Source organism: Castanea sativa, chromosome 12 (genome assembly GCF_040712315.1).
Source record: "Castanea sativa cultivar Marrone di Chiusa Pesio chromosome 12, ASM4071231v1".
In the NCBI taxonomy this organism is placed as follows: Eukaryota; Viridiplantae; Streptophyta; class Magnoliopsida; order Fagales; family Fagaceae; genus Castanea; species Castanea sativa.
In genome coordinates, this window is record NC_134024.1 from 13,324,196 (window position 1) to 13,396,284 (window position 72,089).

The window sequence follows — 72,089 nt, forward strand, 5'->3', positions numbered from 1 at the left end:
CCTGGCCTTGGTAAGTTTTTCAATACGCCTTACTAACTTCATGATAGGGCATATTTTTCTTATCTAATAAGGTATTCCTTTGTCGTTCTTGTGCAAGCAATCCAGGAGGTTTTCATGGCCAAAGAGTGGGTGAAATATGCTCGATCTAAGGCTAGACTCGCAGATAACCTCTGCGCAGAGACTAGCAAGTCCTTGGCCATCGCTAAGAGTAAGAATAAGGAGTTGGCTCTGAAGCTGGCTACAGCGGACAAGGATAGGAAAAGCGTTGAGGCTGGCCTTATGACCGCTGAGGCACAAGCGGAGGAGCAACATCAAAAGCTCTACTACACGGAGATAGAGCTAGCCACGGCCAAACAATAGGTGGTGGACTTGAAGGTGGAGCTGGAAAAGGCTAAGGAGGCTACCCAGGTGGCTTAGGTGGCCGCAGATGCTGTAGGGCAGAAGTTCTACGACCTTGAAGTGTTGGAGACCGAGGCCCGGCTGACTGATGAGTTGGCTGGGGTCTGCAGGGATTACTATCTCGAGGTATGGACTAAGGCCCTGAATGTGGCTGGAGCTCTTGCTAACTTAGAGTGGAGGAAGGTTGAGAATGTTTATTATCCAAAAGACCTCCGAGAAGCTCTTAAGGCAGCTCTGGGCCTTGGGACAGATGTCGCCCCTACTACAACTGCACCTGAGTAGCTTCCAACCACCCAAGACCCTTTTCCTCCTCTCGAGGCCACTAAAGGGCCTGGCAAGGCTGGTGACCCAGGTCACGGTGTGGAAGTGGCCAAGGGCAAGGAGGCTAGCCAAGGTAGAGCTCGGCCAAAGGATAAGGGCAAAGGCAAAGAAGCTGCTTCTAAGACAAAGGAGTTTGAGCCAGTCAAGCCTCAAGCTGTGGCCTAGGAGAAGAAGGCCTCCTCGGGCAAGGCTACTAATCCTCTCGTCTCCTAGCCAATCAGCAAAGAAGATCCTCTTCCAGCCAAGGCTTAGCTTAGGATATTTCTCTCTTTCTTTGTACTTTTCTTTTTGTTGTGGCATTTTTCCATGGTTTGTGATGTATCTTTCTTTTTTATCATTGAAAAGGCATCAACTTTTGCTTTATAACAAGTGAATTTTCATTTTCCTTGCAATGTTTATCACTGATTAGATGTAGTAACTATTCTATCCATTGCTGAGAGGTTAGATTGATGATGCTTCTAAGGGTGGAAACCCACACTTTAACGAAAAGCCAACAACGATGAATTGTTGTTAATTCAAGTAAATCAAGCCCATGTAAATAGTGAGAAAAATAACCTTCAGACTCCTTTAATCAAAACCCAGGGTGAGTCCTTGTTTTCTCATGATGGTGCATATGCTGAGGACTCATCCTTGGTAAAATTTTGAGGAGTTATTTTACTTAAGGAATGCAGTCAGAAGGACAAGGCTTAGACGAGGTTCTGCTTAGCCCTTTGAGAATTTATTGAAGCGTTAACCAGGCATGACCAAGGTGCTATTTAACCCTTAGATAATTCACTAAGGTGTTAATTTACCCAAGGTATGTGGTCCGAGGAACTACGCATGATCAAGGTTCTGTTTAACCTTTAGAGAATTTATTGAGACATTAATTTACCCAAGGTATGTGGTCCGAGGAGCCAAACATGGCCAAGGTTCTGTTTAACCCTTAATGAATTTATTGAGGCGCTAATTTACCCAAGATATGTGGTTCGAGGAACCAAGCATGACCAAGGTTCTGTTTAACCCTTAGAGAATTTGTTGAGGCGTTAATTTACCCAAGGTATGTGGTCTAAGGAATCAGGCATGACCAAGGTTCTATTTAACCCTTAGAGAATTTGTTGAGATGTTAATTTATCCAAGGTATATGGTCCAAGGAGCCAAGCATGACCAATGTTCTGTTTAACCCTCAAACAAGTAATCAAGAATGACAAATAACGTCACAAATAAAAGCATGGCAGAACTGCCTTTCATTAATAATAATAAATTCGCAGGTTATTTACATTTCAGGGGCGTGGCACAACATTCTCATCTAGATCTTCCAGGAAGTATGCACCTATACCAGCTATCCGAGTGATATGGTATAGCCCTTCCCAATTGGGTCCTAACTTTCCCCATGCTAGGTTTTTTTGTAGTTCCCACCACCTTCCTTAACACCAAGTCTCTAGGAGCTAACGGTCTTAACTTCACACTTGAGTCATACTCCTTGTTTGAGTTTCTGTTGATAATATGCTAATTGAACCTTGACATTTTCTCTCCGCTCTTCAACTAAATCCAGACTCTTTTCTAGTAGGTTGTAATTGCTGCCTGGAGTGAATAAGCTTGTCCTTAGCGTTGGGAATCCAGTCTCAAGAGGAATCAAAGCCTCGGCCCTATAAGTCATTGAAAAGGGTGTTTCTCCTATGGACCTACAAGGGGTAATCCGATATGTCCAAAGAACATGTGGCATCTTTTCCACCCATTTACCCTTTGCATCATCCAACCTCTTCTTAAGTCTATTCACTATGACTTTATTGGCAGCCTTGGCCTGTCTATTCCCTTGTGGATAAGCTGGAGTTGAGTACCTATTCTTGATCCCCAATTCGCAACAGTACCTTCTGAAAGCTTTGCTATCAAATTGAAGTCCATTGTTTCAGATGAGGGTGTAAGGAATCCCAAATTGAGTAACAATATTCTTCCACACAAACCTCTTGGCACCCACGTTCCTAATATTTGCTAGGAGCTCCACCTCAACCCACTTGGTAAAGTAGTCGGTGCCGGCCAAAAGTCATCTCCTGTTTCCTACTGCTTTAGGGAAGTGCCCTACAATATCCAAGCCCCATTGAGCAAAAGGCCAGGGACTAGATAGAGGGTTACGCACACCCCCTGACTGATGAATGTTTAAGGAAAATCTCTGGCATTAGTCACATTTCTTCACGTATTCTTGTGCTCCCTTTCGCATATTTGACCACCAATATCCCTAAGTGAGGGCCTTGTGAGAAAATGATCTACCTCCCGTATGACTTCCATAAATCCCCTCATGTAACTCTTCTAGGAGTGGTTCTATTGCTTTAGGATAGACACATAGCAAATATGGTCCAGAGAAAGAGCACTTGTACAGCTTCTGATCCTCGAACAACCAAAACCGAGGAACTTTTCTTCGCACCTTATCGGCCTCCACCTTCTCCTCTGGCAAGACATCGTCCTTAAGGAACAGCACAATTAGATCCATCCAATTGGGCCTTACCTTAACGTGATGAATCTGAGCCTTCTCCCTCTTCATCTCAGTGGGTTTACATAAATTCTCGACCAGGATAACCCGAGGTATGGTTTGCACCGAGGAGGTTGCGAGAGTGGCAAGGGAATCTGCATGCGTGTTTTTGCTTCTTGGGATTTGTTGTAAGGTGAAAGACTTGAACTCCGACTGTAGGTGCCTAACTTGACTCAAATATCCTTACATCCTCAAATCCCTGGCTTCCAATTTTCCATATACCTATCCAACAACCAACCTTGAATCTGAAAATACCTCTAGTGTTCTTCCTCCCATTTTTTGAATCATATCCATCCTAACCAGCAAAGCCTCATACTCGACCTCATTGTTTGTTATCGAGAAGCCCAACCTCAAGGATTTCTCAATAGTGATTTTCTCAGGAGATACCACAACTAGCCCCACTACAGATCCCCTTTGATTAGTTGCACTATCAACATAGACCCTCTAGGTTATAGGTTCTTGGAAGGACATCATCCCTACTGATTTTTCATCCATGTTCTGCTTTTCTCCCTCCTTTTCCAGGGGAAATTCAGCAAACTCAGCTATCAAATCTGCTAGGACCTGACCCTTAAAAGAGGTACGAGACATATATTTAATATCAAAAGCCCTTAGGATTGTACCCCATTTGTCAATCCTTCCCGTGTAATCAGCTTTCCGAAGCAGAGATTAAAGGGGAAGTTGAGTTAAAACCACAATTGTGTGAGCTTGGAAGTGATGAGGAAGCTTACGCGTAGCATGCACCACTGCCAAAATGGCCTTCTCCAGTGGTAGGTAACGAACCTCTGCTTCATGCAATGACTTGCTCACATAATAAATTGGTCTCTGCAGTCCATTGTCAACTCGTATCAGTACTAAGCTCACTGCATGGGAGGCTATAGTAATGTAAGCAAATAGAACCTCCTCCTCATCGAGCCTGGACATAATAGGTGGCCGAGAAAGGTATTCCTTCAGCTCTTGGAAGGCTAGGGCACACTCCTCAATCCATTCAAATCCCTTACACTTATGCAACAATTGGAAGAATGGCCTACACTTGTCTGCCGATCGAGAGATGAATCGGTTTAGAGCAGCAGTCATCATTGTCAACTTCTGGATCTATTTGGGATTTCGAGGAGGTTGCAAATTGTTAATTACCTTAATTTGATCAGGGTTGACTTCAATTCCACAATGAGTGACCATATAGGCTAGAAATTTACCCAAGCCAATGCCAAAAGAACATTTGGTAGCATTGAGGCGCAGTTTGTGCCTCCTTAGTATTTCAAAAATGCTCCTGAGGTCACCCACGTGCTCGGATATTGCCTAAATTTTCACCACCATATCATCTATATAAACCTCAATATTTTTGCTTAATTGTGGCTCGAACATCCTGCTCATTATCCTCTAGTAAGTAGACCCTGCATTCTTTAATCCAAAGAGCATCACCTTGTAGTGGTAGTTTCCAGTAGGTGTAACAAAAGCCATTTTCTCCTGATCATCTAAAGATAATGGTATTTGGTGGTACCCTTGAAAGGCATCTAAAAAGCTCATTCGAGGATGGCCCACAATTGCATCCACTAACTGGTCTATCTGAGGCATGGGGAATAAGTCTTTTGGGTAGGCCTTATTCAAATCTGTGAAGTCCATATGATCCACTTCCCGCTTTTCTTCTTCACCACCACTGTATTGGCCAACCACTCAAGGTAAAACACCTCTTTAGCTTTAGCTTGGTCACTTCCTCTTTGACGAAATCAGAATGCTCCTTAAATGAGCGCCGAGGTGGTTGCGTTTTGGGAATGGCAGATGGATTGACGTTTAAGTGATGGAAAATGAAGTTTGGGTCCACCCCAAGAGCTTCATAAGCACTCCACACAAACACATCGATGTTTTTCCTAAGAAATACTACCAGCTCCTCCTTCTCCTAAGGGGGCAATTGAACTCCAACCTGGAAGAACTTACCCTCATCATCACCAATAACAACTTTTTCTAGCTCCTCACATCTTGCCTCTCCTACCACCACGTCCGCGGTCCACACTGGCACCTTTGATTGCTATAAATCCTGATCAACAGCAGCCGAGGACTCACCTCTAGCCTGATGCCTGATTGCAGCCACTAAGCATTGTCTGGCCATAGACTAGCTTCCAACCAGCTGCTCGACCCGGTCCTCTAACAGGTACTTCAATTTCAAATGCAAGGTGGAAGGCACAATCCCAATGGCGTGAGCCAAGGTCTTTCCATAATAGCAGTATAGGGGGAGTATGCGTCTACCACAATGAAGTTCACTTCCACGACCTCTGACCCTGTCTGAACAAGTAGCGTGATTTGGCCCTTCGGAAAGACAATCTTCCCATTAAACCCTATCAGGGGAGAGTTATAACAGGCCAGGTCCTCAGGCCTCAGCTTTAGCCCCTTATATAGGTCGCGGTACATGATCTCCGCATCGCTACCCTGATCTACTAGCACCCTCTTCACGTCATACCCTCCAATCCTAAGAGTAACTACCAGGGCATCATCATGTGGCTGCAAGGTTCCAAATTTATCCTCATCGGAAAACCTCAAAGCTGGTCAAGCCTCCAATCTACCCCTCTTCGAATCAAGGGGCGAGTCCTCTGTAGATGACCGAGCTATAGACATCACCCTGGATGGCTGAGAGTCAGTCCTTCCTGGAGCAGTAAGAATGACACTGATTGTACCTAGAGGTGGTCTTGCAGAAGCATCTTTTTGAGCTCCTGACCTTGCCTGACTACCCTATCCGTTGGGTTGGTACAAGAATTTCTTTAACTTTCCACTTCAGACCAGCTGCACTAGGTGACTCCACAAAATCCCGCAATCTTCTGTGGTGTGTCCTCGCCCTTGGTGGTATTGGCAATGAAGGCTTTGGTTGCGCTTCGTGGGGTCTCCTCCCATCTCATTTGGTTATTTAAAGTATGGCTCATCCTTAATTTTTTTGGAGATTTGATGTACTAGCTCTCGGAACACTGTGTTAACCACTTAAGCAGCAGTAAATCCAAATTGCCTGAAAAATTATCTCCGAGGATGGTTATTATTGTACCGGTCCGACCCAAAATATCTTCTATCTTGAGGGACCACTTTAGACTTCCCTTTCCCTTGCTATTGATCCTCCTCAACTTGCTTTTACTCATCAATACGGTCCATATGCTAACACACACTCCTAACAGGCTTCCTAGTCAACAACTTTCTTAAATCATGCTCGGCAGGTAAGCTAACCTTGAAAGTCCTTACAGCCACATCATCGAAGTTCCCATCTATTTCATTAAACATATCATAGTATCTATCATAATACATCTTTAGGGTTTCTCCTTCCCGCATAATCATAGACAACAAGGAGTCTAAAGGCCGAGGAACTCAACTACAAGTTACAAAACGAGAACCAAAGGCCCTTGTAAGCTCCTTAAAGGAGTTAATAGAGCCTTCCTTCAGACCATCGAACCATCTTATCGCCACAGGCCCCAAACTGAATGGGAATACCTTGCACATCAAGGTCTCATTCTTCGAATGGACAGCCATTCTCTGGTTGAAGTGGCTAACATACTCCACTGGGTCCATTATGCCATTATACATGGTAAATGTTGGCTGAGTAAACCGCCGAGGAAGTCTCCCTCCCTCAATTCTACTGATAAAAGGTAACTTAGAAATCTGATTTAGAGCCCTACTCATAGCATTGTTGCCCTGGTTTTTGTGAGACGGACTCTTCTCTCTCCGCCTATCATGGCGTTCCTCATCACACAAAAAAGACTCACTGGGAGGAGTTCTTGACCTACGCCGGTAGCTATTATCGCTATCATCACCAGAATAGTAGTCAAAACTCAAATGGGTTCCTCTACGTCGCTCGCGGCGCAACCTCCTTCGCATGCGGTCTATCTCTAGTTGCAAGCTTCTAGTATTTTCCTCATGAGAAATATGACTCCCACCATGAGATTGGCTCCTGCTAGTGCATGTGGTATGCACACTAACCTCCTGGTCCCTTTTTTCGTTCCAGATTGAGAAAACGATCTTGACGTTGGGAACCAACGAACTCTCCCCGGTTGGGACCTGAACCTACCATAGCTGAACGTTGATCTCACTAAAACTCAAGTAATTTCCGACAGATGGCGCCAATTGTAAGGGCACGGGTTGGATCCTAAGCCCAAAAAGGTAATGAGATTGTGGCCCAACACAATAAATTTGTAGAGAGTGGGTTAGAAACTAGGCTTTAACAAGTTGGGTAACAATTATAGTGGATCTAAATGACAAGAAAAACCTAGGCAAACAGGTTTTATGCAAAATAACTCTTCCTCGGCAAGGTCCGAGGAGAATAGCTGGGTAATTTTCCATCCTAAAATGTTATCGTTACATTACTGTCTTGTGTATCGGTCATTTAGTCACGACCAACTAGAGACATATTCATGCATATAACTGGGTGATTTTGCTTTCGTTTATGCTTTCTAACCAGGGAAGAAAAAAAAAAAAAAAAAAGAGGAGAGAGAGAGAGAGAGAGCATCTAATACGATATCATTAGCCAATATTTCTGGTAAAGAATACCTTCTATGTCATTGTCATATTAAGCAAACTGATGGTCTAATTCAACATGGGTTGCTGGACTTACCAAGCATGTTACTCACATTGGCATCATATTCTGTCATTTCCTGTTTATTATCAACCAAAAATAAAACTACTCTTACCTTGATTGGTAGGATATATTTGTTGTCGTCATTCAGAGTTTGAAATATGTATACTGCCTTAGGGTCTATTCAACATAGGTTTGCTGGCCTTACCCAACATGTTACTCATGTTGGCATCATATTGTCTTTTACTGTTTATTATCAACAACAAAAAATCTGCTCTTATTATGATTGCTAGGATTTATTTATTGCCACCATTCAGATTTTAAAATATGTATTCTTCCTTAGGGTCTGTTAATCTTTGTTATGGATCTAAGCTATAAGGTAAATTTTGTTCCTCGCATCGCTGTTTCTCAAATGGACGTGCAAAATTCACCATTACAACGATTGTAATGACCACCATTTTGCAGCTATAACATATACACCTGTTGAATTCAGGTTTTTGGCTTCTTGCAAACATATTCCTATTTTCGGTTTCTTCTTGCATACATCAGTTTTGCCACTGCTCAGTATCTTTTTTTTTTTTTTTGGCTTAATAATTTATGTTGCATTAAAGGTTAGGACCATACTAATGTATATGATATAAATGTCCCTATGTTTCGTCAAAAATGACCTTTTAAAATTTTGTACATGAATATCTGCATTCATGTTCCCTATTAATTTATGTTTTTATATTTCGCTATTAAACTATGTAGAAAGTGGACACCAATGTGGTTCTCGAGGTACGCCCAATTTTCTTTCAACTTCCTTATCTATCTCAGTTGAGAACTGATCATTGATTTAAATAACTTGATGTCATATATTTAAATTTCCATATGAGGATCCTAAAGCACTCAACATGGATGGTTTTTTTTTACTTTAAATATATCATTTTTTTAGAAGCTTATATGTATTTGAAGTTTTTGTTGTTTGAAGCTATTTATAGTGATAATATCTTTTGAAATCATTTAGGCTTTCCTATTAAAATGCTGTGCCTTCTCTAGAAAAGATGTTTATGTCAGTGTTTTTATTTAATGGGACATCACCACTATTGTAAAAACTATTACATAAATGTATTTATGTGACTTATGAGATTCATGGTCATAATATACTGCAGATGCTCTTTTAAAAATGTGCTTCTTCAGTCTCTGTACTTAAGTAATGATCATTGCACAACATGTTTTCTTCTAACTGGATTTCAATGTACTCTAAGTAAGAGCCGCACTCTTTGTGGCTTAGTGATTAGAAGGTTATTACTGTTTGATGAGTCATACTGATGCTTACATGATGATCCTGATGAAGCTGCTGCTTATCAGCTTTTTGTCACTAACATACTTTTGCACTTTCAAGTCTCAGATGTGCATTAGCATTTGTGTGGACATGTGTAAGGCAGGAATGTAATGACATAATGGTATCATTTGTGAAGCTCAATGCTTGGGAAGTGTATATGATGCTCTTTTGTATCAGAATCAGTTTTTACAAGTTTAGGACCTAATTAGCATGCTTGTCACTTTTGACGGGGTGCTTGAATTTCAAAATTCTACTCCATTAGACTTTAGTATATGAGTGACGCTGACAATCTTTGGACCAATTGCTATCCCTCTCCCTGCAAATGAAGGGTGAATGGTGAGGTCATGGTTTCAATCTTTGTCAGATTTTTTTTTTTTTCGAGGTGAAAATACTTTAATTCTTATCAAGTTACACAATGTCACAATGTATTATTATTTGCTCAATTTGATGCTTCTTTTGAAGGCCCCTTGGCATTATAGTAACTTGAATTCATCTCTATGAGGCGAATTTTGGTGATTTACTGTAGGGGAGATTACTTGGTTTAAAAAATTGGGGGTTGGGGGGGGGGGGGTGTTGGGGTATGATGATGTGGTTCTGAGGTACTTACATCACAGGTGCTTGCTATAGGCTTCTGCAGCCTGTAAACCTTCTTGTAAAACGATTAGCTGCCAAACACAGTTCTATGGTATGGTATTCTTATGTTTTGGAATTTGGATTGAACTCTTTGCCAGATTTGTTTTGATGATATTGTGTGGATGTTGAGCATTGCTCGTTTAAACCTTTTACATATAGTTACTTTCTGTTTCCCTAGGCTTTAAGATGTTTCTTTTTTTGAGGTGGGGTTGGGGGGGATAATTTCCTCTCCCATTCTTACTTGAAATAAAGGTTTTAAGCAAAAAACTGGTTATTTTCTAATTAATGTCTTTTGTGATTAGTTGAAATCCTCTGGACATAATTCTAGTAGGTGGATGTGTGATCAGAAACAATGGAAGACTGAACACAAATCATTATCATCTGGTTGTCAAGTGCTTATGAGAAAACTCTATTAGAAGCTACTTTGCCCGTAAGGATAATGTTCAATGGAAGATTAGCAACATTGTAAAAGACATTGAAAAGCTCCTTGATTCTTTTATGGTTTGGTATGTTAAGCATGTAATCATGTTGATAACTTTATAGCTCATAATCTTTAGTCTTGCTGCCTCTTACAGGCTGATATTTTGTTCAGGTGTTACTCACAAAAAAGACTATCAGAGAAATATGCTGCGCCATTTGCAGGTTCCTCCGTTGAGTTAAACTTAAATACTCGTAACTATAACCCAACCATCATCAGCTAATGTTGTTGACTAATCCTACATTTAATCAAACAAAAACATAAAAATGTATTAGCGAATTGAATATTATGTGTGTGTTTTCATTTACAGTATTATAAGAAAATAAGTGAGGAAATTAGGTGTGTTTGGCACCCACTTAAAAAGCCAGATTAATTTACTATTTAGCTTATTTTTGCTATTATTCATAGGCCTCATTACACTTTTTGGTACTATTTATATTTCAACTAACTTTTACTTTTATCTATAATATTTTCAGCAAAAAGTTTTCAGCAAGAATAAAGTAGAACAGATAGTTCGCAGAGAAGAGTGGTTGAGTGCTAGAGAGAAGAATTGAAGAATTTCTGTGTGTATTGAATCAATCAATGAATCTGTAAAAGATTGAGGCTTTATACAAAAACAGAATAAAACTAACTTACCAACTTATACAGAATATTTTATAGCGCATGTTTACAAGCTCCCTAAACCACTTATAGTTCAGCTAACAGAGTATAACCTTCTGTCGTTTAGCTTGCATTTTGTCGTTGAGCTGGATGATATTTTAGTTTCTTTGTCCTTTTTCAAGAAAATACGCAACAAATAACAAAGTAGTCATTTTCCATTGCTGGATACACTTTTTATTTTTCCTTTTCCTGATAATATTTGCAATATACAATTTTTTTTTATTTAAGAAACACACACCAATATATAGGGGAAAGAGATGAAATAAAGGAATACACTCACACGTCAATACCAAAACTGTATGCGGCAGTTAGTGTCACGGAGCAAATGGTAAACAACATTACAACTTACAAATGTGAAATGACTCGACAACATTGAATTCTTTTTTTATTTGAAGTCCTCGTGTTGCAATGTACCATTGGTAATGGTATGTACCCCAAACAAATACGTGGTTGTAAAATCCTACTAATGGACTAAATTTGTTCCTATTATGGGGGACTGATTGGGAATGTTTTTGTTTGGATAAGAAAAAAAATAGCCAAGTTATGGTTCCGGAAAGATGTTACGATTTTTGGCCCGATCGTGACCATGAAAGAACATAGATCCGGACAAACCTATATTCAAGGCTCTAAGGCCGAAGCCTTGGTTTTTTTTTTTTTTTTTTTTGTGTTTTCAACTCTCTCTCTCTCTCTCTCTCTCTCTCTCTCAAGTTTTCGAAAATGGGAAATATATTAAAAATCAAACAAATACATTACAAACTTCAAAAATCAAACAAATCCCAAGTATCAGCCAAAAGGTGTAATAAAATATAGGAAGGAGGATTACAATACAAAACAAGAGTCACTAATAAAATCTCTTTCCTTAACCAAAAGATCTACACAATGATTCCCTTCGTGGTAAGTGTGATTAATATAAACATTGTATGAATGAGAAGGTTTAGAAAATTGAGATAAAATAACAACAGCTTTTAACATCAATCTCTACAATGAGCTTTTTGTATGTTTTAGGTTGCTTGCAAAGAGTGAGGCCATCATGAAAAGGGCCTAAAGCTCGGCTGCCATGGAGTGTGTGGTTCCAATCTTTCTATATAGAAACCTATCCATGCTTGATTGGGTTTTCTTCGATGTTACCTTTTGCAAAGTGAGTTTAGATATTAAATTAACGAAAGCAGCCCTTACTTTCTTTGCCCAACAAAACCAAAATGGGTTGGAATTTTTCTTTTTCAGCTCACGTCACTGCCATTTATATTATATATTTTCATATCTCTTTCCTCTTTATTCAGTGTGAATCTGGATATTATTAGTAGAGTTCTGATTAAAAATGTTAGCAAGTCAATTTGATTAAAATAGTATCCATTGTTCCAACCAATAAAAACAAAGACTAATAATTTAAGCAACCAGGAAGGGATTTTAACATTCTTCATATAAAATAAAACAAACACTTTGAAAAATCCAATTGAATAACTAGTACACCCAAGACATTCAAGTTTAATTTTCAATGTTCCTAAATTCCTTCAGCTTCCTTCTCTTCTCGACACAGAAATTATATCAAGTTGGAAAAATACTAAAATAGTATAAATTATTACTTGGAGTAACTCTTTTCTCCCTCATATTTAATAATAATAAAGTGAATAAACTAACTATAGGCTCTTATGAGTAATTCTTAGGTACTCCCGGAATATAGAGAATGGTGCTCTCTCCTTTCACATTCATGATAGGGTCCGCTCATTAAATTCATGATTGGGTCCACCATGAATGTGAGAGGAATGAGCATCATTTTTCCGTGCTCCGGGAGTACCTAAGAATTTTCCCATATGTAAGACCAATTTTTACGAGATAAGAAAACTTATTATATTACCTTAATTCAAGTTCATAAAGTTTACGGGTAGTTATAAATTATAATGGGTAATTTTAAAAAATAAAATAAAATCTTTCAACAAACAAACAAACAAAAAAAAGGGGGAAGGAGAAGGAGAAGTATACACGACTCTTATTGACCTAAACGTGACTCAAATTAAGGATTTTCATCATGGTTGAAGGAGGAACCTTCGGATAGAGAATAGACTTAATGGCTGATATTATTCAATTTCTGCAACAAAGTAGGTATCCATCAATGAACTAATTGACTATAATTGTACCCGTAACTTTTATAATATTGGCAAGTCATTTAGGAAACTGACTAAGATCAATCCTAGTGAGAGAGAAATTTTCCTACATATGGAACCCACTCTTATGTAAAATGAAAGGGATCTAAGAGAAATGTGTAATACACCAAATGCATTGAACTCACCACAATCTTTATACATTCATAATGAACACTTTTCCAAGACAATTTTGAAGGCGATGATACTTTCAAACTTTTTCTCTTTTTGCTTTTTGTCCATTTTTTAATGTCCACTTTCATGCTTTAAATGTAAAACTTTTTTTTTTTTTTTTTAAATATGAATATTTGTATAAAATAGTAAATGTAAACGAGTGTAAGGAGGATATTTTGCCTAACTTTGATTAATTATGAGTTATGCAAACTTTTTTTTTTCATGATAACAAAATCTATTTAATCACACAAACTAGGTCAACAATATATAAATGCGTCGCTAAGGAAAAAATGGGTTATAGTAGTAATTTTAATTTTAATCGTAAAAAATGATAATCACATAAAAAATCTTTTAGGTCAAATGACACTTGTCGCACTTTTATCTATGTTATATATGCGAGTAAGCATAAGAGCTCCAATCCCTAAGTTGATTGAATATCTAGTTAAATAGTAAAATACCTTTTTTTTAAAAATAATCATTACATAAAAAGGATAATATAGATTTTGAAGTTTTAAATTAAAAATCAACTTGATAACTTATGAAAAAATAGTGAGAAGTAACTATTATAAATAATGGATGTAGCAAGAAGTTTGTTTTTGTTTTTCCTAAAGTAAGAAGATTACCTATTACAGTAAAATACCTCACCATATTTGGGTTGACTCTAACGAATATATATGCCGCCGGATTAATTTCTTATTAGCAAGAGAAAGATTGCCGCTAGTTTTGTTTAAGGGGATACTTAAAAGAGAAACTATTTCTTTGGGAAAGAAACCTATGAAAATGGCCTTCCTTCTTCTGCATCTTCTTTTTTTGAGGAACTCCTTCCTATTTTCTGGGGCCGAGAAGGAGATAAGATACTGAGAATAACTTTAGCTAAAGAATTTCGAGGATGCTTCAATATATTATATGATATTTATGAAGTTGCAAATCACATTGTAATTTGTTCAAGAAAATAATAAAATTAAAGTACCAGTAATTATTTATTATTGGCGGCAGGCTTGGAATTGGAATTGAAGGATGAAGAAAATGACAAACCCTAACACGTCCTTTGTTTTCCCACTCATTCTTTAACAAAAAACCAAAAGAGCCACCAACGATAAGTCAGCCAACCTTATATTATACGTAAAGGTTAAGGCCAAGTCCTTTTTTTTTCCATTTGGGTAAAGTCAAGATATTATTACATCCTTTGTATATTGCTAGCAAGAATACATCTGCAGCACACATCAAATTAACACTAATCTTCTCAAAAAAAGAAGGAAAAAAATTCTAGGACTAAACTTTTTTAAGTTACAACTTTGATGTGATAGGAGGTAAGTGATTAAAAAAAAGTGAAAAATCCACACGAAAATATCGAACAATAAATTATTGTCTGTGATATAAGATGATTGTAAAAAATGATATGACAAAAATGTATAATCCTAAAATTACTATAAAAAAAAAAAGGCAAATTACAACTTACTCATCTATGATTTGTCTAAAATTTAAGTTGCCTATTTGTGGTTTGAAATTTAACATTTTACCTACTTGAATTTGGCTAAGTTAGAATTCAAAAACCCTCTTTTGTTAAAAATATGGCTAAATATGTAATTTTTGCTCTACTTTTATGTGTTTAACATAAAAATACAAGATCAAAAAGAATCTAGCAGAATACTTACATCATAGGATTTCAAACCACGGGTAGGCAATTTAAATTCAATCAAATCTCAAGTGGGCAAAATATCAAATTTCACACGTAAACAACTTAAATTTTGGTCAAACTACAGGTAGGTAATTAGTAATTTACCACAAAAAAAGAAAAGTTGAAAAAAAGTTTTTATCAAACAAAGAAATTGGATTTAAATATGTTTAACTCTCATTGAAATATGGATGGTAGGATCCTTGGATTAAACTTGAAAGTCACAACTCTCAAATTCAATCCACCACAATCTCATGGGCGAGTTTTGTAATGTTAATGCGAAGAGAGTCAAGTAGTCTATCAAAAGTTATAAAAACTAGAAAAGTCTAAAAATTATAGGTACAAATTCAGATATTTCATTATCATTATAAAAAAATCGAATTATAAAAAAATAATAAATAAAACCCCCCACTTTCTTCTATGTATATATTATTTTTCACTAATTTACACAACAAAAAAATATAAGCATACAAAGAATCTAAACACAAAAAAGGTTAGACTGACAACAAGCCCCGGCCACTGTTGCCACATTCGCACACGCACGCATACATACAAAAAGGCAAAAAACCCTTACACGGAAGTTTCCCTAGATAAGACGTAACGTAGGTTAGTAGCTTCTCGTTCTTTCCTCTCTCTCTCTCTCCTTCATCTTCCTTCGTTTTCCTCGCTCTCTCTCTCTCTCTCTTCTATTCCCTTCTCTTTTATTTAATTCCCTCATACGAACCTTCTAGAACTACCAAACAAACACACACACACACACACACGCCTTTCTCTCTCTCTCTCTAATGGCTCCGGCTATGGAGCAAAACGGTGAGTCAGCAACGAGCGAGTCACAGCGATCTATTCCGACGCCGTTTTTGACGAAGACGTTTCAACTAGTCGAGGACCGCACAATCAACGACGTTATCTCGTGGAACGACGACGGATCAACCTTCATCGTTTGGAACCCTACCGTTTTCGCCAAAGATTTGCTCCCTAAGTTTTTCAAACACAACAATTTCTCTAGCTTCGTTCGCCAACTCAACACCTATGTATGTCAATATTCACTCTTTCTCTCTAATGGAGCTTTTTGTATGTTTAGGTTTTTGATTTTTGTTTTATTTTTTGGTGTTTTTTTTAGGGATTTAGAAAAGTAGTACCTGATCGGTGGGAATTCTCGAACGACTACTTTCGCCGAGGGGAGAAGAAGCTGCTGTGTGAAATTCAGCGCCGGAAGATTTCTACTCCGGTGGTGTCTCCGGTGACGGTGGCTTCATCGGCGGTTCCGATTGTGAAGCAGATGATTTCGCCGTCGAATTCCGGTGATGAGCAAGTTGTGTCGGCGAACTCGTCTCCGACGAGGCCAACTGCGCCGGCGGATCTGATAGACGAGAACGAGAGGCTGAGGAAGGAGAACGTTCAGCTTAGCAAAGAGTTGGCGGAGATTAGATCTCTCTGCAACAATATCTACGCCTTGATGTCGAACTTCGCGAACAACAACAACAACAACAAGAAGTCGGAGCTCGCCGGAAAACCGCCGCTCGACTTGTTGCCGGCGAAGCGGTACGCCGACGACGAAGAAACGGAAACGGAGACAGAATCGAGCGCGAAACTGTTCGGCGTTCCGATCGGCGGCGGCGGCGGTGCGATTGCGAAGAGAGCAAGAGAAAGCGACGACGACGACGTCACGGAGTTGCGGTTACAGCAACCCGATCCTGCGAAACCAGAGCCGTTGGATTGCGAGAGTAACGGTGATGATCATCACCACGATGGCGGTGATCGAAAAGCCACGTGGCTCGTCAAGCACTGCCACTGGGATAGTAATCGTAATCAGAGGGTGTACAATGGGTTGATCTAGTGTTAGTTTTTAGAATAGCGGTTGCACGTGAAAATGAAAGCACTGGATCCGAAGTCCCTTAAGGACTCACACGTGACAAAAGGGAGTCACGTGTGTAATCAACCTGATGGGACAGATTCAGGAAGTTTCTTTTTCTTAGAACTTCTTTTCATATTAATATTAATATATTTAGTATTTTTTTTTCTTCTTCTTTTACGCTTTTATTGTCTTTATTTTGTGCTTTTTGCCTTGCTTATCCAAAAAAAAAAAAGTTGAATCTAGATGATTTTAAAGAATAATTAAGGCTTAGTAGAAACTACAATTTTATTAACAATAATTTACAGGAGGATAATATAACTGAAATACTTACTGCTTTTAGTAATTGACGTTTATATTGTTAATTAATTAATGTGTAATGTAAATGGGTTTATTAGTTTATATGTGTGAGCAACTACTGCACACTTTCACTTTATAAATACAAGTACATGTGGAGTGTAGGGTAAGGGTCGGGTTCAAGTTTTCAGGATAGAATTTTATTCACATATACACTTAAATTAGGTTAGAGTAAAATTTTATTTTGTATAAAATAAAAGTAAAAAATTTATATGTGTGAGCAAAGTTGTTGGGAAAACATTAGGCAAAGAAATTTTATAAAGTTGTTGGGACAATATTATATTAGGCAAAGAAATTATAAAGTTAGTTGGGAAGAGGGGTGTGAGTGTGACTATGGGAGAGGGAAAACAACAGTTGTGGTGAGATTTATGAATCTAATAAATTATCAATTATGGTGCCTCTCAAACATGATCCAATAAAATAAAATAAATCCTACGGCCGTTGTTTGCGGTGGGTCTCTCACAATATATAGGCCCCACAAGTGCGTGGGGCTTATGTTGTGTATACAGTAAATATATGGTATTCTATTATCACCTCTGATGGGTTAGGTTGGAATTTCACTTTTTTGTTTTTTATTTTATTTTTTAATAAGTATGGAATTTTCATTTGAAAAGAATTGAATAGAAAAACAAGAATCACAATTTAAGCATGTATAATAAGATAACCATTTAACCAGAAAATATTAGAATCCGCTCCATTTGATATAGATCAATATCTTATTTTAAAAAATAAATAAATAATATTCTAGTTAAATATTACACATTTAAGAGTATTAAATGCCAACATTCTGTAATATGCATACAATTATATTCATAAGTAAAAATTAAGATTATGTTTGGTAAAAATTTTTGTTTTCTATTTTCAAAAAACTTGTTCTGGGAAATATAAAGAAAAAAAAAAATCTTATATTTTTGAAATCAAAAACATGTTTGGTTAGTTGAAATTAAAATAATAAAAAAAGCTTTTGAAGAAAAAAATAGAAAATACTAAAATATATTAATAGGATTTGAATTCTAATACTAACTCATTAAATGAGACAAATTCATTAAACTAAATGCGTGTTTTCATTAACTTTTGAAAATTAAAAACGAAAAATAGCCTTGTGCTTTTCAGTTTCCTTCACAAATTGAGTTTTTAGAATAGTTTTTATTCTATCCATTTTGAGTTGCAAAACAAGTTTTTTAGTCTCCAAAATAGAAAATTATTTTTGAGAACAGAAAATAGTAAGAAAAAACAATTACCAAACTTACTCCAAAATTTTAGACTTACACCGTTGAAGGAGTTGATTTATGCCTCAAGCAAAGAGTAAGAAATATCCCATAAATAACATATTGCCCTGTTCAAGATATAATTACAAAATTTTTGATTACTGTATTCCATTCTTAAGTTCCCATTTTATTGCTCTCATGATCACAATGCTATTCTTTTGAGCTGTGATCCTACCACGATGAAGAATCACATTCCTCTGCAGCTGGATATTATAGATAACTGAGCAGTGACCACCAATGCAATAACACGCATTTGACTTGTTGATTCTTATGTAGTTCAGAAAATTTTAATATTTGATTGCAATTCCAGTCAAAATGAGTGCATTTGATATGGCAAATTGACAATCTTACTCAACAATCAACATTAGCCTATGAATTCATTACAAGAAACCGCGTTGATAAACTTATGGTCCTTGGCCTACCCAAAACACTACTAAAAGTCTATGGCTAATGCTATCAATTAATGGAGATCCAATGCTTGTCTTTACCTTCTGTTCTAAATTGGGAACTATCTCTTCTTCTTTTCTTTTTTCTTTTTTTCTTTCCGAGATATATTCAAATATTTTAAATATATGGTTCTCTTTTCTTGCATAAGACTTAGAATAGTTTGAAAGAATTGAATATTGAACAATTTTTCTTATCTTATACATGACCTTAGTTTCAGTGTCTAAATCAGCTGACTCATCTTTTTTTAGCTCGACTTGAATTAAAATATTGTATTTTTGCCTTTCACATTAAGATAAGGTATTAGAGCATTTACAATGAAAAATGTCATCATATCCTATTTTACCATCCAAAAAACTATTTTATTAATTATACCATACCATTTTACAATACACCCAATATCTCAATTTTTATTTTTCTATTCTATTCATTAAAATAATATATATTACTCACTAAAATAATATAATATATTTCAATACAACTCTTTCTTTCTTTCTTCTCCTCCATCTCTCTTCAACTTTATCAATTAAATATATTATAATTTGTACTAAAGTGTTACAATGTCATCTTAAATATAAGATGACACTATAGTGCAATTGTAAAATTTTACAAATTTGACTGTTGGACTCTTTTTGTACTTTTATGCTAAATTTTTCCAACATGTGCATTTACAATTGCTGATGGAAATACTAGGCGGGCTTATAAGCCCATTGTCTCACTACCCTTCTTAGAATATATAGTACCAATGTGGTAAATTTGTCTCATCACTTATGTCTTTGTGTTGTTGTTTGATGGATGCAACATTTCAACCTTCCTCGGTACCTCTGGTCCTATCCTGTTGTGTTTAAGACTTTAGACCTGTACATGTCCCACTGCTTTTCCAACACAAATACTGTATAAAATCATTGAATTTATTATTAAGCAATTGCAAGACTAGTGACCACGCGAGGGTATGGTTTGATGATAATAGCCCTTATCTTAGTACCTAAAGATAAGCGATTTGAATGATAACCTCAACAAAACTCGTGTGATACATCTTATATTATTTATTGCTATCATGTAGCGTGCGTTTGATGGACCCACACCGGAGAACTCAAAGCAATTGCAAGACTAGTGAACTGGTGGATTCAATTTCTACTTTGATTGTTGTGTTAATGCTTTGCTTACGTTCTATAATGTGAAAAGTGCTTTTAAATTTACTAACTGGAAAGTTCCAGTGGCTCAAAATTTGGGAATATATGCATATTATAGCAACGTCAAGATCAAGCTGAAAGAAGATATTACGGGTATCTCAATGTCTGTGGAGAAAGGAGCCAAAGGACAAAGGTAATGATGTCTGCCACAGTACAATCTATAAATAAAGGAGTGGACGGGTGGAGCTTTCCGCCTTAGGAATTTCTAGAGCCTACTATTTCTTTGCTTCACATGCAAAAGTACTACGTAGTCCTCATAGTACTACTATTTTTTTTTCTTATTCTTTTTTTTTCCCATAACTTTTTAACATTATAAGTTAAAAATGAAAAAAAGGGCCCAAGTCTTGTTAGTCTAGGGAAAGCATTAAACCTATATGTTAGTTCCTAGCAAACCGAGGTGGGACTCAAGGTCACTTTTCTTTTGAGAGATTAGTTAGTTAAGTTAGAACATGAAAAATCTGTATCAAAAAAAAAAAAAAACATGAAAAATCTGATGTACTAACAGGTCTAATATCACAAACAGTATACTAACAAAACGGCCTAAATCTTGTTAGTCTAGCGAAAGCTTTAAACCTATATGTTAGTATACCGTTTTGTTAGTATACCGTTTGTGATATTAGACCTGTTAGTACACTAAATTTTTCATGTTCTAACTTAATTAACTAATCTCTCAAAGGAAAAGTGACCTTGAGTCCCCATCGGTTTGCTAGGAACTAATACATAGGTTTAAAGCTTTCGCTAGACTAACAAGACTTAGGCCATTTTGTTAGTATACCGCTTGTGATATTAGACCTATTAGTACACTAGATTTTTCATGTTCTAACTTAATTAACTAATCTCTCAAAAAACAAAAAGTTAAAAAAAAAAAAAAAAAAAAAGATACAAACTCTTCGGTACATACTTTGCCATATTTATTATACATGTTAAGTAGTGATAAGATTAATATTCACTATTATCAATATAGTGCTCCACATCCACATGTGTAAGTGATATAGTTTAACATTTTTTGGTAATAATGAATTTTTATTAAGAACTAAATAGCAGAAACAGAGGAAGAAACAAAGCGATCAAACTGAACCCCGGTACTATCCAAGCCTAACAGAAGAGCTATGTCTGCCGGAGGTTCCAGAAAAACTACAAAATCCTATCCTAACAATGCTTCTCTTCTAGCCAATGCATCGACACATTTATTGGCTTCTCTATAGCAGTGTTGTACTAGAACCATAGGAATATCCCTTAGGTTGTTTTGACCGTCTTCGACAATGGCAGAGATACCATTTGGATGTCCTGCATCCTTGTTCATGAGGTCGACCACCAATTGTGCATCTAATTCGATGATTACAGCTTGCAGCTTAGGGGATACACATAGATATAGTCTAATCATGCATGGACTAATATGCAAGTTGTGTTAGCGTGTGTGTTCATAGAAGATCTTGATATGTTATCATTAGAGCAAAATCACTTTAATATAGGTCCATCAATGACTTATTAAATAGAAAATTTTTGAAGTAGTTATCAATTTTACTAAAAAAGAATAAGAAGAAGAAGAAACTAACTAACTAACTAACTAAGAGCATTCACTTCAAATATGTTAATAAATTAGCTAAAATACTATTTTAGCACCCAAACCACTAAAAAGCCACTACTTCAAGGGTGTCAAATCTATAATTTTTTTAACACTTAATTGCAGTAAGCTATCATTTCTAATTATAGCTAGAAGGTAAACACAAAAAAGTTATTTAAATGAGAGAGAGAGAAATGAGTGGTAAAAAAAATTAAAAAAATATTTAAAAGAAGTGGTAAAAGAATAGAGTATTTGGGGTCCGTTTGGATACCACTTATTTTGCTGAAAACTGAAAACAATAAAAAAATTATTGTTCACCAAAAAAAAAAACCAAACGTGGGCCATAGACGCACTACCCAAACAAACACTCAATGTTTAATGTATTGTAAAGTGAAATTTTTAAAACCTTAAAGGATTTTATTAATGTGTGCCCTAAGGGCACACAATAATATACCATTTTTAGAAAAAAAAATTATCGAAAATTAAAAAAAATTTTACAGCAAATATAATTAGTAGTTATATTTAAATAAATAAAGTAGCTTTTAAAATTACTAAAAGTTATATTTTTTTAGCTCACTTGACAATGAATATAATTAGTACAACCTTATCAATAAATAAATAGATTAATTTCTTTTATGTGTGTGTGTGTTTTGTACTTTTGGATAATTGATATTTGATGAAGGACATTATTTTCTTTCCTTGGCGTCTATAAAGCTTATCTTGAGAAGAAAAGGAAGGTACTCATTTTCCAACTTTGTCGGCAATATACCTCTTTTATAAGGCGAGCGCGAAAAGAGCTGCCTTTATTGACTCCTCACTCTTTATTTAGAACATGATATTTTTCACTTTTCTTCTTTTTAAGGCCAGAAACTAGAAGAAACTAAGAACCTGTTCCCTACTTCTCTATACCAAAATTTCAGGATTCTGCATTGTGAGCTGAAGACTGAAGTTGGTGGAAATGTGGAATAGAGCTTGTCTTTTACAGTGTCCAAGTCTAATTTGCTTAGGCTTGTTGTTTGGGCTGACCATTTCAATGGACTAAGAACTTGATCTGAAAGGTATTTCCCATTTTGGGCAGAAATTGGCCTGTGTATTGGGATGTGACTAAAACCCAAATTGCATGTGGAGGGGACTATCTGCTAGAGAAAAAGGTGGAGGAAAAGGAAAAAGGTATTTTACTTGGATTAAAACTTTGAACAATTCAATCATTTATTGAATGTGTTAAGGCTTAAGAATTCCTTTTTCCCTGGATCCTTTACATGAGTCTAAATCTTCTATCCCACCTTTCCTGCTCCATTCTATACTTCACTAATAAAAATTTGTCACGTGTTCACCTAATTAATTAAATACTACTATTAATTAATAACAGTAGCATTAATAAGTCAATAATGATAGTATTTAATTAATTAGGTAAACACGTGACAAGTTTTTATTGGTGAAGTATAGAGTGGAACAGGAAAAGTGGGACAGAAGATTTGGACTCCCTTTACATTCTCGTGCATTGTGAAACATTCGAAAGGAAAATGTTTTTCTTATGAAGTGTGGCTCCATCAATTTAGCGGTCGATTATTATCAGGGTTCATTGAATACTTGAAATGCTTGGTTCCTTGTCAAACGAAATGTCCAGATTGAGATGCTTCAATTTGGGAGTGGCAAAATTGAACACGACTCGCGAACCCGACACGAAATTAACAAGTTATGGGTTGAGACTTAACGGGTTTGTTTCATATTCAGGTTAATACTGCTGACCCGTTTAATAAACGGGTCAGGTTAGTATTGAGCACATAGAACCCATTTGACCCATTTAATTAAAAAACATTTTACCGATATACCCTTCAAATTCTAGGTATATAAACTTATTAGTTGTTGTGGTTTATTTTCTTTGACATATTGTGATTGATTATTTGTGATATTAGTATATGTTTTAGTTTTTAATGATTATTTTTGATACAGTTATTCATTAGTTCTGAATTTTATATTACAAATATTTATTTGTTTTTTTTTTTAATTTTTTTTCTTTTCATTTTGATAAAATCTAATAAATAGATCAATACGATTGACCTGTTTAATAAATGAGCCGTGTTAGGATTGAGAAATCTTGACTCGTTTAATAAACATGTTGGGTTAGTGTTGACTTATAAAATCGAATACTCATGAGTTGACACGACATGAACCCGACATACGAATACGAATTGTCATCCCTACTTCAATTACACCTTTTGAGGCCTTTTAGGATTCGTAAGTATAAGACAGAAAAGTTCCTTCAAGCTCACCATGTAGTAAGTCAAAAGAATATTTTAGTGTATTTTTAGTTCAATACTTACTTAATAATCGTGTAATTTATTTGAATGATTTAATAAATCATATTACTTAATACAAGTAAATGGTCTAAAAGAATACCATGTAATGGATTAAGGAATCCGTTGATCTAATTTGGAGAAAAACTTTATTAGCCAGTAAAATACCTTTATTATTTCTAAGGACCACCCTTACCAAAGACCCATGAGTTAAGACCAAAAGGCAAATAAGGCGGGAAATTTTCAACCAATGATAAATTGTCATGTCATACTATCATACTAGAATACCACTAAGTCCACGTAGTACGTTCAAAATGCCCAATTATAAAATATCATATGTTGCTTAGCAGGTTTCACGGCTATGATTTGGAAACCACTAAGTAATAAAAATTTACCTAGTGTTGATGGTTCTGTTTTAGGTAGTTTTGGGCAAGCAGGCTGTGGGGGTGTTGTTAGAGATGAACATGGGAATTGGATAGCGGGTTTTACAAGGTATATAGGGGCTACTAACAGAGTAGTAGTTTTGCAGCTGAACTTTGGGGCTTAAGGATGAGCTTAGTTTGTGCTTTTCTTTGAATATACAATGCCTTGTTGTGGAGCTGGATGCTAAAGCGGAGGTTGATGTCCTAAGGAACTCTAACTATGATAACAATATTATATCTTCTATACTGGATGATTGCAGGCAGCTGGTGTTACATTTCCAGCAAATTCATATCAAGCATTGTTATTGTCAAGCTAACCAATGTGCAGACTTGTTAGCCAAAAAGGGAGTGGAACAGGAGATAGAACTAGTTAATTATTTTAGTTTGCCTGTGGACGTTTTGCATATTTTCCAGGATGATAGGGACGGATTGTATGTTAATAAGATCTGTCATGACATTGATGTAACTCTTTGATTTATTAATGCATCGCCTTTTATCAACAACAAAAAAAAGATGGGTATAATAGAAGATTATTTAAGGATCAATTATAGGCCAATACATGTTAAGTTATTAATTTATTGTGATATAGGCGACCTGATTAAAAAGTATTTTTGCTAATTAAATAATGTAATATCGTTTGTAACAGGATACAAATACAGAGGATCAAAACCTTTCACTAACCAATACAAATTTACATTTGTGAATCAGTTATCATTATTTGATTTCTAAACTTGGAAATTTTTTTGTTGTACAAATTCCTTACATGCCCAGAATAAATATGCTTAAAATTTGATTATGACCCATTCACCATTCAGTATAAAATAAACCACTTTGCAGTACACATTTTCTTATGTTATGGGCATTTGATAAGAAAATCACAACCAAAAGAGCATGTTGAGCATTGGATTTACCACAGTGAACGAGCCTCTGGCAGTGACATTTTTATGCAGAGCAGCAAAAAGACACCACTGACAATTTTGTCCTAGTAAACTTTTACTTAAAAACTGGTCTTTCATACTCTTCTGCGATCACTCAAAAAATGATTGATCTACCAAAATAGTGAACTTAAATGGGCTTAAGCTCGTTTCACTAAAAAGAACAAAATGGTGCAAGGCCCAAAAGAAATATGTAATGCATTTACTGAGGCAGTCAAGATATCCATTAACTTCACAATTGAGTTTGAAACTCTAAAGTGCAGTTAGATTAGTACACGGAACTCTAATAACTAAAGATTTTAACTTCATACTAGTTAGCTTATACTATTACTGTAACAATAAACCCCTGATAACACAAAGGAACTCTCTACATTACTCATCTTTGATTGCTTTCAGAAACTTCAAAACTTGAAGCATGGCAGGCCTGTTAGCAGGACTCTCAGACAGGCAGAGACAAGCAATGTGTAGCGTTTGAAGCATCATATTCTTCGAATCAGCATTGAGAACTGCTGGATCAAGAACATCAATAGCCAGCCCCTTGTTGATCTTCTGAATCACCCAACCGACCAAATTTCCACCATCAATCTCTTTAAAATCAGGCCCTGTTGGCTCCTTCCCTGTCACCAATTCGAGTAGAATCACACCAAAACTGTAGACATCTCCCCTTGTGGTTGACCTCCCACTCTGCCCATACTCTGGAGGAATGTAGCCAAATGTTCCAGCAATGTCAGTTGAAACATGAGTCTCACAAGCACTTATCAACCTTGCCAAACCAAAGTCTGCAACTTTTGGTTCAAAGTCTTCATTGAGTAAAATGTTGCTGGCTTTAACATCCCTGTGAATAATGTGGGGGATGAACCCGTGGTGAAGAAATGCAAGCCCACATGCAGCACCGGTTGCAATCTTCAAGCGTCTGTTCCAATCAAGGACTTCCAGTGCCCCAGTCCGGTTTCTCAGCCAAAGGTCCAAGCTCCCATTGACCATGTATTCATACACAAGAAGTTTTTCCTCACCAAAAGAGCAGTATCCAAGCAATGGAACAAGGTTTTGGTGCTTTACCTTTCCCAAGGTTTCCATTTCAGCCATGAATTCTCGGTGACCCTGTGTTTTAGCTTCGCTGAGCTTCTTAACTGCAACTATTTTTCCAGTAGGCAAGGTTGCTTTGTAAACAGTTCCGAACCCACCATCTCCAATTATGTTCGTCTTGCAGAAGTTGTTGGTGGCTTCAAGAATATCGACTAAGGTTAATTTCAGAAGAGGCTGCTCGAACATGGCTACGTTGATGCTCAAAGGTTCCTTTGATCTGCTGCTGCTTAAAAAATAGAGATTTTGGTCAATAAAACTGTTTAGTTTGCTTTCATCGCTGTCCTCGTGATCATTCCGACTGCAGCCTCCAGTGATCCATCTCCATAGACCAAAAGCTACAGTAAGTGTGACGAGTGTAAGTACAACTGCAAGCCCACCAAGTCCCCAGGCATGTAAAAGTGCTGAATTGTCAAAGCTTTTATTCTGGCAGTCTAAGCCCATAATTCTCCCACAGAGATTTTTGTTCCCAGCAAGTGAAATTCTTGTTGAGTTCAGGCAAATTCCACTTCTGGGAATAGGCCCTTCCAACCTATTTTCCGACAGATTCAAGAAAAACAGGTTGGTCAGGCTGCATATTTTCTCTGGTATATGTCCAGAAAGCCTATTTCCTGAAAGATCAAAATACTCGAGCTGAATCAGATTTCCAAGGTCCGGTGGAATATCCCCTGCAAACATATTTCTATGAAAGTCCAAATGCGTCAAGTAGGACAAATTGCCCAAAGATCGTGGCAATTCTCCATCAAAGAAATTAGTACTCAAGTTCATAGTTTCAATCTTCCAGGACATGGAATTGGAGAGCATCCCATCAACCTGACCAGAAAGCTTGTTTTGCTGAACATAAAGCCCCACGAGGTTCAGCATTTGCGACAAAGATGCAGGAAGTTCACCATTGAGCTCATTAGAGCTCAAATCTAAGTGGGTCAGCTCTTTCAAGTTCCCAAAACTTAATGGAACCAAACCAGATAGCTTATTACCAGTAAAATTAAGCTTCACCAAACTACTCAGCTGGCCTAAACTTCCAGGGATTGTGCCTGTGAGCTGGTTATTTCCGAGATATAATCCTTGAAGCGTGAGAGAGTCACCAAATTCCGGAGGAATGGAACCAGTTAGCATATTCCCTGACAAATCCAATGTTGTAAGATTTGTTAAGCGAGAGAGGGATCCCGGGATTCCTCCAGAAAGCAAATTGTTACTGATTAAAAGATCAACCACCACCACACAGTTCCCCAATTCTTCAGGTATTGGGCCAGACAACCTATTGAATGACAGATCAAACACACCATGGTGTTGAACAAAGCTCAAATCAGGTATAGTGATCTGATGAAAATACGATGATCGCTTCGAAGGGATGGACCCAGATAGATTATTGTGAGAAAGGACCAGACATTGTAACTCAGCCAGGTCAGCTAGGTTCTCAGGGATAGACCCATTGAGATTATTGTTTCCAAGGTCCAATGTGGTGAGGGCAGTGCAGTATCCAAGCTCACTTGGAATGTTCCCTTCAAGCAGATTTGAATTTAAATTCAGAACAGAAAGATTCGTGAGATTTCTAATCTCCTTTGGTATAGTGCCTCCCAAGAGATTGTTATTGAGAACAAGCCTTTGCAAAGAAGCTGCATTGCCAATCTCCTTAGGGAGAGAGCCCTCTAACCGATTATTCCCAGCAGAAAATTCCATCAAATAACTTGAACTCCACAGACTCATAGGTATTGCACCGGTAAAATTATTCGAGTCAAGGTCAATAACCATCAGTGGAAGCTCAGAAAAGTACTCTGGGATCGAACCAACAATCTGATTATTCACCAAAACCAAGTCGCTAAGATTCCCACACTTCACAAATGTGTTCTCAATCGTCCCCGAAAGTAAATTACCATCAAGATCAATCTCCGAAAGTGATACTGCATTACACAACTCCTCCGGTATTGAACCCGTCAACAAGTTGTTGCTCAAACTGAGGTGCTCAAGCATAGAACAATTCCCAATCTCAGGCGGGATTGTCCCCGAGAACTTATTGCTCGAAAGCAAAAGTGACTCCACCATGTTCCACTTTCCAAGCCAAGCAGGCAATGGACCCGATAGCTCATTCTTTTCAGCAGAAAATGTCAGCAAGGGGAGCTCAGAAAGCTCCTCAGGCAATGACCCAGATAAAGAATTGAATGAAAGCATCAAAGTTTTCAAGCTCCTACAGTTCCCAAGCTCAGCTGGGACTGACCCGTTAAGCTCACTATAAACAAGATTCAATATACTCAAATTCTGCAACTTCCCAATGGACTTTGGGATTGAACACCTTAATGGGTTGTATGAAAGGTCAAGTTTGCTTAGTGATTCTAACTCAGAAAGTTCCTCAGGCAATGGACCTGTTATTGAACAGGATGGTGAATAAAAGTTTACAAGCTTTTCAAGCTTGCCAATTTCTTTAGGCAATTGACCAGAAAACTTATTAATGCCAATGTAAAGGTCAGTGAGGTTCTTCAAGTTAGCAATTTCAGGTGGTATTGTACCAGAAAGTGAATTATTTGATACGTCCAAGGAAGTCAAAGATTGAAGCTTTGTGAAAAGTGGGAGTGGAAGAGAACCTGAGAGAAAGTTATTTCCAAGGCCCAAGAACTGAAGCCGGGTCAAGTTTCCGATCTGGGCCGGGATGTCTCCCGTCAGAGCGTTGCCGGAGAGGTCAAGGGTTCGGAGCTGAGTGAGTTCTCCAAGCTGTTCTGGGATTTTACCGGTGAGCGAGTTGAGGCCGAGTTTGAGGGTTTGCAACTGAGTTAACTCAGCGAGTTGAACCGGTAACTCCCCGGACAACTCGTTTTGACTCAGGTGGAGGTCTTTGAGGCTTCGGAGATTGGATATTTGACGTGGGATTTCGCCGTAGAGGGAATTGGAGGAGAGGTCAAGGGAAATGAGGCTGGAGAGAGAGGCTAGAGTGGGACTGAGTGGACCTCTGAGGGACCGGGTTGGGAGTGCGAGTTGGGTAACTCGGCCGAGTTCGCAAGTGACACCAACCCAGTTGCAGTGTGGGGTTGACAGGTTCCATTGAGAAAGAATTTGTGGGTTTTTAAGTGAGTTTTTGAATGAAAGAAGAGATTTTGTTTCTGGGTTTTGCTCATTTTGGCTTGAAATGGCTACAAGGAATAGGTTGAGCACAAAGAGAGTGAAAAATTGAAGCTTGGGCACCATAGCTGTTCAGAGTAAGAAACAAAGGGTTTCTAAAGTGAAAATTTACACTTGGGAGAGAAAAAGAGAGAGATATAGATGGAGAAGCTAATGAAAAAGTCCAAGAGAATGGGATATATTGAGGTTAAGAAGCTTGAAAGCCATAGAGAATACAGAGAGTGTGTGTGTGTGAGAGAGAGAGAGAGAGGGAGAGGGAAATGTACTGTGCCAAAAGAAGTTATATTTGTCAGAGAGGGCACGCAGCTCACGTGACTTTGAGACCAATGTCAGCAACGGCAAATCCGATTTGGTTTGCAAGGAAGCCCCCAAAAGCTTCGATATTTCCATTTGGTGTCATAACTTCTACCATAATTTTGATGTAATTAGGTTGTGTTTGGTATTGGTTGAAAAATATAGTCTTTTTTTTTACTATTTAATTTATTTTCACTATTATTTATGGGCTTACTGTATTATTTTAATTAGTTTTTAGTTTTAAAATTTTTAATTTTAGCTAATTAAATTGTTTCCAAATGAATACTTAGTGTAATCGGTAGAGAGAATGTGGTATAAGGAAACAACAATTTTCACTTTCACAACTTGCTGAATGATGTGACTGTGAATAATCAACAAAAAATTGTTGATCTTTCTAGTCAAAAAATATCCACTATTCATAGTCACACACAAATTTACAAATTATAAAATTAGAGTATATGATTAAATCTATCTCTAGAATCATTCCTATGAAAGTAATCTTTTACCAAAAGTTGGGGTGGTAAAAGAAGTTTGTTATTTATGTAATTATATGTTATGTGTATGTATTGATTACATCTATGAGGAACAAGTAATCCTCCTACACCCTTGGCTACTTCAGAAAACATGGCTTTTTTTTTGTTTTCTCTTTATCTTTTTATTTGTTCTCTTTTTTGTTGTTTGGGTTGGCGAATTGGGGCTTCTTTTTTTCTTTTTTTGTCTCTTTCACTTTCTTCTTTTACTTTTTGTTCGTGTATTCATAATCATTGATTACTTTGTCTTGGTGCTTTTTGCACTTTGCATGGTTGTAGTTGCAAGGTTGATTAGGGTCTAACAATTCTAGCGTTGCAATAAGCTCGTTATACTTTTCATTATTTTAGTCTAATACTTTTGCATAATTTAATTTGTTAAAGAAGATTCTTGTGGCAATAAAGAATGAATATTCTTTACAATGGAGAATTCACTACATTCTCTCTCTGTCTCTAGTGCTAATCTTGACTGTTGTGTTGTGTGTCAAAAGCTATCGCATAATTGGATTGTCGATTTGTGGTCCTCCGTTCGATTACTTTTTTTTTTATATGTTTTAGGTTATTTTTAAAAATATTTCTCTTTTTCAGTGATCCTTGTATCTTTCTTTTCTTTTTTTTCTTCTCAAAGTATGTTTCGGTTTAGAAACAACTTAATTAACTAAAATTTTAAAAAAAATTGTTAAAAATATTTTATATAAAGGAAAAAGTTAGTCAAATAATGTAGTAAGACTCATAAATAGTACAAAAAAGTATAATAAAATCTATAAATAGTAACAAAAATAAACTGAAAGTGAAAATAAATTGTAAAATTTAGTTCTTCCCAAACGCACACTATATATCATTTTTTATTTGAATAAAAATTTGGATATTTACTCTTTAGTGTAAATTCATCCATCTCACATTATGTGATAATAATAAATAATACCACGTGTATCATTAGAATCTTGACGAGACTGTCATCATTAACACACATAAAAGTTTATAATTGGCCCTTGCTTTCAGAAAGCAAAATAAATAGAATAGCTTTGTAAATCTGTTTTTTATTTACTTAATCATCCCGGATTTGTCTCTATTATCATAAATTGAAGAGGCTATGGGGGCCAAGGGGGTGTTATATATATGATATACTGTAATTTTTTTTTACTTTTATAAGTTTAGAAATGATTTGGGTCAAAAATAAAATTAAAATGGATAAAAGGGACGAGGGTGGAAAAGTAAAACTAAACTATACGTTTCTGTTGTAAAATTTCAGCGTGAGTTGTGTGAATGTCAAAATGGGTAAAAAAAAAAAAGGAAACGCTTTATTGATGCTGAGCATCTACTTCATAGAAGTGGAGTGCAGTCAGAGTCACAGTGAGTAGAGTGCAACACTGTTCTGTGATTGTAAGCATTCACATAAATTGTTAACCAAACCAAAAAAAAAAGCATTCACATAAATTTCTTTGTTTCTCCTTTTTCGTGGAACTGTGACTTCTTTAATTGCCTATACGAATACTGTTTTTCTTCCCCCCCTCAAATGACTACAGAATCACCCTAGAATTTAAATTTTTTATTTTCATAATCATTCACCCCAGAATTTAATTGACTTATTGATTGGTTACAATTTAATTGCACTTCCAAGAATCACCCTAGAATCATTCCTGGGCAAGTCCTTTTTCCCTTGAATTCTGGGTTCTTTGGCTCGTCACAAATAGTCTCATCTTTCAACCTGACAAATTCATTAAGGATATAGGCCCTATTTGAAAAGAGCGGTTAAAATTTAAATTTTAAAATTGAAAATTGAAAATTATTTATTAAATATGTAGAAAATAAAATTAAAAGTTAACTAAATAATACAATAAAATCTATAAATAGTATTAAAAAATACAATAAAACCTATAATTAGTGTTTAAAAAAAACTAAAAATTTAAATAAGCTAAAACTTATAACTCATCCCAAACGGCTCTTAGTTACCGAGTCTTTTGGCTAAATATTACAAAAAATGAAGTTTTTTGTTATTATAGGCACTGTTCAAAGTTATTTGGTAAAATGAGGAAAGAGAATGAATTTCGGCAACATCGTTGCCGAAATTGCATAAAAAAGTATGAGAGAGAAATAAATTTGCAAGTGATGGCAGGATTTGAATTTCGGTAATCCCATTACCGAAATTCCTGCTGCCCAAACCATTACCTGAGTGAGTGCCCAAATAAAAACAATTGTGACAATGCCATTGACGAAAATGAAAAAAAAAAAAAAAAAAAAAAACCAATTGAGGTGCCATTGCCGAAAATGAGAGAAAAGAAAGAAAAAAAAACCAATTGAAGTGCCATGGCCGAAAATGGGAGAAAAGTAAAAAAAAAAAAAAAAAAAAAAAAGTCAATTGTGGCAATGACATTGCCGAAAATGGGGGAAAATATTTAAAAAAAAAAATCAATTGTGGCAATGGCATTGCCGAAAATGGGGAAAAAAAAGTATAAAAAAAAAAAAAAAAAAATCTATTGTGGCAATGGCATTGCCGAAAATGGGTGAGAAAAAAAAATTGTGGCAACCAAGTCGCCGAAAATGGAGGGAAAAAAATGCTTCGTCCACAACACTTTTCACAACAAATTACAAGTGGTTAGTTGTTATTGGTTTAAATTTAAACTTAATACTAAGATAACTTTTGTGCCCCAATAATAACAATCAATAACAACCTGCCAGTTAGGATTTGTTGTAAAAATATTGTGAAAATATTGTAGACGTATCATTTCTCAAAAAAATCGTGGTGCCGAAATAAAAGGAAAAAAAAAGTGGCAAATTGTTTTTTTTTTTTTTTTTCCCTCTATTTCGGCAATGCAATTGCCACAAAACAATTTGCCACTTTTTTTTTTTTTTTTTTTCTATTTTGACACTACGATTTTTTTAAGAAATGATACATCCACAACATTTTTACAACAAATCCTAACTGGCAGGTTATTACTGATTGTTATTATTGGGGCACAAAAGTTATATTAGTATTAGGTTTAAATTTAAACCAATAACAACTAACCACTTGTAATTTATTGTGAAAAATATTGTGGACGAAGCATTTTTTTTCCCTCTATTTTCGGCAACTTGGTTGCCACAATTTTTTTTTTCTCACCCATTTTCGGCAATGCCATTACCACAATAGATTTTTTTTTTTTACTTTTTTTCCCCATTTTCGGCAATGCCATTGCCACAATTGATTTTTTTTTTTTTTTTTTTTTTTACTTTTCTCCCATTTTCGGCAATGGCACTTCAATTGGTTTTTTTTTTTTCTTTCTTTCTTTTCTCTCATTTTCGGCAATGGCACCTCAATTGGTTTTTTTTTTTTTTTTTTTTTTCCATTTTCGTCAATGGCATTGCCACAATTGTTTTTATTTGGGCACTCACTCGGGTAATGGTTTGGGCAGCAGGAATTTCGGTAATGGGATTACCGAAATTCAAATCCTGCCATCACCTGCAAATTTATTTCTCTCTCATACTTTTTTATGCAATTTCGGCAACGCTGTTGCCGAAATTCATTCTCTTTCTTCATTTTGCCAAATAACTTTGAACAGTGGCTATAATAACAAAAAACTTCATTTTTTACAATATTTAGCCAAAAGACTCCTTAGTTACCACTTGTTTCCAAACCAAAAAGCTTTATATTTTTAGACTAAATTATACATTTGACCCTAGAAATTTGGAATTATTTTTATTTTGACATTTTGTATTTGATTCATTTTAATACTAGCCCTTTATATTTCAAAAATTTTATCTTAACCCTTTTTTATGTTTGATTTAATTTTTTGTTTGGCCTCTTTACATTTTAAAATTTTCAATTTCATGAAAAGTCAATGATACATAAAAGGCCAAACAAACAACTAAACCTAATATGAAGGGTAAAAATTAAATTTTAAAACGTAAATGGCCTATTTACCACCAAAAAAAAAAAAAAAAACACGTAAATGGCCTATATAAAAATCACCCCAAACTTTAAAAGCTTAGAAGTGTACTCTGGTCAGAATTTTACAGCCAAGTTTCCTCCACCATACTCCTATTAAAACTCCCTAATCTCATAAAATGGTTAAAGCTTTCTCCTATCACGTTGGTTATTGATAGCAGAGTTTTGGACTATTTTCCAGACGGAGAGCATTCTCATCGAGTATTTCACAAGCTAAAAATGTTATATTTTAGTTTTTTTTTTTTGAAAAAATACACTACGACAAAGATATTATTCTTAAAATTATTAGCATCTGAGCTATTGTGGACGGTTATTTACTGTAGCTCAAATCTTATAAATATAATAATATTATAATACTACTTTAATTAAAATATCTTTTTTCTCACTATTTATCTTTTCTTCTCACCTTCTTTCTCATTTTTTTTTAAATAATAAAAATATTAATATTTTAATGAAGTGGTAAAAAATATAAAATCTTTAATGTTTGGTGTATTATAAAGTAAGTTATTAAAATAAATAAAACATGTTTTTGAGGTACTAAATGCTAAATTTTTTAAGATCCTTGATGAGAATGCTCTTAAAACATTTACAATAAAGCTTTTAAAAACTAAAAAGTCAAATTTTAGCACTTCATCCCACAAAAAACACCTTACAGCAAAGATGTTATTTCTATAAATTTTGGCATATGAGCTACAGTAGACTGCTATCTATAGCAGTTTACTGTAGCTCAAATCTTATAACAAGAAATATTATTATATTTCTTAGATAAGTGGTGTTGATTTTAATGTTTGTAGAGGTTGTTTTTTATTATTATTTTAATAAGTTATTTATATTATTTTAAATGAAATAGTAAAAAAATAGAACTTTTGATATGAAATGTATTGTAAAATAAGGTGTTAAAATTGATAAGATAATTTTTTATGATGTAAAATGCTATAATTTTTGAAAGCTTTGATGGAAATGCTCTTATACTAGTTAAAACACTTGGACTCACTCACTTGGTTGTGGGACTTTATACCAAACTTGTTTTAAATTTGTTAACCAATTACTATTATCAACGACTCGCCCATGTTCACGAAAATAAATGATCAACTTCAAGGATCATTCTTGAAGGCTTAATGCCTGAATGATGCATTGGGTTGATTGGTTATGTGGCTTCAATCTTGATCACCGATATAGCAACAATATTATTGTAAAAATAAATTATTTGAACTCACAGGTTATAAACTTGAGGCTTAGATTATCTTTCTATAAGGTGAATAGTTACAGCCATTGAAATCTTGTGAAATCGCGTTTATAATATGCCTTTTTATATGTTATGCAAGTAGGATACGAAAACCAAAGCAACATACTTCAAAATTAAAACATGACATAGTATGCTTAATTTTTGATTAATTGAGTGGCAATTAAAAACTGTTGAAAATTTTCTTTCTGTCTATTGAGGAGCGAACGAATGTCTGTAGAAACATGAATTTCAATCATTAAAGCGTCAATCGACTGACAGTCAAATCTTAATAAAAAGTCTTCTCTAAGCTCCATTTTCAAACTTTGATATTGGACATTGTATAAGGCATTACAGACTTAACAATTATTACATTGTCATAGAATTTGTCAATCTAAATCCTAACAGAAGTAATCTTACTTGTTGCATTTATAAAAATTAAAATTTAAAAAAAAAATCTCAAAAGAATGGTTATTTATACATACATTTGGGGAGGTCACGTGTATATAGAGAAGTCGAGGACTTAGAAGAATAAAAAGGTTACTTCTAAATAAATAAGAAGAATAAAGAGATTTTCAAACAGTGTTTAGTGATATTTGTACTTAACCAACAAACAATTTGAAAAGTTTGGATAGGATTGTACATAATCCAAACCTTTTATGATTCTTTGCCACTCGTTTTTAAATAATGTGGGGGAGTTGAGAGTAGCTCTTGAAAACGAGGAACCATATTATTTTCATACAAAAAATCCAAAAGTTTCATCCATTCTGGTACCATGGGATTGGGACCCTTCAAATACAGTGCTTCGATAATCCAAATATTCTTGGAATCCCCCCCCCCCCCCCCAGAGTATCCAAAAGGTACAAATGGGTCAGTCAGAGAGACTTCAAAATCCAGATTTTTGAGCCGCGAGCTCATGAAATGACAAAAAAAATCCATTATTAGAGCATCCACGTTCATTTTTTCTAATTCTATCATATTTTATCATTCAAAAAGTCACTTTATCAATTATATAATATAATTTTGCAACACTTTTACATCCAAACTTTTATTTTCCTATCCTACTCATTAAAATATTATTTCTACACAATAAAATAATATATCAAACAATCACCATCATCTACAATACAACACATTATTTATTCTTTCTTTCTGTTCCAGAACCACAATCACCACCACGGTTGCAATACACACACCTGACACCATCACCACCACCACCACCAGCGGTGACCCACACCTCAACACCAAAAAAAAAAAAAAAAAAAAACCACACCATGAACACAACAACACCACCTCCACCCTCTCTGTCAACACCAAAAAAAAACCCACAACCAAAACAACACAACCCCAAAAAAAAAAAAAAAAAAAAAAAAACCCAGACCATCAACACCACCCTCTCCGATCATTAACACCACAAAAAAAAAAAAAAATACACAGCAACCCACCTCCACCCAGCACCACCAAAACGATACAACCCACAATCACCGTGACCCACACCTCAACCACACCCGATCCACCGTGATCTGTCGAACTTGAAACCCAGCAAGCAAAACCCAAACCCACGGTGAGCAAATCCCAGATTTACGCCGGCAAACTCAGACCCACGGCGAGCACCCCCTGATTTCGTTCAACCACCCAATCGCCACTCCAAAACCCATTCCAAAAATCCAACCCAATCAATCCAAACCAACACCGATGCATGTCGCCGCCGTCAACCAGAGAGAGAGAAACCAAGCCACGTCGCCGCCGTTAGCCAGGCCGATCTGCCGTGGTGTGGTGTTTATGGGTTTTGGGTCTGAAGACTGAAGAGAGAAGGAACAGAGCAGAGAAATAACGGGAGAGAGAGAGAGAGAAAAGAGAGAGAAAGAAAAGGAATTGTTTAATAAAAAGGAGGAGAAAGAGAGAATTAAATAATACTATTTTCATTTACCATTCAGCTACAGTGCATTCTACATTTAGAATTACACTGTAGCTGAATTGCAAAAAAATTTGCAATTGTTGGGTTTTACCATAATCGATGGAGTGCTGTTTTTGGGCTTCAATTGCAAATTGAGCTTACATTTGCCATATGCCCTATTCAATGTGGATGCTCTTAGGCAATAATATGACATTCAATTTTAAGGCAATAATATTCACAATTGCCTTAACGAAGGAGTTGCCAGGGTTGGCCAAGCGTTTCGGAGGCTTAAGATTAAAATTTTAAATGTGACTTTTATGTTATTATTTAAATAATATTTAACTAGCATTTTATATAATAATTTTTTTTTTAAATCTATTCTTTTTACTTTCTAATATGATTCTTTTTTTAAAAAATGCTAAAATTATAACAAATTTTACTATAAATTGGTGTTGTAATGAATGTGATCAATGACATAAGACTTATAAAAATACTAAAAATATTATATAATTTACAACATGAAAATTACAAAAATATTACCAATCACAAATATTCACTCAAAAATGCATTCAATAGTTTGTTGAAATTTACCCATTATATTCATTATCACATCAAATTATAAAAATTATGAAGACCATCACGCACCCTTGGTGCAGTGATCACTCCACAAGTATAAGTTCTTGTGAAATGTTGGGAGGCAATGGCCGAGTTTATGTCTCTAGAAGAGAGTTTTGCACACATATACACTTAGATTATATTAGAATAGAATTTTTATCTTGTATACAAATAATTAAATAAATAAAAGTTATGTAGTAAAATTTATAGTATTTTTAACATTTTCTTATTTGAATTACTTGTAATTAGTAACACGTCTATTTGTAAGACCTACTTATTTAAATTTGTTTTATCTCTATCTCTAGCATTACTTAATTCTTTGAACCTTCTTAATAGTAAAAAAAAAATGTAAACTAAAATGTTTTAATATCTCCCAAAAATATTTATATATAAAAAATTAAAAAAAAATTTGCCTCCAAAGTTGGGGCCTTCTCTAGCAAGGGGGCCCTAGACAATGACCTAATTGGCCTAAGCCTATGGCCGGCCATGGGAGTTGCCATTGTCTTGCATGAATGTGATAGAGTGTGAATAGTAAAAAAAAATTAATAGTAGATTCATGTAAACATAAACAATTTATGAAAAAAATATGTAAGAATGTGTGAAATTAACTAAGTGTGTTTGTGTCGCCTTATACTAAAATTTATGTCTATTTGAATATAAGAGTCTACTTTTTTATTTTACATATTTAATTTTTAAAACATTTCACGTTAAATTATTTAATTTACAATACATTTAATTAAAATATAACTTTTTTTAATTGTTTCTTTTTTTTTATACACAACTATCATAATTTAAGTTCCAATTAACTTAATTTGTAAAGTTTTTGGCGATAAAATAAGAGATATGTGATTCAATATAAATTTAAAACTGATTAATATTTTAATCTGATAATAAAAAACACGTTCATATAAATTTATACAATTATGCACGGATTAATATAGATGACTTTTTAAATAAAAATGTGTAAATTTTTTTTTAAAATATTTAGAATTTAATGTGAGTACCAGAAGGCAATCACTATCAGCAACCTATACTTAGACCCTACTTGCCTCAGACTCAGTTCTTGGTGCATAGAATATGGATGATGTCACACGATGGACATGGATATATCTCTCTCATCTCATGCAGAAGAAGAAAACAAAAGATTGGTGCAGGGTTGTTTTTGTAATTATGAAAGGTTTTGACTTCAACTTTGATTCAATCAGAGGGAGGGAGGGAAAGAGATTTGATGTGAGACGTTGGCCTGTGTTAGCTGTCTCGTCAGAGGAAGCACAGAATCCTTACTATCAGTACTTGGCTGTGCTTCAAGTGCATGCATTTGTTTTTTGTTTCTACACATTCTCCTACTTTTCTTTTGTACATTTTTCCTACTACTACTATTTTAATTTTCATTCATTCGAAGTTCGCACAAAGCCATTTTATTTATTTATTTTTGTTATTGAATAAGAGGTTTTGAGGTTAATTTTTTCATATATTAAAAATTAATTATTTTCTTAATTTGATAATAAAAAATTATTATTATAGAGTGAATACTGTAAATTAAAATATTATCATATTTGTAAAATAATAAAAAAATTGCTGAGCTTAAATCTGTATATGGTAAAATTTCTAAATGTATCTTTTTGGTGCAAAACTTTTTACTTTTTATTTTTTGTCTCATTTTTTTTAAAGATTTATATAATAAGCTCATTTTCAGAATTTTTTTTTTATCACACATGTAGGTTCAACATAAAAACTATCAAAAACTATATATTTTAATAAACTCTAAACAAATAACTACAAAAAATTACAAAATATCCAAACAGACACTAATACTATAACTTTGATAGATAAAGTTCTAATTTTTTACAAAAATGTTAAGTAGGCACTAAGTCATACATGAGCATGTGTCATTCCTCGTGTCACTATTTTCTTCTTTTCATTTACTCTCTCTCTTTTTATTTTAATTTGCTAGGTACTTGCATTAACTCCCCTCATTTTCTAGTTTATTGCTCAGAAGTTAGAACTAACAAAATGTGTAGGTCAAGAATTTGGTCAATATCTCATAAAAAAAGAACTTGGAAAAATACAGTTTCTTACCAACAGTTTCCACGAGCTCTCCATGCACCTACAATTGCATTACATGTGAAGTTATATATGCTATCACAATAAAGTCTATGTACATCCACATGACCTAGCACAACCTTGAAATATTGAATATCTGACCAGAAACAAAGACTGGATCTAAGGCTATCAATGCGAACGACCAAATAATGCACTGTTTTTAATTCAGAAGCTGATGAAAAAAAACTTGTTTGTGTTTTATTTAAAGAAAGCTGCTATGGGTGGTGACCTGTATTTTATCTGCTGCCAGTTTGTACTTCACTACTTTGTCCTGGAAAATTGAATGGTAGATGTTATTGAAGTATGCAGTTCTTATTGGTTTATATGTTGGAAAAGGTCCACCAAATCAAATTCTTGTGAAATTTTAAAATTAAGGGAATCTTTTTTGCTTGTCAAATATTATAACAAACAGTGAAAAAAAATATAAATAAACCCTTAAAACATATGTTAATAAATTATTTTTAAAAAATTATGAGAAAATGATTAACTTTTTTGTCAATTTTTTCAGTTTTTCATAAAAAAATTCCTGAAAATGAAAGTTAGAACCGAACCCATAAATAAATACGAAATATTTCTTCTCAATTTTCAAATTCAAATGGAACTTGATGTCATGAACAAGATTGATAAGTAGTGGGTTTGATAAATGACGAGTGAGTTACAAGGTATGATTTGTTTCACATGCATTACCAAAAAATAAAAAAAAATTGTTTAACATTTAGATCTACTTCTTATATAATATAGTTTTAGTTACGCTAGTACCTTAATATATGCATGTGATTTTTTTTTCCCAAATGGAAAATTGCAAGTTTATATCCAGGAAATAATGACAGTGTTATTGGTAACAGTTTTGTTGCCATCGTACCATGGACAGTAATTACTAATTACACAATGTCGCAGTCACATACCCAATAGTGGTCTGAATATAATTTATGTCTTCCACCCAAAAATGAAAATAAAAATTCCCCCCAAAAGGAGAAGATGATCAATGTATAATTTTTAACACAACTTTTACTTTCCTTCATACATCATAAACATTCAATTGGGTGGCTAGTTTGAGGTTGGGTCACCTCCATAACTTAACTTGGATATTTTTAGAGTGCCACAGCACATTAATGGTCTGAATTTATGCGTTTCAACTACTAAATTGTTTACATAAAAGTGTAAAACATAAAACAATCCCCCAAGGGAGGAGATGATTGACAATATAACCCAGCATTTACCTTCATCATTCAATTGGGTCACCATAACTTAGATGAACTGTTGAAAGGCATTCAATTGGGTCTTTCTGAGGTTGGTTCACCATAATAACTTAGTTAAAACTTAGCCAATTATTTTTCAACAAAATCCTTCAATAACTATACCTAATTGTAAAAAAAAAAAAAAAAAAAAAATTGTGTTTGTCTTTTGAATTGTTCTATTTTTTGGGAGCTATATTAATGAAAATTTTAATGAGCAGGCCCCACATATATATATGATTCAATGATTCAAATTCATGAAACCAGCGCACAAGTGCAACTTTAATAAACGTAAGCTCTTCCTTTGGAGTAAGAATTTGGGATTTCTTACCAAAACAAACAACGCATTAATGATTTGGGGATGTCCTTTTGGCTGTAGTGAAAGGCATTGATGCGTACACGCCTAGATGAATGAAATGAGAAAGAAATTTAAAAAAAAAAAAATTTACAGAGTTAATTTTGTGACTATAAAAGCTTTTGTTTATCATGGCCATCTTGAAAATGTGAAAATAATGCCAAAAATGGAATATTGATAAAGATTGTGAAATGACCTTGCGTGAGTACAGTATGACTTAGTTGTTCGAAATTTACTCATAGTTACTGCTTTCTGTGCCTATCTCTTTCTGTAAAAAATGGTATCTTTTAAAGTGAAACCAGAAAGTGGCAGTAGTAGTGACGACTGAGCAGTGTGCGGTATGGGAGAGAGTGAGAGTGGGAACTGATTCCTCTATTATCTGTTTGGTGATAGATTGATTGATCCAGATAAAAGGCTTTCTTGTGTTAAAGCCTGCTTCTTTTATTACTTCTTTTCTTCTATATTGTTGTATGGAATTTTTTCTTTAATTGGACTTGTTAGTTCAAATTTCAAACTTTAAGAGCATTGCATGTTAAAATTTATGTCTATTTTAATATAATAATTTTTTTTTATTTTATATATTCGTTTTTTAAAAATATTTCACATTAAATTATTTATTTTATATTATATTTTGTAAGTGAACAAAAATTAGTTACCAATCCCAAATGGATAGAGGGTTGATATGAAATTGCCCAAGATAACTAATTTGTAGAGAATAGGGGGGTGTTTGGCGCAATAATTTTAACACATTTCTATACATTTTAACACATTTCTATACATTTTAAACAACATTACACACTTTTTCACTAACACGTATATCAAAAACACTCAAACAACATAATACTAACTACTCTCCCAAACACTCTCTAGGTTTCCGTGGTCAATTTTTGTATGCTTTAATGGTTTAGTTTCAAGTCTATTGGAAAAACAAGTGATATATAAAAAATAAAAATATTTCAATGTTTAATTTTTCCTCGGGTTAGTCCGAGGATCTCTAGTTCATATAATGTTCAAGTTTTGGTTACAAAGTAATAATACACAGAGCATATTTCCCTTTCAAGTTTTTTGTCCCCTTATCCGGAGGTGTTCCCTTTCTTTATATAGTTATCTGAATTGCACTTCAGCCCTTCACATGCACAGCTACTAGTCTCTTTTTGGATTCTTGTCCCATCAGAGTTTCACTGAATGTGGTAGAATGTGTTGCAAGTTATAAGAGTACTGTTTAGGAAGTCATTCTACCATTAATACGGCCAGCTGAATTGGTGCAGTGCATTGAATGCAGAGGTAATAAATACTTTACTTGGATATTTCATATCTTCTTTGCTTGCACGTTTCTACCTCTTTCTTCGATATTTTGTCTTTTGGTCTAAGTGGCCTGCTCAAAGCCTTCCAATAAATGCTCGCTCTTCGGGCTCCTCAAGCAATTGGCCTCTTCAGCTGTAACTCTCGATCTCTTATCTATGTATTGGGTCAAAACTAATGGGGCAATGGGCCCTTCCACCTCCTTTGGTTGGGTTCATGGGGTACATATTTTATTAAAATATCAATTTTTTTAATTGTTTACCTTTCTTTACACATAACAATCACCATTCACTTTCTTTCTTCATTTTTGAGATATGTATAAAAAAAAAAAAACCTAAATACAAAATAAATTGTATCAGTATAAATTTACTTGGTTACTATAGCAAACTTATAAATTTACACAATTATACATAGATTGACATGGGTCATTTTTAGGCTAAGTTATATAAATTCTACACATTTTTTAACTATAACAATGCATGCATGTAATGTGAGACAATGGACAAATTATTGTTTTTGGAGTCAATATCTGGATTCCATTTTTTATTTTTATTTTTTAAAAAGCAAATCCAAACACTGACCATCTAAAAATTTCATTTGTCCTAAGGCCATCCTTATTTCACTTTTGTTTTTTCAATTCCAATGTCGAACACCTAGATTCTACACACACAATCTCTCTCTCTCTCCCCGTAACCATCTCTATCTCTTTTTTTTTTCCCTCTATGAATTTTTTGATATGAAAAAATTAAAAAATTGGAGATTCTTTTAGAGGGAAAAAGAAGAAGAAAAGGAGTAGAATACGAATGTTCAACACGTCTGGATTCGATTATTTAATTATTTAATTGTAAGATCCGGATTCTTCTTATGTATAATTTGTTCCATTCAAACGCCAAAAGTTCAATTAATTTTATCATTCTTAATAATTTGCAAATTTGCTCAAAGTAAGGCCAATGGGCAAGTAGGGCAACTACCATTTGATGGTAAATATTCTTCTAATATATAATGTTGTTGTCAAGTATAAAAAAAGGAGGTTGATAAAATTTATAAAAAAAAAAAGTATAAAAGAAGGATGAGACAATAGCCATGACATCAACTTTTGATGGCAAATAAAAATTAATCAATAGGCTCATTTGGGTTTTAATTTTTAGTTTTTTTTACGTGGTTCAAAATTCGAAAAACTTGTCATTTCCATAACCATTTGGTTTGGTTTTTTTCAATAACAAAACAAAATTAATTGTACAAATTGGAGGGATTACAAAATAATAAGTGATTATTGATAAAGAAAATTTAATTCTTTTTGTTGTTGTTGTAGGCTATGGGATATAGAATTATGTTACATTTTGATTTTTTTTTTTTACAAGAATCATAAATGTATTTACTATGTATATACTACTAATCTCACCGCTCAAACTCATTCCTCTTAAGAGCATTAACATTTTTTTTTTTAATAATTGATTGTTACCATGAGAGATAAAATATTTGCTAACTACTAATCAATTGAACTATGGAACTTTTGGCGAAAGCACTAAAATAGTATAAAACAAAAGGCTTGAGACATTTTCTTGTGACATCCAGTGGCGTCCGTGACCCAAGGCTTGGAAGTTGGAAGATCCTAACAAGAAAGGTTCGTGGTATTTGGTGGGCCGAAGCATCCATGTAACAGATCGGAAGTCCCTCACTAATGGAGTTAGGATTTCATCTTCAGGAAATTAAAATATAAACAAAAAAGAAATAGTATCGCTAAATAATGATAAATATATTAACATTCAGTACTAAATCAAAAAATAAAATTAACATATATCTAGCGTTAATAAAATTAAAAAGATATAAAATAATCAGTTCATAATAATTAATAGATTTCAATATCATATTTATTATTTCACGGCATTGTATGTTTAATAATCATGAAACCTATGTAACTAATTTAAGTTGTAAATTCAAATTAGAACTAATAATAACTTACTATCTATCATTTGTTGTGAAAATATTGTGAAAATGTTCTGAACGTATCACTTTTCAACAAAATAAAAGTCAGTTTAGTCAGGTTTTTTTGCATTTTTGAAACCTAAAAAAGTGTTTTTAAAATTCAAAACTTTGTTTTGCAACAATTCCTTGTAACTTTTTTTTACAAATGCTCGTTCACCATATGCACCCTAAGCAATCAGTGTTATGTCAAGTATAAAGGAAAACAAAAAACAACAATTCATAGCTCATATACGATTAAACAAAATGAAAAAAAAAAAAAAAAAAACCAAACACATACAAAACAACATACACAATTATATCAACACTTTATTGAAATTACTCAGAATTATTACTTATCAAAGCAATACAAAAACAAAACAAAAAATCTTGATGTCCAAAACATAAAATCTTGATTTCCATCAGCACCCAAAAAGGTTCTTTATTCTTTAACCCTAATTGAAAGATTAATAATGCCTTTCCTTACACCATAACGATCCCTTAGTACGTAACTCAAGAAGTGAATGTGATTTGCGGCAGCATAGCCCTTAGTAAAATCTGTAACTGGGAGATTCACCATACCTATCATCACGTTTCCTAGAAGGGTTTGCCTCTTGACCTCAATAGCTATATATTGCACAGTTCTTGGGAATTGTATATCAAACTTTTCGTTCCATGAAGGGTAGCTACTGCCTTGTTTGTCAACGTTTGTGGTTGCATGGTGTTGAAGGCCTGAGTGAACAGTAACGAAGGTGTTTTTCTTGAGTGGAAACGACCCTAGCTTTAACTCTTCAGCCGAGATAATAGTCATCTCCAAGAACAGGAATTGGGGATGCATATTTGGGTTCGGTTTAGGAATTTTGGGAATCAGAGATTATATGTGCGGCTAAGAGGTAAAACACATACCGAGTCTGGGTAGGAAAGTTCTTGGAAAGTGTTGAAAGAATTTTTGGAAATTTCCAGGAAAGAATTAAGGAGATTATTGTAAATTCTCAATTTCTTTAAAAAGAAAATACAAGTAAAAAGAAAATGCTATCATGTTTTTGTTGTATATAATTTAAGCCTTGCTTGGCGTGTGGGATTGAATTAATGAATAATTTTGAATCTTGACCTTTTCTCAACAAAAAAATAAAAAATAATTTTGATCCAATCTTTGTTTTAGAATCGTACAAAATATATATAAATTGTGGATAAGTTGTAATAACAATCTTAACTCTAAGGTAATGTTTTGGAAAACCATTATTTTAGAAGAATGTTTTGAAAAACCTAATTGCATTGGTTGGTAGTTGGTACAACTAATATTTTTTGTATTTGAAGTCTTGGCCAAGCTTAAGACCTTCTAGACAATTAATTGAAACTTCTATCTTCTCAGAAAAAAAAATAGAAACTTCTAAAATTCTATCCGTTTAGTTTAAAATAAGTAGATTGGATTTTGCAACGTAATTTTCATTTAAATTAATGTTAACTATCACAAATTTCATTTTTATTTAAAATGTTGATGACATAACGAAATCCAATACACTCAGTCTAAAATGTATGGAAGTGGAACTAAGGACAGAATTTTATGCTAAAGTTATCCTAAGAACTCTATAAAAGATATTAATCCTATCTTTTTCAATCCGTTCCAATTTAAACATAAGACCGTTTCAGAAAATACTGAAATTTTAGATGTTTCTAACAAGAAAAATGTCTAGACCATAATGAGTTAAAGTGGTTCTTTTTAGTTTTACATTACAAAAAAAAATCCACTTAGGCAAGACAAGGTCCATGTTGATCAATGGATGGAGGCTGGAGAGCTTCTTTGATGGACCTAAACTCAGAAGAATAGTTGCTGGAGAAGTAGCTGGGGTGGTCGACGGATGGAGATTAATTTCACAGTTTTTTGAGTCTGAAGATGGAATCAATGGAGGTGGTTAAGAGGGAGCCTAGGGTCCAGCTGGAATGATGGTTAAGGTATAGAGTGATTGACAAAGTTCAAAGTTCAGCTTTGTTCAATTTTAACATGATTAGATTGATTTGCATAAAGTGATATGCATAGTAGTTAATATAAACATGTATATCGTATGGATAATATATATAAGTGCACACCAATCAAGTTCATTAATCTATATATAAAAAGCGAATGTGCATAGCTATAGTAATTACTGTGTTTTTTGTTTGTTCAATTGACACGGTAGCTACAATAACTATATATATATATTTGGTTTGTGTTTTTTTTTTCTTTTAAATATTTATATGAGCTGATATATATATATTGTTATACTGACACAACAAATTTCATAATATTTTCACAATTATTGAGATGTTAATTTCTTGTAAGTCGAAATAAAATAATAAAATATAAGACTGTGACCAACCATGATTGAAAATAAATGTTTTGTAAAAATGTTGTAACACTTGTTGTGTGAATGTGTAAAAACTACAGTACTTTTTAGTTTGCTCAATATGTACTGTTCATCACTTTTTTTCTTTTTCTTTTTCTAGTCATCGGTTTGTACTCCTTTAAAAAAAAATATTTATATGAGTTGACATATATATTGTTATCCCGACACAACAAATTTCGCAATATTTTTACAATTATTGATGTGTCAATTTCTTATAAGTCAAAATAAAATAATAAAATATGAGATTGTGACCAACCATAATTGAAAATAAATGTTTTGTAAAAATGTTGTAACACTTGTTGTTATCACAATATTTTCACAATTGTTTGAGATCTTAGTTTCGAATTGATCAAATAAAAAAAATGCTAAGTCCACAACATTTTCACATTAATTGTAAGCTACTATTGATGGATAAAAAAGTGATATCAGACTTATTAGTCATGGGTCCATTTTAAAATCAGTAACAACTTGTTATCTAGAATTTGTTATGAAAATATTAGGAAGATAACATTTATATGAAATAAATAATAATATATTAGACTGAACTTTCCACAGTTGAAAATAAAGTGTAAGGACCTAAAAAGCTAGACGCCCAGGCCCACTTAGAATAGTGGCTGGATTCGTTTAACAATAGCCCAAAACAATGAATTTATGAGAGAGGGAAACAAACAACAAAAGGGGGGCTCAATCCTAAGAGGAAAATAAGTGAGGAAAAGTTGATATTATTAATGGGATGAACCACTTCTTTCATACAAGCTAGCCCAAGGAGGCCACAGTTCCATAAGAAATATTACTGTTCACTCTATTTTTCTCTCAATGTTCTTCTTGTGTCTTCTTTATCTTTCGGTACTTATGTCTCTCCCCTTTTCTCTGTAAACCCTTCTTTTCTTATATACTTCTCTTTCCCTTATATCTCAACCATCCATCCCTACCTAACTAGCCTCCTCTCATGACACTTGTCTCTTTCTACATTTGAAGAAAGTGGTGGAAGGAGCCTACTTAGTTGTGACTTGCACTGTTCTGGTCATTTCCTCATCAATGCAACTGATAAAACTATTACCCATCATTTAATGCGAAGGCAATAGGCTACTCCAAACTAGAAACTTCCCCTATGATCTCTAATTCTCTCTCATCTGACCCCTCTTCCCACTTGAAACGCCTCAGAATCCTTTTGACTCATCCATTCCTCTCACCGGTCAAACTTTCTCCTCTGGCTCGTGGAACGTAGCATCCCCCCACCCATACTGCAACTCTTTAACTTCATCCTCGGTCCTCGAGCACCCACATAAAGGTCTTGTGAAAATATTATGACATTTTGTTGTGTTCCTATACTTCTTTTTTGGTTTAGTCAAATTTGGTGAACAAAATTCACTGTTTCACGCACAATTTTCTTCTGTTGGTTTTTTGTTTGTTGTTTCTTTCAATGCATAGTTTAAAGATTGTCTTAATTAAAAGCCAAAATAATTTACCTCCTAGCATTTGTTGTGAAAATGTTGTGAATGTAGTATTACTTTAAAATAAAATTATAAAGGATCATATCAAGGCCCACCATAGCTAAAATAAAGGTATTGAAAAAAAAGTACTTCCCCCCCTTTATGTTTGAGATAGTTTCATCCTCCCAACTTAAAAGTTGAAAATTTTTCTCTTTTATATTTTGTAGACAAGTATATAGTCCCTTATGTTACTCTTTATGGGTTCCTTTTTTGGAAAGTACCCAAGTCCATTGATGACAAGGGATCTCGGGTCTCCAAGGATGGATGGTTGGACTGGGTCCGATTCTCCGCGGCCTATTGGGGTCGTTATATGAACCGGTTTATGCGCAAGTCACACAAAGCTCCTCAAGGCAAAAATGCAATTTTCTCCTAAGTAATAAAATATCATTATAAGTGTTTTAGTATCATGAAATGACCATTTACTCTCACGAACTAAGTAAAATAATTATTTATAATATTCATAATGAGATGGAGATTGAAATAGAATATTTAAGACTTATCTTTTATTGTGTGAATATTCAAAAGAGTTCCTTCACTTGGTTCCCCGAGCGTGAGGTCATGGTACCCCGAACGTGATGTCGTGGTTCCCAGGGGTACTACCTGTAATCCATGGAACCCAAAATGCTGATTCCTTGAACTATAGGATCTTTTTCCATACTTATTATGCAATGGAGTTTTGTTCTTTCCCTTTACCTCTATAGGTCCTGTTAAGTTTTAGATCCCTGTAAACTAGATTAGTTAACCTAATTAATTAATCAAGTGAATACTTAGGTTTATTATTCAGATCTAGATTAAAACAAAACAATCATATTATGCAAAGCAGTGGAAAATATAAAGAATACAAAGATCAGATGACTCAGAAAAACCAAACTAGTAAAAAACTTGGGGAGGATTTAACCTACCTATCCTCAAGGTAAAAAGCAAATCCACTATAAAAGAATTGAAATTTGTACAATAGAAGTTAGACCACTAACATTCTATTCCTACCTCAAGTAGAAAACTTACTACCACGACCCCATGATAGCTCCGAGTCCACAGACTACTTCTTTCCTTAATCTGTAGCAACCACAAGTTCTCCTACTTGTGAATCTTGATCTTCTTGAATGTTCTTTGTGCAGCAACTAAAACGATCACCAAGTTCTTGACATAAATCTTGATCTTGATAACCCTAAGTGTGTATGAAGGTAAACACCTCTAGATCTCACAAGAGATTCAACACACAGCACAAACAAAAAGACTCAGAGAGCTTTTGGGTATAAAACCCTAGATTTACATAAGAAACACACTCTTCTCTCTCTTAAAAACCTTGAAAAACGTGCTTAGGGTTTCCTTTATATACTAGAAGAAGTAGATCTGAAACCCTAATCCTTAATGGGCTTGAACTGCTGTTTGGGTCAACTTAAAATTCTGCAGAAAATTTATGACCCACGATTCTTGATCGATCGAGTCTATTATTCGATTGATCGAGCCTTGTAGATATAGAACAGTAATTTCCTGCAATGATTCCAAACTTACATTAAATCAAACTTTGAGCAAGTACAAACCTAAATTAAATGTTTTGATCATGGTTTGCCAACATAATACATATTGAAATTCTAATACATTAGTCCCTAACGTCTTAGAACCTAACAGGTCCTGCATAAGAACAACTATACAATACACATGTCTTCAAATAATTGTTAATTCCTCAAATTATGATATACATTCTAATACATTTACATATATGTAAATGAATTTCATAAGAATGAGTCAGCCACAAGGATCCCGATCCCAATTCTCACAGACTTAATGCTTTTGCACAAGACTTGTGAGATTTGGAACTCAAGTCAAGTAGCTTTGCTTGGGCGTTGCCTTCCAAGATAGTCAAGTGAGGAGGATTTTGTGGGAGAGAGTGATATCTGATGTGTTTATGTTTTGGCATATGTTTCTTTGGAGGCTAAGTGATATTTTGAATGATCTCAAGGATATGGGACGAATTCGTCTTCTTTGGCTCTCTTATTTTGTTCATTTTTTTCTTCGTTGCTAGGCTATTAAAGCTCTAAGGATTATCCTTTTGAACCTTTGAACTCTCCATTTTTCCCTCCATCTAAATCCCCGCTTTTCTCCTCCCTTTTTGTTATGCCTTAATGCTCCTTTTATAGTGGACATTGTCTGGTACCGCAGACGAGGACGTTCCTGGTTTGCTGGGTAAAACCATGTTCTCTAGAACTTAAAAAAGTGCATTGGGCAGAGGTTTAACTTAATTAGGCAATTATAATTCAAAATGGACATTTGGCTTTAGTTATAAATGGAAGATTCTTTCTTGGAAAACCAAAGGTGTGAGTGGGCTGCTTAATGCAATGGATGACAGCTTTGATTGAAAGTGACAATTGAGAGGAAATTGTAAGGAGTTGTCATACACATGAAGGAATTGAGTTTTCCAGTGGTTCATGCATTCTAAGCAAATATATGAACCAAGGGAAACCGTCAGGATTCTCCTTTCACTAGAAATCACTCCCCTACTGACCAAACCACTTCTCCCTTACTACCAACACGAGATCCCATGGGCTTGGACCATGGGTTACAAAGATAATACCTGGTTTTGCTAGATTTTTTAATGACTTTTGCTGGAAATCTAAACATACACCTTGGCCTGACTAAGATACTTGCTGCATGTCCTCTAGCTTGACCGAGTCTCGGTCATCTTTTTTTTTTTTTTTTCTTTTATTATTATTATTATTTCTTTTTTTTTTCCTTCTTTTTGGGACTTTAGGCCTTCATGGTCCTTCTTAACTTCATGAATTGGGTCTTCTTTTGTTTAAACCCATGGTCTTTCCTTACTTTTCATAAAATGGGTTTTCTTGTCAAATTTTGGTCCTCAACACTCTTTTAGTTAAACGTTAACAAAATTTTATAATTCCTAGAATATTTCGTTGTGAAATATCTAAAATGCCTCACGAAATTTTAATGTCCCAAAAATTTTCTTCGTATATTTTGAGTTTTATGCTTTAGTCATATTTAGAAAGTAAAAATGGTGATGTATGATATTCTATTTGTTACCTAGAGAACACTAATTTATTAGTTGTTTAAATATTCTAAATTTATAATTTTCTCTAATAGAAACTTCAATGATATATGTTTTTTGCTATTTTTTTTTATGTTTGTTTTCTTGCTTAAAAAGTGTTCATTAAAAATTAAGTAAGTTAAGCATCATAGTTAGGCTCATAAAATAAAACGATAAAGAAGGAAGTATGAATAACAAAATATTTATTGCAAATGGTTGTAAGTATTTAATTTGATGAAGAGTTACAATTGTCGTATGTCATCCTTTATTGCAAAAATTTAAATATTATGACAATGTTTTATCAAACCTTAGTTGTTTACTATTGGCATATGACGACATTTTTTTAATCATATTTAGAAGAATTTTTTTGTGAGTCGATATATACTATCTTTAGTAAATAGGTTCTACGAAATGAAAAAAATATTTTATATCAAATGATACCATATTATTTGTATCATAATCCAATAAACGAGAGATATGTGTACAAAAATAACTACCTACTAACACGTGTCTTTCAATTGTTAGTGAGTTAGTTATTTTTTCTTCAAATACCTTCCCCTAAGAAATTATCATAATAAATAGATAGCCATATGTTAAATAACTATTCTAAATTTAAATACATGGTTTGATACTACTTAAAAAAAAAAAAAAAATTCTATCTTAAATTTTCTCACTCAAGGAGCAGCACTTGCCTTGCATGTGCAACCCTTACCAGTGGTATGTATAAACATGTATATTGTATGCATTGTATTGAATTGGTGAATGGGAAAATATTATGCAAAACATAAACATGTGGATTTATATAAGGCTTTCGGCGAGGTTTTAATCGGAATCCAACAAATTGTTGGGCTTTTCAACACAAGATAAGCACAATAAAATAACCATACCTATTTTATTTATTAATTATTATGTCAAATGAATAAAAAAATTTAAGGATAAAATGCGGAACCCACTTTTTATGTTTCATAAAAATTCATTTCAGTCTTCTAATTTTGCTTTTGTTTAATTCAGTTATCTAAGTTTCAACTTTATTTAATTAAGACTTTTTTCATCAAATTTTGTTAAATGTTGTGGTTGATTACCTTATTTTATTTATTTTTTTCTTCAATTCTTTTTAATTGAAAAAATCCAATTAATGATTGAAAAATATTTTCCAAAAATTATTTTACAATAAATTTTAACGAAAGTTGACAAAGAAGTTTTAGTTGAATAAATTTGAAATTTAGATGACTGAAAGCAAAGTTAGAAAACTGAAATGAATTATAGAGAAACTTAAAGGGTCAGTTTTGCATTTAGCCAATTTTTAATCATGGTGATTACTTTATATGACTAGTGAAACCAATGGCGGAGGGCGGGGGCCATGCCCCCTAAGATTTTTTTATTTTTTTTAAAAATCCTCACCCTCTCGTCTACTTTATTACAAAAAAAAAGAAAAAAGAAAAAAAAAAAGAATTAGGAGCAAATTATACATAATGCTCCCTTGGATTCTCATACACTCATCACAAACCAAAATGTTGCATGAACTCGAGATTTGAGAATATCTCAAAGTTTTGTTTCCTTTTTTCTTTTTGCTAAATACTAAATCTTTATTGCCTCCAAAAAAAACATAAAGGCAAGAAGTCAAGAACATCAAAAGAGACAAGAGGGCCACACAAAATAAAAATACTTACTATTCTCCAAAAAAAAACAAAAAAAACAAAAAAACAAAAAACAAACAAATTGCCAACATAGAGCTTAGAGATAGAGATGGGCCTAGTTTATTATGGACAACACTATCAAAAGCCCATTTAACAATAGAGACATTTTAGCAAAGGAGATACTTTTTTTTTTTTTTTGATAAGGCAAAGGAGATACTTTAAAGTTTAAAGTGGTCAAAATGAAAATGTCCTCAGTACATTTCACAATTCACAAAAATTTCGTGAATTTAAAATAGTCTCTCTCTCTCTCTCTCTCTCTCTCTCTCTCTCTCTCTCTCTCTCTCTCTATGAAAATCAGTCTTTCAAGCAAAATGGTAATGGGTAGCTTGACCAAAAAAAGAAAAAGAAAAAGGTATTAAAGTAATATAATAGTCGATTACGACTAAAAAATAAAGTAATACTACTCTACTTTATGAATAAGAAGTATGATGTTAAAGACTAAAAGTTACTGAACAATTTATTATGGAGGGGACTATGAAAACATTAGGATTAAACTCGCCCAACGATACATAAAAAAAATGTCCATGTGCTTGGGGTAAATCGGCACATGAAATGTGGTCGTATTATGGGGCCTAAAAGGCCCAACTACGTACATAAATAGAGATACAGCCTTACCCAAAGTTTAGCTATTGGGCTTTAATATATAGGTGTTCAAGAGTGGGATTGGCCTGATATACTACCAAGCCCAAATCTGATGCTCAGCTTCAATTTAAAGTGCCTACCACACTCATTTCTTAGCCCTTCAAAAGTTCAAATTGTTTATCTGGAAGACTAGAAATGTAGGTTTTTATTTATTTATTTATTTATTTTTAATAATGTTTTAGCTATATTTTCAGAGTTGGACTGAGGTTGAGGTCAAACCTTGACAAAATAAAAATTATTAATTTAATTTATATACAATAAATACAATCATTTGTAACATAAAGACCCAAGAAGCTGACTTGCCTTAATGGTTAGCGTGCTGAACACAAGTTCTTGCGTGGGGGTTAAGTGAATCTTAGGACGTGTTTGAGTGTGTATTGTGCATGTGTATGCAAAGTCTCACATTGGATGTTTACTAAAGGCACGTTTGGTATATTGAAAGAGAATTACGACAAAAATTGTAATATTTATTATTAGTAATATATTAAAAGAGAACTACGACAAAAATTGTAATCTTTATTATTAGAAATAAAATGTGTTGTAATGGAATAACTTAACATATTCATAAGTTTGGTTGTGAGTTGTAACTTGTAATATTAGAATAAAACTTAAAAATTTATTTTAGAAAATATCTTATTCATACAATTATAAATCTTTAAAAATAATATTTTTTAAATTTGAGAGAAAGATGCATTAATTTTAATGATATTTTATTTTTATACTTGTTATGTATATATGAAAAGTTTTTTTATTTGAAAATATATTAATTTTAGAAATTATTGCATCTACTAAAGAATAACTATTGCAGACATTTTAAAAATGAATAGTTATTCCTCATTTTGAAGGATAACTATTAATAAGGAATGGACATTTCCTGTAATAAAAAAATTATCAAATTAATGAATAGTTAAGCCATAAGAATAATTATTACATTACAATGTCTATTACGGTCTACCAAACATGTCCTAAGTAATGGACTAAGTGAATTTTATGATGTGTTTGGGTGTGTGTTGTGCACAAGAGCGACTTAATGCATTTGGAGGCCTAAGGCGAAAAATGGATTAAGGCCTTTTATATATATAAAAATATGATTTTTGTAAAAGAAAATTACTTAAAATTTATTCTCTTGTTATAGATGTAAAATTATTAATTAACATGAACCACGTAAAAATTTTTTTGAGAAATTTTAAAGACAAAAAATATGACAAAAATTTCCACACCTATTGATGGGCCGTTTAATAGTGGTAAGTAAAAAAGTGATATTAATGGTGAGCTTAGATGAGAATTAGTAAAAATATGCTAACTCAATTGCTGTAAAATTTTGTTGTGTATTGTTTTTTTAGAAGTGCTACATTAACAGTATTTTCACAAAAAAAAATATTTGGTGTTAAGTTGTTATTAGTTCTAATTTGAACTCACTACTGAAATTACTTTTTTAACTACCACAGCTAGTAACAACCTGCCACTTAATATTTATTGTGAAAAACATTGTAAATGTAGAGTTTTTCTTCTGATAAAAAAAATAATATTTTATTTATTGACTAATATTTGAACTTAATTAATACTATTATAATGAAAGAAATAATTGTATTGGTTAAAATTATGGGTTTTTTTTTTTTTTCCTACTTAGGGACCTTAGGCGACTGCCTCTTTTGTTCATATTGTAGAGCCAAATGTGATTTATGCAGGTGTATATGGTAAGTCTCATATCAAATGTTTACTAGGTGAATCTTAGACTTGTAAATAATAAGAAGAACCCTAGTTGTAAACTTAGACCTTAGGTGTTACACTCATTCTTTAAATTGAATAAATTTAAAACTTTTTTTTTAGAAGAATAAATTTAAAACTTAAAATAAAGTTAAAGAACTGAAATTAATTTTAGTCAAATTTAATAGGTACCATTTGTATTTTAACCTTATTTTTATATAGTTTCACTTGTGAAATGCAATACAACTAATGGCAATATAGTTTCACATGTGATGAGTTTTAGTTAGTTTAATTAATAAAATCTTTGATAGTTGAATAAGAAATTTGAAATTTAATTCTCGTTTACATCAAATTAATTAATTTCATGATCTAATAATAAAAAATTATCATTAAGAGTAAGCTCCGCCGAAAATTTCTCAAAAAAAAAAAGGGTTTCACTTGTGAAATGAATCACAGCTAATGACATGATTTTAGTGTGGAATCCTCTTATTTACCCTTTAAAAAAATGCCATACTGTAGGAAATCACATCATACACCCAAAAGAAAGACACGTGGCTAATTTGACCGAGAAAGATTGAGAGATTCTTGTAAGTGTGGGAGACGTGTCAGTGCTCAAAAGGCCAAAAGACCAAAAAAGTAGATATTTTTACCCTTAATTTAGCTTTTATGGACGTTTGACAACGTAAAAAATTATTTAATTTGAAGTTTTTGGCAGACATAATAGTATTCTTTCGTACTCACTCAAATACGTGTTATCCATTGAAACTTTTATTCCATTTATCTATTGTAGACCTCTGGATTAGAGTCGGCACTTTTTCTAAATTCTTTTCGGTTTTTACATGCTTTTTTATTTTTTTTATTTTTTTTTTAACAACAAAATTTATTATATTTTGTAACATTAACATTTATAAAAGTAATGTAATTTCAATTACTTCTAAATAATTGTTGGCTTAAAATTGGGATTGTGAAAGTAATGTAACTTCACTCAAATTAGTGTCATCCATCGAAAGCTTTATTCTATTCATTTACTGTAAACCTCTGAACTAGAGTCTACACTTTCTGTAAATTCCTTTTGGTTTTTACGTGCTTTTTTGTTTAATTTCGTTCATTTTTTTATTTTTTAACAACAAAAATATATTATATTTTGTAATATTAACATTTATAAAAGCAATTTAATTTCAATTACTTTCAAAAAATTGTTGGCTTAGAATTGGGATTGTGAAAGTAATATTATTTCGATCTCCCAAATACGTGTTATCCATCGAAAGCTTTATTCCACTCATTCACTGTAGACCTCTAAACTAGAGTCTACACCTTCTCTGAATTCCTTTTGGTTTTTTTCCTTCTTTTTTGTTTTATTTTGTTCATTTTTTATTTCTTAACAAGTTTTATTATATTTTGTAACGTTAACATTTATAAAAGTAATGTAATTTCAATTACTTTCAAATAATTGTTGCCTTAGAATTGTGATTGCAAAAGTAATATAATTTCACTCAAATACGTGTTATCTATCGACAGTTTTATTCCATTTACCCACAATAGACCTCTGGACTAGAGTTTGCACCTTCTCTAAATTCCTTTTGGTTTTTACATGCTTTTTTTGTTTTTTTTTTGTTTGTTTTTTTTTTTTAACAACAAAATTTTATTATATTTTGTAACATTAACTTCTAAAAGTAATTAATGTAATTTTAGTTACTTTCAAATTATTGTTGGCTTAAAATTGGGATTGTGAAAGTAATGTAATTTTACTCAAATATGTGTCATCCATAGAAAGCTTTATTCCATTCATCCACTGTAGACCTTCGGATTAGAGTCTGCACCTTCTCTAAATTCCATTTGGTTTTTACATGCTTTTTTGTTTGTTTCTAATTTTTTAACAACAAAATTTTAATACATTTAGTAACATTAAAATTTATAAAAGTAATGTAATTTCAGTTATTTTCAAATAATTGTTGGCTTAGAATTGGGATTGTGAAAGTAATGTAATTTCACTCAAATATGTGTCATCCATCGAAAGTTTTATTCCATTCATCCACGGCCAAAATGGGGATATACCCATTTCGGAAAAAAGGTCCAGCAAAATGTCTAATTTCTGAAACTATCTAGCAATATGCCCTTGTTTTGAAACTCGATTTTTAGAAAATCGAGTTATAGGCAAATTAAACTTTAAAAAAAAAAAAAAAATTGTGGAACTCAAGTTCCACTTGAAAATTTTCAAAAAACTCGAGTTCTACATTGAAACTTGATTTTGATAAAATGGAATTTCAAAACAGGAGCATATCCTTAAATAGTTTCAGAAATTGGGCATTTTGCTGGAACTTTTCGCTGAAAGGGGTATATTTCCATTTTGTCCTTCATCCACTATAGACCTCCAGACTGAAATTTACACCTTCTCTAAATTCCTTTTGGTTTTTACATGCTTTTTTGTTTTATTTTGTTCTTTTTTGATTTCTTAACAATAATATTTTATGATATATTGTAACATTAACATTTATAAAAGTAATGTAATTTCAGTTACTTTCAAATAACTGTTGGCTTAGAATTGGAATTGTGAAAGTAATGTAATTTCACTCAAATATGTATTATCCATCGAAAGCTATATTTGATTCATCCACTGTAGACCTCCGGATTAGAGTTTGCACCTTCTCTAAATACCTTTTGGTTTTTACATGCTTTTTTGTTTTGTTTGTTTTATTTTATTTGCTTTTTTTTCTAACAAAAAAATTTATTATATTTTGTAGCATTAACATTTATAAAAGTAATGTAATTTCAAATTTTCAAATAATTGTTGGCTTTGAATTGGGATTGTGAAAGTAATGCTATTTCAATTACAACTTAATTGTAACATTTAACAATTAAAAAAAAAAAAATATATATATATATATATATATATATATATATATATATATATATATATATATATATATATAAATTCTGTGTCCCTAAAAAAATACTCTTAATTGAATAGGGCAACATGTATATTTCATTTCAATCAAGTTAATTACTCTGAATTTTAGGCGGGGTGGGGGATGGTACTTTATGATTTTATCTTTTCTTCCTAGCTTTCTTTGTCATTAAATCTTGTCACCCTTTTTCTTTTTGTTTTTTGAGAATCTTGTCAACTTCATTCTATATGGCAGTGGTGTATTGTTGATAGTGGTATGCTATTGTGGACATTTGTAAGTAATTGTGACAGTTGTAGTTGTGTTAGGGTGTGCAAGGGGTGTGCGTGTGCAAGGTGGTGTGTGTGTACCTACAAGAGGGCGTGTGGGTGTGTGCAGTGATTAGTGCAGCTGAGCTGTACTGCTATTAGTTGGTTGGGCTAGGGTGTCAAGTAGTTAGTTATTTGGTTAAGGGTGCAGTGCTTACAGGGAAAGGGAGGTTATTGTAAAGGACATTCAGATAAGAATTACATTGTTTTGCTTCCCTATTCTTTCTCTCCTTCTTATTCCTTGTTCCAATTCTTAATTCCTTCCTTTCTTTCTTCCACTGAACTATTAGAATCTTATCAATATAGTTTTCAATTAAATTTAAACATATGGTTTTATTGACCAAGGAAAGACAAACAATATTTTCTTTTCTAATGACAATTTAATTCAATATAATCATGCGTTTGAGTTTAATTAGGAAATCTACTACATCACACTTAAAGGTAATGTAGCTACATATTATCTATTTCTTTTATTAAAATCAATATATCTTGTGAATTTTATACTCATAACTACACTCTTTTATTGTGTGTCTTTGTGTGTTAGAATCTATTTTCCTCTCCCTTGTGTGTGAGTGTGTGTTTGTTTCTCAAAAAAAAAAAAATCAATATGAATTAGTTATTATTAATTTACGGATTAGTTATAGGAACCCTAATCTATGGGCAAGGCCTGGGATATGTACAAAGAAGAAGAGGATGCGCAGGATAACCAATTTTTTTATTTTATTTTATTTTATTTATAATGTTGGGAATCAGTACTGTCATTAGGATGAAGTACTGAATTCTATATCAATTACCCAATTCAGAAAGCCACACCAAAGTTGGTTACTTGAAATTATAAAGGAATGAAGAAATTTAAGCAAAAGGAAAGAAGAATATGTTGAGTAAATTAAGTCCACGTACTGCTTCAATTAGTGGGCTATGCCTTTTCTTTTCTTTTCTTAGAAATAAATTCTGTTTACTTTGAACCAAATGCTTCCTTATGTTGATTACGCAACTGAAAAATTCACTCCAATGTTACTTCTTGAAATTAAACGTGTATTATTCTTAGAAGAAATCGAGAATATGTTGAATCAGCCATTAGTAACGTATCTTCTCCAAAAAAAAAAAAAAAAAAAAGTAGGGTATTACCACATAACCCTCAAGGCATCTGCATGAAAGAATTTATAATGCTAAGATCAATTTAAAATAAAATTTTAATTCTAAAAGTTATATTACACTAAAAAAATCCTAGATTTTCCATTAAGAAATTAATCAAATACTATAAGGCATATAATAAGAAAATTTCCAGGATGGCCTATTATATATTTTTTTATTATGTTTTTCTTTTTTAATTTTTTTTATAATAGGAATGGCCTATATTACGTTCTAAATGTACAAAATGAAAAACAAAAAATTATGGGGACAATCTTTTTTTTGATAAGAATATAGCAACTTTATCAAGAAGAAGATAAACTCATTAAATCATGAGCCCAAGAGGACTCAATCATATAAGGGTTTTCCTCTATCAAACTTTATATAGCTAGGTTGCAAATTGTTTCCCCCATTTTGGCCAAGTTCACATACATGTACAACAGTACAAGTACATAATATATGTTAAATTGAATCCAACCGTGGAACTAATATATAATGTACATTTTAAAAGCAATCATTAATATATATCAAAAGAGTTAGTTTAATCGATAAAGTTTATTGTTATCGAATAACTATACCCTATCAATATATAGGTTTAGTGCTTGTTGGATCTTAAGGGTTAAGTGCCAAGTGGTTGTAGTCTCCATAGATAAAGTGGTTTAGAGTCTTTAGACTTTAGATGCATGATATGCTAATTACTCACGTAGCAATGCCACTAGGGCTTTTTATTTGATTGAGGCTATAGTTATAAAATCCAACCCGGACATTAATCCGGTCTATGAGCCAAATTATTGTGTCATTAGTTCAGCTAATGGGTCATTGGCCAAACCGCATAGTCAAATAATTTCTTTTAAAAAAATAAATAATTTTGAGAAATCATAACATATTTTTTTAAAAAAGGCATTTGCCTAAATTAAATTGGCCATTTTAATTTAAAATTAAGGTTTCACAATAATAGAGTAGTCTTCTAATAGGATGAGAGTCTTGAAGGTAGGCAGATAGACAAAAAAGTGATTTTTTAATTAAAAAAAATGTTCTCTCTTCTTTAAATTACTATATTATAACGAATTAAATAATATAGAAGTCAATAAAGTGGATTTATAGATGTAATTTTACAAATTTCATAAACATAACCGAGTGATAAAAACCCATCCGGGTTACATGGGTTGCCACAAACCCACTGAGTTTAACTGGATCTTGTGCAGAAATGGTCCAATAAAATATTCGGACCAGAGGTCTTTGGTCTAATCAGTCGGGTCGGTTATGCTAATAACTACTCTCGCATGGGGTGGGGGGGGGGGGGTTAGTTAACTTCAAAAGTTGAACAATTACAACCATATATATTTGGGTTTGGCTTACCTTCAGTACTTTTTTAAATTGAATCTCCTTTTATTTTAATGAGAGACTGTCGCATCACCTACTAATTAAATAAAATGTGAAGATTAAAATTCACTACTACTTGTCATTATATTTTTAAAATAAAATGATATATCTAGTTAAAAAAGTACTAAAAGTAAGCTAAATCTATATATTTTTATTGGACTAAAAAAGATTGAGTACACTTGCAGCAATCTGTCCCAAAAAGAAGGGGAAAATATCTATAGTTATCTACGAAAGAAACATTATTCTAGGGTTTTTAATTTATGTTGTACCATTCCATTTAAAGCCAAACACAAGTAATATAATTCCAATAATAAAAAAAATAAAACAAGTAATATTAGTAGATAACAAGCACCTTGTCCTCCATTTAATTAAAAAGACGTTCCCTTATTGAGAAGATATTTGTTTGCCTTTTTATTTATTTATTTATTTTATGTGGATGTATTGTTAGCCTTTTTTAATATGAGAAAGTATGTGCATATAGAGAAGCACCTTAAAAGCCGAATTCCAATTTCCCAAAGATATGGTATTGTATTGGGGAAAAAGTTGTACATATATATTCTCTATTCCCACCACAACCAATAAGCCAAAGACATGTTGGATTCTGCTACACAAAATGTTTTGAGAGGGATATCTTAGAACAAACTCAGCAAATTATAGCCTCTATATATAGTATGGAAAGATGCATTTAAATTTGCACACAACACATGTCCTTTCCGTATAAATAATACACATATAGACACTAACCCTTTAATTTATGGAATTTTTGTAATAACTTTTTTTATAGATTCTTGTAAGCCTCCAATCCATGCTATTGAAGTCTCTTTCCTCCTTGTGCCTATAAAAACACCCCCTCATAACCACACTTCCATTGCACCAACATTAACACAAAGTACTTCACTCTCTCCCCAGCTAAGTTAGCCATTTTTTTTTCTCTAATGTCGAGGCTCATAGAACCACTATGTGGACCACTAAGTGTGGGGAGAGTAGTGGGAGAGGTGGTAGATATTTTCACTCCAAGTGTTAGACTGAATGTAGTTTACAACTCTAACAAGCAAGTTGCCAATGGCCACGAGTTCATGCCTTCTGTCATTATTTCTAAACCTCGCGTAGAGATTGGTGGGGATGACATGAGGACTGCTTATACACTAGTGAGTTTTTTTTCTTCTTGAAGATAAATATAACTTGGCCTTTGATCATGTTATTACAATATATTTTTCAGCTATTACGTATAACAAATGCTACAAATACTGTGTGAACCTTTTTTTTTTCTTGAAGATTATGACAGACCCAGATGCTCCAAGTCCTAGTGATCCATATTTAAGAGAACACCTCCACTGGTTTGTATCATCAAGCCCTAGTTTTTTTTTCTTTTTGTACACACTGCATTCAAGACTTTTCGCAGAATTTTTGACTTCAAATATATCTTTGATCAGGATGGTCACAGATATTCCTGGTACAACTGATGCTTCCTTTGGTGAGTTTATATATTACTCAACACAACATCTTAACAACCACTGACATTGCCGGTTGTAATTAGTGTATACTAAAAATGTGTCAATAAGTGATGTTACTCGCTCTCAAAAAAAAAAAAAAAAGTGATGTTATTCGATCTGATCAGAATAAGTTATATAATTATATACTATTATAAAAAAAATAAAAAGATTGTGTTTGCCATTCTGTGACATCGACATTGTTGAATGGTTTTTGCTTAAACATTAATGACTTTCACTTTATTGGTATGTTGTTTAAACAGGCAAAGAAATTGTGAGCTATGAGACTCCCAAACCGGTGGTTGGCATCCATAGGTACGTGTTCATCTTGTTCAAGCAGACAGGAAGACAAACAGTGAGGTCTCCAACTACAAGAGACTATTTCAACACAAGAAGATTCTCAGCAGAGAATGGTTTGGGACTGCCAGTGGCTGCAGTGTACTTCAATGCACAGAGAGAAACTGCTGCAAGAAGACGATAGATGATTCAAAGTGAGGAATAGAATGACAATAATCAATGGGAGAAAATAAAAGCCTTTTTTTTTTTTAATAATTTAATCTTGTCAGTATGGGTGTATTTTCAGTTTATCACACTATGGTTTAAGTTTGGTAGGTATTGGTGCTCCTCCCTTTTTTTTTTCTTGTTAAAAGATGTATTGTATTTGCATTTCAAAAAACACAGGTACTATATTTGATAAAAAGTATCATTTTCATAGTTTCTATATACCCACATCTTGATTATCAAAAAAATATACCCACGGAATATTCATAATTTTGATCTATTATATTGATTGTAATAGGGATACATACTAACATAACAAATTTTGATTGTAATAACTGTATTTTTATATGAATTTATTATTGATAAATATGTATTAGCACCAATTCAAATATGGTCTATTTAAAGACCTCCAAATTTACACTCATTTTCATATCATTTTTTAGTGTCAACTTGTAATTGGAACACTCCCTCAAAAAAAAAAAAAACTTGTAATTGGAACATAATATTTATATATAAGACTATAGCAAGTACTTGATAAAAAAGTAAATTTGAATATAACAATCATAAATTAGCAATTAAGTATGTTGTGGATTTAGGTGTGAATTTGTGTGTAACTAGAGTGTTTCATTAATCTGTCTCACTTTGACAATTAAAAAAAATTGTAATTAGTTTAAAGTATCCTTAATTAACAATGAAGTTTTGAAGTATATAAAAATAAAAAAAAATAAAGAAACCAGAAAAAAAACTGTCTTCTTCTTGGTACTTGGTGTCCTAGGTGCTCTCTCAGTTGGACAGGGATACTGTTGTTTTGGACTAGTTCAGTACTACTGCTAGGTTTCAGAAGTTTCTGGGTCCTACAACTTTTTAGGTTTCTTTAAGGATCTGGTTGATGATAAGATTGAATGTAGCATCAGAGCTACCCACGTATTCCCAGTTAGTGCGTAGGTGAAGAAGCAATTAGCAATGGGATGTGTTCCTAGATTGTGATGGGTCCTTCTATTTTTTGGTGAATGCCTAAAACGTGTCACCCTTATGGGTAAGGTGCCCCCTGTTTTGCAATTAGAATATTATTTCTCCTCTACTTTGTTTTTCTTTTGATCTCGTGTTTATTTACTATGGAAAATCATTACTTTTCTTTGACGTGAAGGAGAATTGTTTGATATTGATTATAACTCGTCTATCACAAATGTTATTATACTAAAGTTTTTAGAATTATTCCTCTCATACTATAAAGGAAAGCTTACATCGATCATTTGCCACCATTAAATTGGAGGTGAGCAAAATATTTACAACAAATCTATTTCCTATGAGTTTGATCAGTCAATAATAGACTATTAATTCTATCAATATGCACATATATTTAGACAATTAATTTGTAGGGAGCTATTAACGAGGTTGATTTGTTGTCAAAGACAAATTAATACATTTGTAAGTTTGAGACTCAGGTTTCCCACAATATAAGCCTTTATATGAGAATTATGTGTTTTTTTGGTTTGAGAAGAAAGATGAGAATTAATTATTTTCACAAAACTAAGGGTATGTTTGGTAATTATTTTTTCTCCATATTTTTTGTTTTCAAAAATAATTTTCTATTTTTAAGACTAAAAAACTTATTTGGCAACCTAAAATGGACAAGAAACAAAATATGTTCTCAAAACTCAATTTGTAAAGGAAACTAAAAACGTGCAAAATGCTGTATTCAGTTTCTAATTTTCAAAAGTCAATGAAAACATGCATTTAATTTAATGAATCTGTCTCATTTAATGAGTTTGTATTATAGTTCAAATCCTAGTAACAACATTTTTTTAATTTTCAGCTAACCAAATATGTTTTTGATTTCAAAAAAAAAAGTGTTACCAAACATAAACTAAGTATTTCTATCATTACATTTTACTTCAATAAGTCTGATAAATTATTAGGTAATTCATAAATTTTATTTTATTTTTTTATTGGCTTGAAGAATTGAAAACCTTATTAAGGCTAGACCAGCCAAACAAAAGAATGGAAGGGCCTATGCCCATCTCTTTCTAGTGCTTGGATAACTGGCCTGATCCAAATCATCCAATTACAAAAGCATACACAGCATTATTGCTCACTACGACACTACTCCAAATCGATATCTTATCTTCCTTAATAGTTTGCATTTCACCTAGGCTGCTGGGGACTACAACCATTTCGGTTACTTCACCTTCATTTAGTTGAAACCCCAATTCGTTCCATGCTATCTTATGGTCTTTGAAAGGCCTAGCCACTTGGGTTAGACTTAACTCCCTTTCTAATTGAGCTGCTAATCATCCATAAGAGATTGCATAAGGTTTTTTGATTGATAAGTTAAACACGTATCCAATGGTTCTTGAACCCACAACCTCACCCTCCACATAGAACTTATAAGTCGAGCACGTGCCAGTTGAGCTGGCACATAAAAGGTTGAAACATAAATTATCTTAATAGATTCATAGACATTGACTTTATTAAGCTAGGGACCAGAGTTACAAATGAATGGTCATAGAGCTAGGGATCACAGTTGCACCGCCCAGAGACATTTCAAAAATTGGTGCTTCATAGATTCCTCCTTACCGTTGCTGAGAGAACATTCTGTTTAGTACTTCCTTCTGGCGAGAGAAGCCATGATTCATTTATAGAATCATAGAAAAAATCAGACATTTTAACAAGGACAAACATCTCACACTCTAGATGACAGTAAACAAATCTGTAACAATCTAAAAAACACCAATTTTCACAGAATGATAGGTTACTTATGTGCACTTCACTGGATGTTAATCCAGAAGAAAGTGCACATGCCCTATAATCTGAGCCTAAAGGAACCAAATCCAGAGGCAATAACAGAATGATAGGTTACATATTTTCTTGCTTAACAGAATCAAAAGTATGACAGGAATATTCTACAAAACTCTATATTTAGGATCATTAGCATACAAGCCCCCGTAGCAATTTTTTTTTTGGAAAGAAAATATTCCTGTTCTCTTTTGACATTCACTTACAATCAATTACAATCCCAATATTTAAAATTTTACAACCCTCTCTCTAAATATCTTAAAAAACAATCCAGAATGCCATCAAAATGCGATGATGCAAGACCCATATCTGTTGCCATGTAGCTGCCAAACAAATACTGATGATGCAAGACCCATATCTGTCGCCATGTAGCTGCCAAACAAATACCGGAAGCTAACATGGATTTGTGTGTATTCATTTTTGTGACAGTTGAGATCAGACACAACCCTGGACTGCACTGCTATTAATAAAAATATCTATCCAGGTGGGCAGAAGAATAGACCATCCACTAATGTTGTCATGCATTTATTTCAGAGTTGCATTGATGCTCTCTGCTGCAGCTTCTTCTGCCCCAAAACATGCTTGAACAACTGGTTCTCTCCAGTCTTGGCCCTTCCATCTTCTCATGATCCACTGATGTTGATTGTGAGCGTTGTGGTGATTCATCTTGCGTTTCTACCTCCCGAGGTTCAAATGATGGGCACGGGCCATCATTGCAGGTGCACAAAGGCATGGCAACAGAAGGAAATGGGCTACAAGTGACTGGACAGAATAGTTCTGAAGAAACAGAAGCCACACGATTCTTTCGGATCTCTGGTGTACGAGCAGGAGATTGATGGTCAGGATCACGAGGGTGAAGCATGCATGGGGTACAAAGTCCAAGGGAGATATGTATCTTATTTTCTTTGGACAAAGAACCAGGCAATTTGACAAAAGAGATAATTCCATGTCTACATAGAGGGCATGGAATGGACCCAGGTGGGCCCACCAATTCAGAAGGAATGTTGCTTGTTGAACAAAGATAGAGAGAACATTTTACGCAAAGCTCATGCCCACACCCTGAAATCACAAATACATCAACAGATAAGTGGAAGTATTTCACCAAGTAATTGGAAGAATTACCCACCAAAAATGTTATGTGCATGCAGTTTAGTAATGACTTTATGGATGAAAAAACTATACAGTAAATTTTTAATGTTTCAACAATTAATCATAAAACAGTTTCAGATGATCATATACAGAGGAAAATTTACTTAGCACTTCTCTCAACCATGAATGATGCTGATGGCAGGAGAAGGTACACTGGCCAATGTGGCCATAAGCTTTTCATAGGAATTGAGAGCTTCATGCTCACTTTGGTGGCCAAGAGTAAAAGGCAACCCCCTCCTCCCTTCCTCCATTCTCTCTCTCACTTAAAAAAAAAAAAGAATTTTACAACTTCACGCGGTTGATTGAATCTCAGTTGTTCCTCCTTCCCGTCACCCAAACCTCAAAAACATAGGAAAGGAAAATGACAAGTCTAGCTTTCACATCAAAGGGAACAACAATGGAAGTTATACAACTGCATGGTTGATTAAATCTGAGTTGTTCCTCCTTCCCATCACCCAAACCTCAAAAACAGAGGAAAGGATAATGACAAGTCTAGCTTTCACATTAAAGGAAATGACAATGGAAGTTATTTATTTGATGAGAGTAAGAACAACCACATGGACCTAGGAGGCAGCAAGGATCACACAACAAGATCCCTCATATATGTACTCCAGTTGATTCAAGCAAGCATCTAAGTACAATGAATTAACAGCTTCAAGAACATTACAATGGGAAGTCAACCATGTCAAAACAGCTGTAGGCCAGTGTGACAATTTCAATCAGAAAATGCTCACATTAATGGCGGCAGTGAGTTTGTATTATTTTATGATTTTTCTGCCAAAAAACTATGCAAATTCAAGAAAAGCTCATTGGTGAATGTATTTTAAGAACTACAGTAATTGCTTGAATTGAAATTTAATTAAAGTCCAAAGAAAATAATTTGGCAAAAGAGGACAACTGTATCCATCTTGATTGCTTCTAATATATTATTTCACAAAGAGATAAATCATAATTGGGACTACCAGTGGTATATGAACCTTTTCTACCATCCAACTCTAGTCTGGCGCAACATAACAAGTGTGGTTCCATCAGAACACAGTCAAGGGTACTTCACGCACAGTTCTAACATTAAGCATCTAAAACCATATATACTCAACTAATGAGTGTCAGCTAATAAACCATTTTTCTCTGGCCATCTCCTTTGACAAGTTCTTGCTGCTTCAACCACATCATTTCCCCCCCCCCCCCTTTTCCCTTATGCTCCTTGAACAACTCAACTAACCCTTCTCATAGGTCCACTTACAAATCTTTTGTTACATGACTGAACTACCTTAGACAACTCTTTTTTTTATAGGTAATAAAAAAGTTTATTAAGAAATTTAAAAAGTGCACAGGCAGTATACTATCAACTCAACAAGCTAAGATCTCAAGTTGCAAAAATAAATAAGGTTGGATAAACTAGAAAAGCAAGACATCCCAGAAGCTGTCATCCATTCTAGGAGGGACTTCATAAATAGTCCTTTTAGTTCCAATAAGTTCCATTCACACCCTTCAAAGCTTCTTGCATTTCTTCTGATCCAAATACACCACATCAAGCAAGGTGGGATAGCCTTCCAGATTTCAATACTCTGATGCCACCCAAAGTGACCTTGCCAACAATGTAGTAAATCAAATACCCTTCTTGGCATCACCCATTGGATTCCAAAAAAAAGTGAAATCCATGTCCCAGAATTCTCTAGACAACTCTGCCTCGTCTTTTTCCACATATTGTCACTTGGGGCCTGTATGTGGGTGTGTTGAGGTTTATGTTCTGTAAATGCAGAGTATTCTGTCATGTTTAATTATGTTATATATTTTGTTAACTCAATATGTTGTTAGTTAACTTTGTAATGTTGTGTTTAGTTGTGTGGCTGAAAGTTATCCATATGTAAGCTTCCTATTTATATTGGATGAACTCCTGTGTATAAAAACTTTACTGTAGTGCTGGAATGATGAAGAAAAATCTACTCTGCTTTTAGTTCATTTGCTTCCCCTGCCAATCTCAACACCTATATCTCAACTATATTTATTTTAACGGCATTTTTTTTTTCAATTACATCATCCATCTAAAGTCGTATCATTTATGAGATCTTAGGTAATCAGATTCAAACCCCAATACTTTGGTGCAGTGACTCAAGTTCTATGACTAGTAAACTGAAGCTACCGTTTGCTTCACTATTTTGAGCATGTATTGCTTATCAATAAGATTTACAAATTACCAACATAAAAAATTCAAGCTGCATAAATACAGGTCTCTTGATGAGTTCAGGTTTACAGTATAAAATACAACAATGAAAGCCAGTGCCTACTCATATGTAGTTCGCATTGTGTTCTGTATATTCCAAACTCAAGCATTGTCTAGTTGTATGGATGTCTAACAGACTTTCATAATGATCTCTATATTATGAACTCATCCATTAATGAGAAACCATTAAGTCAATCAATTAGTAACAATCAGCCAGTCAAGGTTAGCTAAAAAAATCCCTAAAATTCACCATGGTATCTAAAGAAATAGTAGTGATAACATTGATCTAAATCCCTATCCTTATCCCTCATAATTTATCCTCAAAGTAACCGCAGAGGGCTTTGACTCCAAGCAAAAGAACCAAAAAGACCAGGGTGAAACTTCTAAAAGTCTCAACAAAAAAATGTTCAGATCAATGACTACTAAAACTTTAACTTTATAACCTTAATTATCTTCTGGCTACAAATTAATCAAAAGAAGAACGAATCATATAACAGTATCAGGAAAACAAAAGGAAAAAAAGGAGACTAGAGGTATAAAAATATGGCAAAACTACACTATTGGTCCCTGAAGTTTACCCTATGAGTACAATTGGCCCCTTAAGTTTCAAGTGAGCGCTATTGGTCCCTTAGGTTTAAAAAATGAACAATGATAGTATTTTTGTTAACTACTGTTAGTGCTAATGCCTATGTGGCTAACATTACATTGTCACGTCATCTTTTTAATTGATGTGGCATTTCTTTTTAATATTATGGTCCATTTGGATTGAGGGTGAGGGAGGGGGAGTAGAGTAGATTTAGTACAAAATTAGCTTATTTTTAGTTAACACTAATCTACTCCCTTCCACTCTCCCTTCTTCTCCCCTCCATCCATACAGACCATTAGTCTTTTTGTTTAGTGTTAGCATTGATTCCTTTTTCTCAACGTCGGTATCACTTCAAGCTCTAATCTTCGGTCACCTGCACTTAGACTCGCACCAGAGAGAAAAAGGAGATGATGACGATAATGAAGAAGTAATGGGTTCCTTGGAAGCCAATGAATAGTGGCCATTACCAATTACAAAGAATTTCTCCGTTTGTCCATAAAAAAAATCTGCCTTCACCTGCACACCAGGCTACAAAAAACTTTGTTCCTTCCTTTTTTTTAATTTGTGCTCCTCCTTTGCTCACAATCTATCACCCCCAAAAGATCCAAATCTTAATAATAAAATAAAAGAATTTCATGCTTCAAAAAACCATAAAAACATCCAAAAGAAAGAAAGTAAGATCTGGAAAGTTTTTGGTAGAACGTCGACTGAGATGGACAGTTCAGCTTGCCTGGGTGGGTGGTCAGTGACGAGACGCCAGCAATGAAAATTGGTTTTTTTTTTTTTTTCCAAAATGTTTTGGTTTTTTACTTTTTTATTTTAAATATGATTAGATTATTAACTTAAAATTGAATTGTAAGTTTTTCTTCAAAATAGCTCGTGTCATAGTTACACGTTTGTAAAGATCTTCTAGTAAAAGTGTAAATCTTGAAATAGTTATAGCATTTTAATATAAAAAAATACCACATCAATTACAAAAAAGACATGTCAATGTTCCGTTAGCCACTTAAGCATTAACACTAACGGCAGTTAACAAAGGACTAACATTGTTAATTTTTTAAACTTGAGGGACCAATTGCGCTCACTTAAAACTTAAGGGACCAATTGCACTCACAAGGTAAACTTTAGGGACCAATAATGTAGTTTTGCCTAAAAATATCTACTAATCCACACACATGCAAGGAAGACTGCAAAAGAAAGGAAACAGACCTTCAGCAGCTACAGAACATGCTCTCTCCAAGCAGACGGCACAGACATCAGTGTCATCAGAGGAGGTTGTTGAAGACTGCAATCCACACTCTCTGCAGAGGATTTCATAAGGCATCATCTTAGTTTTATTCTCATTAAACAAGTTTTACACCATTGCAAAATCAGGGTCTACACTGAGCAGCCTGCTCTGTCAAGTATGTACATGAAAGAACAGATATGGTCTAGAATCTAGATCATTAATCCCTCTCCTGATCTCCAAAAAGAGATACAAAAAAGGAAAACCAATTTTCTAAAAGAAAGTATAAGCACATGTTAGAGATTATAAGCTTAAGTAAGCCAATTTATGGACTTGAACTTAGTTAAGCTTCCTTGACCTTTTTCTTTTTATTTCTTTATATAACAAACAGTAAACAACTTGAGCAGTGAGAATTCCTAGCTTCAATTAAACTGCAAAACCAACATGAATTGAGTGCTACTGCTAGCAGACGATGTGATTCATATCTGCTAACAAAGGAAACCACATGGCTTTGCAGCCTTCCACGATTCAAAGTCTAGTAATATCTCTGCTAGCCTAGCAAACACATTACGGGAAAAAAGAAAAAAGAACAAGATTCCACCTAGTGGCAGGAACCAGT

At 33.6% G+C, this 72,089-nt stretch overlaps 4 protein-coding genes across 4 annotated transcripts in view; 2 read left to right on the plus strand and 2 right to left on the minus strand.

Moving 5' to 3' along the window:
• The first annotated feature begins 15,465 nt into the window (after positions 1 to 15,465).
• On the plus strand, positions 15,466 to 16,860 carry LOC142621369 (heat stress transcription factor B-2a). Its single transcript, XM_075794687.1, has 2 exons — positions 15,466 to 15,876; positions 15,966 to 16,860. The coding sequence occupies exons 1-2, from the start codon at positions 15,631 to 15,633 to the stop codon at positions 16,680 to 16,682; spliced, it is 963 nt and encodes a 320-aa protein (XP_075650802.1). The 5' UTR covers positions 15,466 to 15,630; the 3' UTR covers positions 16,683 to 16,860.
• An 8,493-nt stretch (positions 16,861 to 25,353) lies between these two features.
• Positions 25,354 to 29,623, minus strand: LOC142618503 (uncharacterized). Its single transcript, XM_075791448.1, has one exon. The coding sequence runs from the start codon at positions 29,435 to 29,437 to the stop codon at positions 25,550 to 25,552; it is 3,888 nt and encodes a 1,295-aa protein (XP_075647563.1). The 5' UTR covers positions 29,438 to 29,623; the 3' UTR covers positions 25,354 to 25,549.
• Positions 29,624 to 62,359: 32,736 nt separating this feature from the next.
• On the plus strand, positions 62,360 to 63,770 carry LOC142621122 (CEN-like protein 1). Its single transcript, XM_075794432.1, has 4 exons — positions 62,360 to 62,647; positions 62,775 to 62,836; positions 62,933 to 62,973; positions 63,253 to 63,770. The coding sequence occupies exons 1-4, from the start codon at positions 62,435 to 62,437 to the stop codon at positions 63,468 to 63,470; spliced, it is 534 nt and encodes a 177-aa protein (XP_075650547.1). The 5' UTR covers positions 62,360 to 62,434; the 3' UTR covers positions 63,471 to 63,770.
• A 2,561-nt stretch (positions 63,771 to 66,331) lies between these two features.
• The window catches only part of LOC142619788 (E3 ubiquitin-protein ligase XBAT33), an 8,461-nt gene continuing 2,703 nt past the window's right edge, over positions 66,332 to 72,089 (minus strand). Inside the window, exons 9-10 of the mRNA XM_075793073.1 lie at positions 71,455 to 71,546; positions 66,332 to 67,345 (exon numbers count right to left, since the gene is read on the minus strand). Coding sequence (XP_075649188.1) covers positions 66,804 to 67,345; positions 71,455 to 71,546 — 634 coding nt within the window. The 3' untranslated portion in view covers positions 66,332 to 66,803. The remainder of the gene's footprint in view (positions 67,346 to 71,454; positions 71,547 to 72,089) is intronic.

Coding starts and splice junctions, on each gene's coding strand:
- LOC142621369 (XM_075794687.1), top strand. CDS start 15,631: ATGGCTCCGGCTATGGAGCAAAACGGTGAGTCAGCAACGAGCGAGTCA. Junction 15,877..15,965: donor TTCGCCAACTCAACACCTAT/GTATGTCAATAT, acceptor TGTTTTTTTTAG/GGATTTAGAAAAGTAGTACC.
- LOC142621122 (XM_075794432.1), top strand. CDS start 62,435: ATGTCGAGGCTCATAGAACCACTATGTGGACCACTAAGTGTGGGGAGA. Junction 62,648..62,774: donor TGAGGACTGCTTATACACTA/GTGAGTTTTTTT, acceptor TTTTTCTTGAAG/ATTATGACAGACCCAGATGC. Junction 62,974..63,252: donor TACAACTGATGCTTCCTTTG/GTGAGTTTATAT, acceptor TTGTTTAAACAG/GCAAAGAAATTGTGAGCTAT.
- LOC142618503 (XM_075791448.1), bottom strand. CDS start 29,437: ATGGTGCCCAAGCTTCAATTTTTCACTCTCTTTGTGCTCAACCTATTC.